Genomic DNA, 71,933 nt, shown 5'->3' with positions numbered 1-71,933 from the left:
AAAGGAGGATGTACACACTGATTGCTCCCCGCAGGGAACAATTATTTACACTGGGCTTGATAGCAGATAAAAGTGATTTTATTAAGTACAAGCAATAGGATTTAAGTGGTTGTAAGTAAGAACAGGCAGGGCAAAGTAGATTACAAATTTAAAATAACAGAAAACGCGTAGTTAATTCTAACACTAAAACCTCAGTACTAACTTATTACAAATTCACCCTGAAACTGTTCTTATTCCAGCTAAGCCTTCAAACCAGGGAAGTTCCTCTCCCTGAGGTCTCTGGTTCACTCTCTTGGGAGTGCCATGCCAGCCCCAGACAAAGAAACTGTTAGCTTCCTATTGTTTTATAGATTCCACCTTTGGGCTGGAATTCTGTTTCTACATTCCATCCTTACATGGAAAAATCACAGCTGGCCAGACCTTACCAGTTGCGGTGTTGTCACATGACTTTCTAGGCCCAACCACTACTAAGATGTCAAGGACAAAAGAGGCTGTTGATAGTTGACCAGACCTTGTGGGAAACACCCTGGTTGGCTTACCTTTGCACTTTTAAAACCATAAACCATTCCATATATCTAACTTTATACACAAGAATTATACATACGCCAAAATCAGATAGACCGACCCAGCAGATGAAGACATGAAGATGGAGAGGTTACATGACATAATTTGTCCAAAGCATCTTTGAATGATGCATATTTGTGTCCGTAAGTCCATTTCATAAAGCAAGTGTCATGAGCTCCCAAGCCCAACTATTACAGTATCAGCAGCCAGAGCCTCAAGCCTTTAAATTGTGCTCAGCCTTCATTTTGCTAGAGTAAAGCCAAGCTCCATAAGACAGGCCCTCTATTCCCCAGTCATCCAAATAGCTGTTCTCTAAACAGGTTCCAGTTTGAATGCATCCTCCTTGAACATGAATGATCAGAACTATACAAAGTAGTCCAGATGAGATCTTCCCAATGCCTGATTTAATGGCATTAACACTAGGCTATCCCTACCTAATACAACCTAATATTGCATTTGCCCTTTTCACAGCCACGTCACAACTGGTCATCCTGTGATCAGCTCGTGCACCCAGGCCTCTGTCTCCTTGTCTGTTGTTTCCAGCGAATGAATCCACAGATTGTAGAAGACATTCTTCTGAGTACACCCTAAATCCATGGCCTTGCATTTTTTACTGTTGAAGTTTGGTCCATTTTTATCAATCAAGGTCATCCAGAACTTCCTGTATAATATCTCAACCCTCCTATGGACAATGCCTCCCAAATTTGGATCATCAGCCATTTCACTAGCACACTCCTACATTTGAGGTCACAGTCATTAACAAAAATATTGACTAAGATCGATCCCAAGACTGAGCCTTGATGGACTCCACTAATAACCTCCCTTCGGTCTAATAATTCACCTATCATCACAGCCCATTGCTTTCTTGCCTTTAGCCAGTCCCATCATCAGCTTACAAGCCCTGTAACGTTCTCCATGTTCTCTAATTTACCTAATAATTTATCCTATAGTACAGGGGTGGCCAACCAGCTATGTCTAGACTACACCCCTCTCTTGAAGGAGGATGTAAATTAGACAGGTCAAAATTGCAAATAAAGCTGGGATTTGAATTTCCCGTGCTTCATTTGCATAATGGCGACCATGCGTTCTATCAAAAATGGGTATTTTGAAAGTGAAACCACTGTCTAGGCGTGGTTCTTCGGGGGGGGGGGGACCCCTTTTTCGAAAGATCCTGTAAACCTCAATTTTTGAGGAGAACAGGATCTTTCTAAAATGATTTTTTTTGAAAGAACCGTGTCTAGACAGCAGTTTCACTTTCGAAATACCCATGTAGTCTAGACATGACCTTAGAGACGAAGAGCCAAAATAGCTATGGGTAGAGTACAAAGAGCCACATAGTATATATATTTATTTTTATCTATCTATCTAGATTCTAGATAGATATAGTACACAAAATGTAATGATAAATATAATATTACAGGACATTTCAGATAAAAAACAATAAAAAAGTCTAGTCCAGGGTTTCCCACCTATGGGTCAGGACCCAAATATGGGTCGCCATTACATTTCAAAAGTGTCTCCCCAGGTAGCTCTGCCCCTTCTCCCATTTTTGAATTGCCTTGGGTCACCAAGTCTTCCTGAATTGTTAAAATGGGTCCCCATCTGGAAAAGGTTGGGAACCGCTGCGAGTCTAGTCACTTAAAAAATTCATGGCCAGTCCATAGATCTTCAGAGAACTTGAGCAACCATCAAATTTTAAAAAAACAACTTTAATAATACGGTAATATTCTCACACTAAAAAAAAAAAAGCATCCCTACCATGTATTGTAAATTTAACACTTCTGCCCTACTATGTCTGTGAGTTTTTTTAAATTAAACTGAACTGAGAAGTAAATCAGCACAATTTGAAGTGCCTGTTTCATTTCAGTTTGTTGATCTCTGGTATGGCTTCCTCTTTTTTTTTTTTTTTTACGCATGAAGATTATGGGTTTTTTATAGTTCTAAAAATTCAGGTCTGTCCCAGACTGCAAATATGAGAGGATCAAAAACAATAAGGGAGAGACTCATAACTCAGAATAATTGCTTCAGCTTGGCAAACAATAGCCTTTGAATTTTTTCTTTAAAGAAACACAGGCTGTGTCTAGACTGGCAAGTTTTTCCAGAAAATCAGCCGCTTTTCCGGAAAAACTTGCCAGCTGTCTACACTGGCCACTTGAATTTTCGGAAGAGCACGGACGATCTACTGTAAAATCATCAGTGCTTTTCCAGAAAAACTATGCTACTCCGGAAAAACTATGCTACTCTTTTCCAAAAGACTTGCACAAAAGGGCCAGATAGCACAGTACTGTTTTCCACAAAAAAGCCCCGATCGCAAAAATGGCGATGGGGCTTTTTTGCGGAAAAGCGCGTCTAGATTGGCCATGGACGCTTTTCCGCAAAAAGTGCTTTTCCGGAAAAGCGTCCTGCCAATCTAGACACGCTTTTCCGAAAATGCTTTTAACGGAAAACTTTTCTGTTAAAAGCATTTCCGGAAAATCATGCCAGTGTAGACGTAGCCATTTATGTGTAAACCAGGTACATGCTGATTTCTTTTTTGCCCTGGAATTTAAATATGACATCCGTGTTGGCTTCCTTATTCTGCATCCATGAAGACTTTGAGTTTAAAGCGCTTCAGCCCCATCCCCGCTCCAACCCAATATCCTTCCCTTCCCCGAGAGCTAGACACCCCCAGCCCATCTGCTCTAACTCAATGCCCTCCCCCTCCTACAGAGCCAGGCACCCCAAACCCCCCTTCTCTAACCCAATCCTCTTCCTCTCTCCCAGAGCCAGGCAACCCCCAGCCTCTCCCGCCCCCCCCCCCCCCCCCCGCTCTAACCCAATGCCTGGGTCCTTCTCCCTCCAGGCACTGGGGCGCATGTGCAGTGGCCAGCCTGGAGCAGTCCAGGCAAGAGGCCCAGAACTAGCAAGTGTCTCATTTCTTTAAGCAAAGAGCCCCTTGCGGCTCCAGAGCCGTAGGTTAGCCACCCCTGCTATAGTACTATGTCAAACACTTTACTGAAGTCCAAGTATATTGTGTTTATTGCATTTCCCGTGTCTAACACAAACAATATTTTCTCAAAGAAGGAAATCAGGTTAGTTTGGCATGATCTATCCTTGTTACACGACATACCTTCACGAATTTAATTATTTTTTCCTTCACAATTTATTCTAAAATCTTGCATATTACTGAGATTGGACTAACACTTTTGACAAGGTCAGGGTTCGTTACTTCTGACATAAATCATGTTCTCTTGAGGTGTGTCTAGGGCACTAATCTTCTATGCCATCTAACTGCAAATGTCTTAACAGCAGAGTGGAGAATTGTAGTGAATTAGTATTATTCTTGTATCAGAGAATGGGATTTTTAATTTTTCTGTTTTTTATAGCACTGTATTAAGTGTGAAGCACCATCTATAGCAAGTAAAGAGCTAGGATTCCAGCTATGAGGAATTTACAAGTTAATTACAAAGATGTGATAGAGGGCTAGCCAGACTGGAAGGAAGGATGGCATGACACCAGTAAGATAGCATGGTTACTCAGTGAGGGCATGATGGAGGAAAGAAGGTTTTAAATCGAAGACATAAAATAAATGGAAATAATAGTTGGCTAAGAGATGTGTTATGTCTGAATTGAATGTTCCATGGAGAGTGAGTTCAACGGATACCATCTAGCTTATTGAACTGAAAAAGGTCTTTAGATTCTGGATGTCCTATAATGTGACTCATTCACAAAGGCAGCCTTCTGTTACCTTTTCATCCACAGATGTTCAAATGCCATCTCTCCCCCAGCTTCATTTACAGATTCTGCATTTGTAGGCAAAGATATTTTATGATTTCGACCTTTCATAGGGAGAGAGGAAAAGAGTTTTATACCAAAGCCTACATAAATATACTAATAAACACCATTTGATTTAAAGTTCAGACTTTCAGTACTCTCCATAAGCAACTAGCTATACATAAATAAATGGGTTATAGTTTTGATTATACATTTTATGATTCATTTAATGCCTCATTTCCAGCCAGATTTATAACCCCACCATCACTGGGGATGACTTGAGTCCACATGTTTCACATCAACAACCACTAATAGCTTCTTTTCGGGAGAGCATGGCTCGTGTAAAGTGTAGTCACACAACTGTCAGGGTACTTTTGTGCTTGTCAGTTTCAGATGGGGGAGCCATGACATTATGGCAGCTATTCCTGATGGCAGAAAGAGCTGATGGGAATTAACAAGAGGATGTTGCCTCAACAGATTAAAGACAATATTAGAGGACGGGGAGCCTGTACAGTTTCCTATATTGAAGCCATATGTTGTCTTTACACATTTGTTATGTTGATCTTCCTAGTCTTTTAAAATGAGTGTCAGGCAACATGAAACTTATGGAAAGGAAGAGTTATCCGTTCCAGAACAACTCAGCCCAGATGGGAGAATAGAACAAGCAAACAGATGCATAATGATCCACAAATAATTGGACAGCCAATGCTAATTCAACACAAATCATAAGCTGTTGGAAAGAAAAATCTCTCTATTCAGGACACTGAATAAATGCTACGGCTTGGAAAGAAGTAAAAATTTCTTCCATAATATTCTGTTTGATGAGTTGGCTTGTGAAAGAGCATACTAGATGCTTATGGCCAAGCATTGTGTGATATGCCACAAGCAGCACCTATATAGCAGAGTTTGAGACTTTAGGCAGGAAACAACAAGAACTATTGTCTTTAAAACACAAGAGTCTTTTCACCTTCATTTCCAGAATTTACCCAGGATGGCACTCTAAGTCGTTAGGACAAGATTACCTCAACTACTACATCCATAAAAGGGGACATTAGGAACATGGGTGGCTGGTGTGCTGGATGCGGGGAGGCATCGCCTGTCCACATTCCGCCCCCAGAATGCCTGCTGGGGGTGTTCTGGGGGCGGAGTGTTGCTGTCCCCCATGCTCGTCCTCCTCGGGGTTGTGGCGGCTGGGGCTGTGGTCCATGCTTTGGGGCCGGAGAGGCTGGTGCGCACACATGCCCACCTTTTCTGCTGGGATGGAGGGCGGAGCCATAGAAGAAGGGGCGGGGCTGGGCATGAGTGCCCTTGATTAGGAACCACCTTGCCTCTCTGTATGGGCTATCCTCACCGCAGATCACAGTGGAACATCTGGTCAGTGCATGTTGTGTGTCTCCTTTCTACCTGATTCACAGAGGATATGTGTGTATCTCCACCCCACCACAGTACACAGCCTGGTTTGGTAGAAACTCGCGCTTTCAGCTCAGAAGGTTTCCCTTCCCTATTCTTGGTCAAGACGGCAGCTGAAACAATAGTCTAGGAGAAGAGAGAAGTTTCTGCAGGACCATGACCACAGGTGCAGGAAATAGGAGCATGTGGGATGCTGCAGTACCCCCATGTTTTCTACATGGCTTCCCCACACCCAGGAGCTGGGCCAACATTGCTCCACCAGCCCCACGTCCCGGTCTCCAGGCAGCCTCTCTGGAGTTCCACTGGCCCCACAGGCTTCAGCACCCGTTGGTCCTGCCGTCCACCATCCCAGTGGAATCTGAAGCCTGCCACCTATGGGGTTCAGGATCCATCCCTAGAGACTCCGCTGCCACTGTTGGTCCTGCCACCAGCCTGGGGCTCCACAGCCACCTCCAGCTGCCAGCTCTCTCGGATCAGACAGAGCACACGCTATTAGTGGCAATGGCATCCAGTCTGTCCGGTCCAGGAGGGTTGGCAATTCTAGGTGTGACCCCTGCCTGGGGCAGTGATGGGTATGAAAAGATTGGTGGGCCGGCAACGCCGGGGGCGGGGCGGACGCCGGAGATGCAAGCCCCGGCGGGGCATTTAAACCCCGGACCAGGGCCAGAGTGGGGAGGAGGATGCCAGGTAGGCAATCCCTCCCACCCCGACTGAAGAGCAAGTCTTGGACGCCAGAGGAGGATGCTGAATGACGGACACAGGCCACCACTGGGAAGGTAAGGACCCCATGGTCCTGGTTGCACCAGACCCGCGAGGAGGAGGCTAGGAAGCAGCCCGGGGCAGGGCCCGGGTCCCCCTAGCCGCCATTCCCTTCTCTCACTTCCTTGAGAGAACCACCCTGTATACATCCCGCACTAACTTGCAGACGGCGGGCTCACTGAGCCGTAACTCCGACGTGGAAGGGATTGCTCACTCACGCCCGAACTAAAAGCTGTTACACCCCTAACTAACTGGCAGGTGGTGGGCTCACTGGGCTGTAACCCCGACGTAAGAGGGTTACGAGCTCATGCCTGAACTGGAAGCCACAATTCAGCACCCCCACCCTGAAAATAGTTTGCCCGCCTCCAAACACTCCTGTCCACAAAGAAGTTTGGAGGCAAGGGCAGTGCGGCTGCTTGACAGAGGAGCCCTTCGTACCTCTGGTCTGGGTCCAGCTCGGGAAGTAGCCTCATGACTGTGTCATGCAGATGCAGCAACAGCTGCAGTATGATGGTGTGGGGCCATCGCCTGCCCAGGGGCAGCTCTGGCTCCATGCCACAAAAATGGGTCTCAAACAGAAAAACCTCCAGAGAAAAAAGCTGCTGGGGTGTCCCAGGAAGCTGAGCACTCCAAACCAGCACTGCAATGCCTTGCTTACCTCCTCGAGGGACAGCAAAGGCAGCTGCAGGAGCAGAGCAACGGGTGTTCAGGAGTGTCCCTTTCACCACACGTCTCTGCAAAGGGCAGGCAGGCAGCAGCACCCGGAAGGAAATGCTGCCCCCATGTCCTGGCAGAAACAGTTCCGGGTGGCTTTGAATTTCGAAAGAGCGTCCAGCAGTCAGGACACTCTTTTTCGAAAAAGCGGATTGATTTTCCGATCCGCGTATTGTAGTCTCGACGCGCTCTTTCGAAAGAGCCTCTTTCGAAAGATACTTTCGAAAGCGCCTCTTTCGAAAGAGGCTTGCAGTCTAGACATAGCCCTGGTGAATCACTTTGTAGTCAGTCATTCATGTTTGCAACAGTAAGAACATAAGAATGGCCATACTGGGTCAGATCAATGGTCGATTTAGCCCACTATCCTGTCCTCTGACAGGGTGTGTCTACACAGCACCCTTACCTTGAAATAGGCTAAGCAATTTGCGCTACTCAAATTGTATAGCTTATTTCAAGTTTATTTTGAAATAGCTTATATCGAAATTTGACACTCTCTACACAGTGCTAAATTTCGAAATAAAGCATTATTCCAACAAGTCCCTTAACCATTGTGGACTGAGGATTACAGGGACACCGGAATAGCGAGCCCGTTATTTCAAAATATATTTCAAAATAAGGAGGGGGCGCTATTCCGCCGTCCTTGTAACCCTCAGTCCATGAGGATTAAGGAACTTGTTGGAATAATGCTTTATTTATTTTATTTTTGTATATTTCGAAATAATGGGCGCATTTAAAGATGTGGAATTGCTTTTTCGGGATACTTCTGGTATCCCAAAATAGCCCCATTGTCTAGACGTAGCCACAGTGGCCAGCATCAGGTGCTTTAGAAGTAATGAAAAGAATGGGTAGTCATCAAGTGCTCCCTCTCCTGTCATCCAGTCCCAGCGTCTGGCAGTCTGACATTTCTTGCATTCCTAGTAAAGTTAGTCAAAGACTGTAGTCAAAACTTCTTCAATGGAAAATAGGATCTTTGATTAAACAAACAGCGGCTGCTGTACATGGATTTTTTAAAAAAACCTTTTGTCAAAAAGTGAAAGCTTAAAAGGTTTTTTGGGGTTGAAAACTGAGAACTTTTTGGCTAGCCAAATACAAAAAAACATGGCTTTTGTCCCAAAAAGTTTGGTTTTTCAACAAAAAGTTGAAATGTCCCCATTTTCCAAAAGGCTTTAGCTTTTACTTTCTACTTTCTCCTCCTTCTCATCCTTTCTTAATATCCACTTCTTCCAGAAATCTTTTCTATCTTAGTCTAATCAATAATCCCTTGCATACTGTCCCTTATTTGAACTGTTGTCCTTTCTCCTGTATTTATTTGTCTAATCTGTCCTAAATTGTAAATCTTTCAGGGCAAAATTGTGGCGTCTCTCGCTTCTTATCATGGAAGTAATGTTGAAAAGTTTAAAATGCATTTACATATTCTGAAATAGCATTACGGACAGAGAAGCATACACCTTGTCCTGTACTCTGTGGAAGGAATGGCATTTTCAATCCCTTTTCAGCAAAAGTAATTTATAATTGATCTTAGGTGAGGGGTCTAACTGACAGAGGATGTAAGGGGGAGCATAGAAGTTTACATGGATTCCTTGGTTCTTATATCTAATAATAGTTTGTCAAAGGGTAGCAGGTAAAGTCTCTACCAAAAGCCAGTAACTCCCTGGTCATCATAATCACTGTAAGGATAAAATTGTAAAAGTAACATATCTACACTGCAAGTTGTGTTCTTAGGCCAGGTTAACACTAGATCTAGAAGGTCAGGTTAAAATACATGACTCCAGCTATGTAAAATAAGTAGCTGGAGTTGGCTTACCATAAACTGAGTTTGGCGCTGTCTTCACAGAGGAAGACCGACAGGAGCATTTGCCCCCATCAGCTTCCCTTACTCCTCGTGGCTGCCAGGAATACTGGTGCTTACCAGAGCCACCCTCAGCATTTGATTTAGCAGGTCTTAACTAGACTCGCTAAATCAAAGTTCAGAAAATTGATCTCCAGCATGGAAAGTAGAGACGTGGCTTTAGGGTAAAGCAGGTAATGAGAAGGTGACATGCCCTGGGCCTACTCTAGGAACTTACATTGGTATAGCTATTTCTTTCAGTGGTGTGAAAAATCCACACTCTGGAGAGACCTGCTATTCCAACCTAACTTCAGAAGTAGATAGCACTAGTTCAATGAATAGTTCTGTCAACCTTGCTGCTGTCTGTTTGTGAGGTAGATTACCTAAACTGAAGGGAGAACCCATCCCTGAGCTACTATAGCCTTTTAAGTGTAGACACACCCTTAGACAGGTTGCACCAGGGATGAGAATATAGATACTTATCATGTCTGTTGGCACATTGTCCATTTCATAAGGAAGGCCTATTTGTATTACTGAGCCAGATGCTAATGAAGAGATTGCAAAATCACCTGAAGATATTTTGCAGGAAAATACAAGAGAAGCAAGAAGTTATCCTGCTTATAAGAAAAGGCAGTGGCTTTTGGGGGTCTACCCTAGATAATTAACTGATTAACTGAACTGTTGTCATGTTCTGTCTTATGAAAGGAGAGTCATCACCAACCTGACTAGAAAATGCAGTAAAGAGTGAGTAAATCTCTATTAGACAGGACAGCATATTTTTAATTAAGTCGAGGCTCTAGAATGTGTCTTATGATTGCATTTTACATGTAATCATTGCTTTCAAATTCTCACTGGTTGGCAGCTTGGGTGAAAGTGATCATGAAGTCATAGAGTTTATGAGTCTAAGGTATGGTAGAAGGGAGAATGGCAAATTAGAGGCAATTGATTTCAGGAAGGCAGAGTTTGGTAAGCTCAGAGAGCTGGTAGGTAAGGTCCCATGGGAAGCAAGACTGAGGGAAAAAACAACTAAAGAAAGTTGGCAATTTTTCAAAGGGACATTGTTAAGGGCCCACAAGCAAACTATTCGCTGTGTAGGAAATATAGAAAATATGACAAAAGACATCCTTGGATCAACCAGGAGATTTTGAATGATCTAAAAATAAAAAAAGAGTCATATAAAAAATGGAAAGTAGAACAAATTACAAAGGATGATTATAGGCAAACAATACAGGAATGCAGGGGCAAGATTAGAGAGGCAAAGGCACAAAACAAGCTCAAACTAGGTACAAGCATAAAGGAAAACAAGAAGACATTCTATAAATATATTAGAAGCAAGAAGAAAACCAAGGACAGGGTAGGCCTATTGCTCAGTGAGGAGGGGGAAACTAACAGAAAACTTGGAAATGGCAGAGATGCTTAATGACTTCTTTGTTTCAGTCTTCACCAAGAAGTCTGATGAAGGAATGCCTAAGATAGTGAATGCCAGTGGGAAGGGGATAGGATTAGAAGATAAAATAAAAAAAAGAACAAATTAAAAATAACGTAGGCTGTGTCTAGACTACATGCCTCTGTCGGCAGAGGCATGTAGATTAGACACATAGGCAAAGTCAAATGAAGCTGCGATTTAAATGATCGCGGCTTCATTTAAATTTACATGGCTGCCGTGCTGAGCCGACAAACAGCTGATCAGCTGTTTGTCCACTCAGCGCGCTGGTCTGGATGCTCCCCTGCCAACATCAAAGCCCTTTGTTGGCAGCCCCGGTAAACCTCATCCCACGAGGAATAACGGGGCTGCCGACAAAGGGCTTTGATGTCGGCAGGGGAGCGTCCAGACTAGCACGCTGAGCCAACAAACAGCTGATCAGCTGTTTGTCGGCTCAGCGTGGCAACCATGTAAATTTAAATGAAGCCGCGATCATTTAAATCGCGGCTTCATTTGACTTTGCCTATGTGTCTAATCTACATGCCTCTGCCGGCAGAGGAATGTAGTCTAGACACAGCCTTAGAAAGGTTAGATGTCTGCAAGTCACCAGGGCCTGATGAAATTCATCCTAGAATACTCAAGGAGATGATAGAGGAGGTATCTGAGTCTTTAGGTATCATCTTTGGAAAATCATGGAAGACAGGAGAGATTCCAGACGATTGGAAAAGAGCAAATATAGTGCCTGTCTATAAAAAGGGAAATAAAAACAACCCAGGAAACTACAGACCAGTCAGTTTAACTTCTGTGCCAGGAAAGATAATGGAGCAAGTAATTAAGGAAAGCATCTGCAAACACTTGGAAGATAATAAGGTGATAGGTAACAGCCAGCATGGATTTATAAAGAACAATTCGTGTCAAACCAATCTGATAGCTTTCTTTGATAGGATAATGAGCCTTGGGGATAAGGGAGAAGCGATGGACGTGATATACCTAGACTTTAGTAAGGCATTTGATATGGTCTCACATGATATTCTTATCAATAAACTAGGCAAATACAACTTAGATGGGGATACTATAAGGTTGGTGCATAACTGGCTGGATAACCATTCTCAGAGAGTAGTTATTAACGGTTCACAATCCTGCTGGAAAGGAGCAACAAGTGGGGTTCCGCAGGGGTCTGTTTTGAGACCAGTTCTGCTCAATATCTTCATCAACGATTTAGATATTGGCTTAGAGAGTACTCTTATTAAGTTTGCAGATGATACCAAGCTTGGGGAGGTTGCAAGTGGTTTGGAGGATACGGTCATAATTAAAAATGATCTGGACAAATTGGAGAAATGGTCTAAGGTAAACAGGATGAAGTTTAGTAAGGACAAACACAAACTACTCCACTTAGGAAGGAACAATCAGTTTCACACATACGGAATGGGAAGCGACTGTCTAGGAAGGACTACGGCAGAAAGGAATCTAGGGGTTATAGTGGACCACAAGCTAAATATGAGTCAACAATGTGATGCTGTTGCCAAAAAAGCCAACATGATTCTAGGATGCATTAACAGGTGTGTTGTGAGCAAGACACGAGAAGTCATTCTTCCTCTATACTCTGCTCTGATTAGGCCTCAGTTGGTGTATTGTGTCCAGTTCTGGGTGTCACATTTCAAGAAAGATGTGGAGAAATTGGAGAAGGTTCAGAGAAGACCAACAAGAATGATTAAAGGTTTAGAGAACATGTCCTATGATGGAAGACTGAAAGAATTGGCTTCTTAATTTGGAAAAGAGAAGATTGAGAGAGTACATGATAATGGTTTTCAGGTATCTAAAAGGATGTCATGAGGAGGGAGAAAACTTGTTCTTCCTGGCCTTTGAGGCTAGGACAAGAAGCTGTGGGCTGAAACTGCAGCAAGGGAGGTTTAGGTTGGACATTAGGAAAAAGTTCCTAACTGTCAGAGTGGTTAAACACTGGAATAAATTGCCCAGGGAGGTTGTGGAATCCCCATCTGTGGAGATATTTAAGAGTAGGTTAGATAAATGTCTATCAGGGATGGTCTAGACAGTACTGGGTCCTGCTGTGAGGGCAGAGGACTGTACTCAATGACCTCTTGAGGTCCCTTCCAGTCCTAGTATTCTATGATTATATGATTCTTTCCTGTACTTGTCCCGCCTACTTGATGAATCGCTAGGCTTTCTTAAGTAAACATTTCCTTGTTTTCACTATAAACATATCTAAGTGTTGTGCATTAGAGGGATCCATAAGCTGAGGTGAAACTGCTTCTTTGGGAGCAACAAATCTGTGATTAGTGTGAGTGACACTTGGAACTGGGGCTGGACACTCCAGGAGGCCGCTTGGAGGCGGGAGTTTGCCTCAGGCAGAGGGGCAGCACAGCCTATGTAGGCTGAAGGGGGACTACTTGCCCATGGCTGGTGGAGTCAGGGCAAGGTGCAGATAAGGCCCCTTCATACTTAGGGCAGAGGGTAGCAAGGTGCCTCACAATCTTAAGTACCCCCCCAGGAGGCATCATAGGTGATGATTTAGCAAAGATGGCACATAGAGTTAAAGAGGATCTTTTATATTTTTTCCATCACACATACCGATTAATGCTACAAAGGTTTAAATATTACCCTTTCCCACACAGAGCTAGCAATATTTGATTACTTCCAACTGGTGGAATATATAAAACCACCCCACCCTGCACTACATTTGATAGTATTACGGTCATGGTGGCCTGGCAAATGTTCAGATGATACATTTTGAAGGCTTAGATGAAAGCATCTTGGAGTGTTTTTGATGCTTTTCCTAGAAATTGATGTGGCTCAGTTGAGCATGTGGCTCAATCCACTTTTTCCTCCCAACCATGACAAATAAACTTTTCCAGCGTCAGAAATAATGAGAACAACTGGTCAAAGGTAACGTAACCCTGGTCTGAAAGTGATTCCAAGTGAAGTCTGAAAGGAAAATAACATTCCCCCGTCCCTTGGAACACAGCAGACAAAGAGAGTGCAACATAAAATGTCGATTTAAAAAGAACCCAGTAATGACGAGTAAAATAAAACAAATGCCTGAAATAGCCACTCAGGAAGATGCCTCATTATAATCTAGTTTCTAGGCCTACTCCTTTTCTCCTTACACATTGTATTAATGATTACCACAAACCTCATAGGGGTAGATTAACTCTTTAATCATTTAGCTTTTGCTCCGTATGTAAGCAAATTCTTTACAGCTGCATGGGAATTTCGCATGAGTTAAGAGTAATTAATGACTTCAGGGTTTGACCCTTCAACCATGCCTGTGTGATATGTAACTGCAGCCTGCATAAGTCACCATACAGGGGAGACAATGTAGCAATATGCCTTGGGGTCTGATGTAAGAGCTGCTTTTCTGGGAACATTGAGTAATACGACCGTCTCGGTGGAGATACTGGTGTAAATTCGGACTGTCCCATGTTTGAATCAGTGTTTTGAATCACGAAGACATAACCAGTTCTCTAGGGACCCTGAGCCACCCCTTCCACTTCCTCTAAGCAGATTCTTTGTCCAGCCAGAAAGGTGAATTTGAGCCCCCCCCCCCAAAATCCAGATCACTGAACTTTGAACAGCTCTAATAATAATGGAGAAATTCGAAGACTTACCCAGAATTTTTGGGGGCCTTAACTCAGATAAGTTTTGTTTTTCTTCATGTAAATCATTGCTCTGGGGTGGGGCTGGAGATGAGGGGTTCAGGATGCAGGCTGCCCCAGGGAGAAAGGCCAATGCCAGCCCTCTCTCACTGCAGCAGCTTGGGACCAGGTGAGAAGCACCTCTCCTTGGCTGCTGAAGCTGTAGAGGGCACAGCCAGGGGAAAGGTGCATGTTCCCCAGCTGGGGGACACAGACAGACAGACAGATAAACTCTTTACAATATATAATAGATAGTTGTTCCTTTCCCCTGCGGGCCCAATGGGGTTATGGCTGTCTCGGTCCCCATCTCTGGATCCTTGCTGCCCCTCTGTGGTCATTCTGCAGTATAACTGTCCTTCCTTCAAGAGCCTCCCTTTCTATTTTATGAGAAACGATCAAATTCTAGGCTAATTTTTGTCCAAGCCCTGACCTTGCCTGGGGCAGAGGGAAAGCTCAGTGGTTTGAGCAGTGGCCTACTAAATTTAGAATTCTGAGTTCAATCCTTGCAGAGGGCCATTTACGGATCGGGGGCAAATCTATCAGGGATGGTACTTGGTCCTACCATGAAGTCAGGGGACTGGACTCAATGACCTCACAAGGTCCCTTCTAGTCCTATGAGATATCTCCATGTATTGTTATGAGAAGACCACCACATTTGGTGGTCTTTGCTCTTTCCATTTGGGAGGAGTTCTAGAACAAACAGACTCAGAGATGGACAGACAGACTCACAAAGTTTCTAAAATATATAGTAGGGCTGTGGCTACATTGGTATGATTCTGCGCAAAAGCACCCGCTTTTGCACAAAAACATGCTGCCTGTCTACACTGGCGGGGAGTTCTTGCGCAAGAACACTGACGTTCTAATGTGTGAAATCAGTGCTTCTTGCACAAGAACTATGATGATCCCGCTCAGGAATAAGCCCTCTTGTGCAACTGTTCTTGTGCAAGAGGCCAGTGTAGACAGGCAACATGAATTTCTTGCGCAAGAAAGCCCAGTGGCTAAATGGCCATCGGAGCTTTCTTGCACAAGAGAGCGTCTACACTGGCATGGATGCTTTTGCGCAAAAGCACATCTCTTGCGCAAAAGCACATGCCAGTGTAGACGCTCTCTTGCGCAAATACTTTAATGCAAATACTCTTGCGTTAAAAATATTTGCGCAAAATCTTGCCAATGTAGACGTAGCCTAGGTGATCAGAGCATGGAGAGTTTCAAAGTTCCTTAATTGCAAGTTTCCTGTTTACAGAAACATGCATTGGCAAGGGCAGATGCAGGTACAATGGGTATCATTAAAAATCAGCTTGTACTGTGACATTTGTATCTTCTCTAAACATAGGATGGGAAATAATGCAAATATAATAGTTAATGTAACTGCTGTAAGAGGTATGCATTGATTTTCATTGGCCTCTCCATTAGATCTGCATCTGAGATACTCTGGTGAATACATTCTCTAGACAAATAAACTAAACCCCATAGTAGATTTCCACATTTGCCAAGCTCATCACCAGAAATAAGCTCCTCAACGACCATGACCCACCAACTCAAAGCAGCAGCATACCTTGCAAGAACAACAGCTGCAAAATCCATAGATGAATCTTCACTGCAATGATGAGCAATACCCCCTTCCTGCCCACTCTCACCAAACACCTAGCAAGATGTTTGGCTCCTACATGCTGAGATCACAACATATGGTATGTTAAATAGAATGTTAGGAATCATTAAAAAAGAGAATAAGACAGAGAACATCTTACTGCATCTGTATAAATCCATGGTACTCCCACATCTTGAATACTGCATACAGATGTGGTCACCCCATGTCAAAAAAGATATTTTGATATTGGAAAAGGTTCAGAAAAGGGCACCAAAAATGATTAGGGGTTTGGAATGGGTCCTATATGAAGACAGATTAAAAAGACTTAGACTCTTCAGCTTAGAAAACAGGAGACTGGGGGGGGAGGGGGGGATATGATAGAGGTCTATAAAATCATGACTGGTGTGGAAAAAATGAACAAGGAAAAGTTATTTACTTATTTCAACAATATAAGAACTAGTGGTCACCAAATGAAATTAATAGGCAGTAGGTTTAAAACAAATGAAAGGAAGTTTTTCTTCACTCAGTGCACAGTCAACCTGTGGAACTCCTTGCCAGAGGATGTGGTGAAGACTAGGACTTTAACAGGGTTCTAAAAAGAGCTAGATAGATTCATGGAGGTTAGGTCCATCAATGACCATTAGCCAGGATAGGTGGGAATGGTTTCTCTAATTTCTGAGTGTCCGAAGCTAACAATGGATGACAGGAGATGGATCACTTGATGATTACCTGTTCTGTTCACTCCCTCTGGGGCATCTGGCATTGGCCACTGCCAGACGACAGCAATTCAAGATGTATTTTGCATGTGGACATAATTGGGTAGATGAAAGGGTTCACTAAAAATCTGGCTTCATAATAGAGGATGCATTCATACGAGAGCATTTATATAACCCCAGGAAGACTATATTAACCATGCAATGGTAACCAGTCTTGTAAAGAAATATTTTACATGGTAAGGCCTAATCATGGACAAGAGAGTAATGAAAGCCTCTTGAGACTACAAGAGAACACCATTACTTGGACAAGGTACAATAGAGCTGTCCATTCAGCACCATAATTCCTATGGGAGTATGAGAGAGAAATCGCAAGCAACTAGATATGGTACAATAGACTGGGTTAGCTCATAACCCTGCTGAAAGACTATTTAACTAGTATGCACTTTGCTGCATTAGCATAGTGAGCAGCTGGAGTCCTATTGTTCCAAGCAGATTTCCATCTGCACTCACTTGTTGATTTTCTCCTGTATTTGAATTGATGTTTTTGTCTTGATGCACGTGATTAAGCGGTTGTGAGGAATGGAGCAATTCCTTCATATGCATCAAATATGGTGGTTCAGATGTAAGTCTGCTTGGGAAAGCAAAAGCAACTCTATTATATTGCTCTGCTCTGCATTGTGAAAAGACCATTCATTTCCAGGACACCTGTCGTGGATCCAGAGCAGGGTGAAAAGCAGTTTTCTCATCTTGAATTTTTTTTTCAAGGTTTCAACATTTTCCCCTATCCTGCATTGGGACCAAACTGAGGACTTTTGAGCGAAGTAGAACTAGACCTTCTATAGCCCAGGTGAGTGTCCTAACTATCAGGGTACAGGCTTTTCTGAGTGACGTGCATGTCTCTTATAATCTCTCCTGCTGGATCTGTTCCACTTTGTGTAAATAATCAAATGTGTGATATGGGATTTCCAAGTTCATGTCTCCTACATTGTGAGTGCGCTAACCATGGGGTTTTGGAGTTAATCTCTCTCCCTCTCTGGTCCAATGAATAGTGAATTAGGTATACAAAGTGGAAACTCTTCAATTGCAGAGCCTGAACAAGACCTGCTATGTATCTTGGAGCTTAGAGAACACACCTGGAATGTGGGAAACCAAGGTTCAAAGGCCAGCTCTAAATCAAGATCTCAATCTGGCCAGAAATAATACCCTGGACCTAAGAAGGTTTCTTGATGAAAATAATGGGTTCTCCAAGAATTTTTGGCTCTGCTAGAAAAAATCCTGATAAAATATAGATGAATGTAGGGGTTCTTGATAAGGTTCCTTGATCTGTAGCCTAAAATATGTTTTAAACATGGTTCTTGTAGGATGGTGTGTTTGGAAACCAGGGTTGTGACCAGGTTGGTTCCAGGATAATAGAAAGACACGGTGGTTGAGGTCATATCTTTTATTGGACTAACTTATGTTAGTGACAGAGACACGTTTCTGCGGTTTGATTAGATGAGCTATGTAACATGTTGGGATACAGGTGTGTAGGACCTGTCAATCCTGAAAAATGTGTTAGAGAGGGCGTTGTTGATCATTATAGCAATGGAAATAAGTCTAAAGGCCTTTCATTTGTTGCTCTGGTACAGTGTGGTGTTGCTGTGAATTGGGGTGTCTTACTTCTGATGATGAGTTTGGTGAGGCTGGCGGGCAGCTTGAAGGCCAGCAGAGTGGGTACAGGAAAGATTTTTTTTAGGATGCCATCTCCAGCCGAGTATGGTTGTAATTGCTTAATGATAGACCACACCGACTCCATTGTAGGGTGGCGGGTGATAATGTGGGATATGGGATTGGAAGTATTGAATGTTCTCTTGGGTTAGTTAGGTGGCCTTTTCATGGAGCAATTGGCTTCCCTGGTGAAATGTCCTGGTTTGGCAAAGGTGGTTTTAAGTGTGCTAAAGTATGTATCTTTGACTTTCTGCAGAGAGCATAGTCTGTGGTATGTGAGTGCCTTGCTATAGATAATAGATCTCTTGGTGTGTATGGGGTGATTACTGGATCTGTGAAGGAAAGTTTGGTGATACGTGAGTTTTTATAGAGTCCATTCCATTCCAAGTTGTCTGTAGGATTCCATTCCTGAAACTGATTGTGATGTTCAGGAGGTTGGTGCTGGTGTGGAGCAATGCTCCTTCTAAGCTGCGTGGCAGAACAGCACGGCAGCTGCTTAATGAGCCCCACCTGGCCAGGGGCTCTGGGCTCTGTGCACGGGGCTGCCTGACCGGGGGAGGGGCATTTCTCCCTCAATGATAGCAGCAGTTCTACACACCGCTTCCTGTGCCTAAAAACAGTGAATCGAAAGGCTATGGACCCTTTTGGTAAACAAAACAGCACAGGCCTGCTAGTGGCTTCCCCAAAACAGACCTGAAGCCCACTGAGATTTATTGTGTTAAACTGTAGAATCTTTTCTTATCAAATTTCTATGCCACAGGTAGTTATTGCTAGATGATAATCACATGCAAGGTACCAGGAGTTAAGAACCCAAGTTTTTAGTGCTACTAAGCAGCTGGTAACTCCAGGCTGCTACCCAGCAGTAGGTTTTACTCATAGACTCATAGGCTGTGTCTAGACTGGTCAGTTTTTCTGGAAAATCAGCCGCTTTTCCAGAAAAACTTGCCAGCTGTCTACCCTGGCTGCTTGAATTTCCACAAAAGCACTGACTTCCTACTGTAAGAAATCAGTGCTTCTTGCGGAAATACTATGCTGCTCCCGTTTGGGCAAAAGTCCCTTTTGCGCAAAACTTTTGCGCTAAAGGGCCAGTGTAGACAGCTGAGATTTGTTTTCCGCAAAAAAGCCCCGATCACGAAAATGGCTATCGGGGCTTTTTTGCGCAAAAGCACATCTAGATTGGCCATGGACGCTTTTCCGTAAAAAGTGCTTTTGCGGAAAAGTGTCCGTGCCAATCTAGACGCGCTTTTCCGAAAATGCTTTTAACGGAAATCTTTTCCGTTAAAAGCATTTCCAGAAAATCATGCCAGTCTAGGCATAGCCATAGACTTTAAGGTCAGAAGGAACCTTTATGATCATCTAGTCTGACCCCCTGCACAGTGCAGGCCACAGAATCTCATCCACCCCCTCCTAGAATAATCCTCTCACCTATATCTCAGATATTGAAGCCTTCAAATAGTTTCAAGACCCCAAGATGCAGAGAATCCTCCAGCTGTGATCTGTACCCCATGCTACAGAGGAAGGTGAAAAACCTCCACAAGTAGCTATCTTGTGCTCAACTTTCCATGACCTTCAGACCATGAGACATTCCACTATCAGGTTTGAGAGATCACAGACCCATGGCACCTGATTGGCTCCATGCCTTATATAAATCCCAGCAGCATTCTGGGATACATCTGGGCAATACTGTGGATTTTTTGGAGTTGCTCTGACTCTTGAATTCCAGGCTTAAGTCTCAGCTTGATTTGGATGTTGTCAGCTGACTTTTCCCCTGATATCTGATTCAGTCTCTGACTTTGACCTTGGCCTGGACTTGGTTATGAGCTCCTCTGCTTTTCCCAGCAACAGGTTTGTCCCTGCTCTGATCCTTGGCCTTGACATCAAGTCAGCACTTAACCCTAGCTTTGAAGAGGGTATTATAACAAAGAAAAGGGTAAGAAAACTCTTTCCTTGGAGAAGTCTGAAAATCAGAATGTATTGCTGATGGAAGTTTTCCCCTCTTGCAAGATCCTGGATTCTGTTTCACAACAGGGCTCACATTCCATCTGCTGAATTCATCTAAGTGAGTCACTAATATTAGAAGAAACGAGTTTCTTGAGTAACACTGCACTGTTAGATGACAGCACATTCTGTGAGGACCATAGTGACTGTGCCTCACAGTCTCCATTTTGTACTGAATTGCTCGTGTTCGGTTTATAAGAAACGTTGTCTTTGTGGCAAGATTTTTAAAAAAGCTTTTTTGACAAAGAGAAAAATGCATTCAGTCAATTTCATCCCTCATGCAATTCCATTATGTTTAGTGGAGCTCTACCGTGGATGAATTTGGTCTGATATTTCCAGGCTGGCTACCTGTGCTTCATATAATTGTAATTGGATAACCGTGTATGCAAAGATACAATTATGGCTATTTGTGTGTAAAAATACCTGATTTGCATATGTATTCATGATATTTACATGTGTAAATTAAATGTTATCTGCATTTCTTAAGGGTTTGATATTCTGGACTTGAGGGTTTTTTGGGTGGTATATAACTTTAGGTTGTATCTATTTGCTAGAGAACAGAAATAACTTTACTAAGAGGGTCCAACTTCTAAACACAAATGTCTAATACCTACCAATCTGCATCCACACTTTCAGTTTCTTCATATCTTCCATTTATATGTGCAGAGAGGCACTTCCATAAGAAATTGAGGGAAATATGGCCCCAATCCAGCAAAGCACTTAAACATGTTTATAACTTTCAGCACTATCGCTGTAGTTAATCATGTGCACTTAACATGACTTTGCAAGTACAAATTAGATACTTTTGCATACACAGATCTCCACGACGCAAGTTGCGCACCTGAAGTTACATGCCTTAATATCTGCTGCTTTGGGGCCATTTTCATACAAGCATTTTACTGCCATGACATTTTCAAGAACAAGGACGGCAGTAAAATGCACTGTAGGGGCACAAAGCAGGGGCGGGGATTTGACAATATATCCATTATACTGTAAAAGAAATGTATTTTAATTCTGTTCACGGGGACAGCCATTCTACAGCATGCATGGTGTGATAAAACAGGAAAAAATATGCATATCAGTCATACATGTGTATAAATCAATTGAAAATTGAAACACGGCCATTTTTTTTGTCCTGTTTGTGTCAGCCTGGCACTATAGATACCAAGAGTAACAATGCTCCCTCCAATAACAGCTCCAACCCTGGCATTGCTTAATGAACTGTGGCAATGCACAGAGGCAGCTGCTTCTGAGTATTATAGGATATTTTACTCCTAGCAATGAGTTTATGTAAATATGAACTACCACCATAAAAAAAAAAAAGAAAAAAGAAAAGAGAAAGTGAAATCCAGGATATAGTCTGACATTTCCACTTAGGGTGGCATACAAAACAATAAGTCTACGTCTACACTGGCAGCTTCTTGCGGAAGAACAGCTTGTCTACACTGCACGAGCATTCTTCCAGAAGTAAATTTACAGTATAGCATTGTAAAACAGGGCTTCTTCCAGAAGAGTTATTCCTCTCCCCACAAGGAATAAGCCCTCTTGTTCAAGAGCTCTTCCAGAAGAGGGCAGTGTAGACAGGCAACATGAATTTCTTGCACAAGAACCCCCTATGGTTCAAATGGCCATCAAAGCTTTCTTGTGCAAGAGAGAGTTTACACTGCCATGATGCTCTTGCGCAAAAGCACATGGCAGTGTAAACGCTCTCTTGTGGAAGAGTTTTTGCACAGTAGGACTACATCTACACTGGCATGATTTTCCGGAAATGCTTTTTACGGAAAACTTTTCCGTGAAAAGCATTTTCGGAAAATCGCATCTAGATTGGCAGGACGCTTTTCCGCAAAAGCACTTTTTGCAGAAAAGCGTCCGTAGCCAATCTAGACGCGCTTTTGCGCAAAAAAGCCCCGATCGCCATTTTAGCCATCGGGGCTTTTTTGTGCTAAACAGTACTGTGCTGTTTATACTGGCCCTCTTGCGCAAATGATTTGCGCAAGAGGGCTTTTGCCCGAGCGGGAGCAGCACAGTATTTCCACAAGAACACTGACAATCTTACATGAGATCGTCAGTGTTCTTGCTGAAATTCAAGCGGCCAGTGTAGATAGCTGGCAAGTTTTTCCGCAAAATCATCTGATTTTGCGGAAAAACTTGCCAGTCTAGACACAGCCCAGGTGTAGCAATTCCATTACCAACGTTCCTAGTCTACACTAAATTTGTGTTTTTTCGGGTACAGATTTCCAACACAGACTTTTGTTTTGTTTTTGTCTTGTTTTAAACTCTAAACAGGTGAAATGCTTCTATCTGGCTGGTGACACATTATCTATATCTTAGCAATGGGGAACCTCAGGCCCGGGGGCTGGATGCAGCTGCTGACTTGCTGGATCCAGCTCCCGAAGCTCAGGGCTGCCTCCTGGCCCCCCACTCCCGCCGCGGGTCTGGAGCACACAAAATCTACTAGCCTCCCCTCCCCCCCCAGTCTCTGGTGTGTGAGGGGAATGTGGGGAGTTTCTTTCTCCTTTTCAGTCAGGGGTCATGTCAGTGAGGGTGTGGGCTTTTTTGCAGTGGGGAGGGCTTCTCACTTGTGTGCGAGCCCCGACCAATTTTTTTCTGGGTCAGTAGCCCCCAACCCAAAAAAGGGTTGCCCACCCCTGCTATAACTATCATGTTCTTTTCCCCCTTAAATGCCCCAAGCCAGTTTTATCACATCCAACACCATGATAAGCCGTGAGTGTGTCTGTGTGAATGCCTGTGTTTTGCCTCTTTGAGAAGGTGAGTGAATTTTTATTTTAAGTTCATGAAGCTTAAGTAAGGACATCTGAACAGCTTATTACATTTGTCACTTGTGCCTATTGTTCTTTTCATACTGCAACGGATGGACTTTCCTGCAATTATAATGTAATTCTCTGCCACGCCCCAATTTAACTGCAGCCAAAAAAATCTGTTTTGTTCCTCGGGCTTAAACAGTCTGTTTCTGCTTTGAGAAGCAGGAAGTTGTAGGCTTCAGTCATGTGTGTCAATCTTCAACGCTCAACGAACTTCCCAGCCAGGCAGGGCTGGATCTGAGGTCTTGCTGATTCTCTTCGCAATTCTGCTCCTTCTGAATTCAGGAGTTTTTGTGGATTTTAGATGTCCGTGATGTTCCAGCTCATCCAGCCTCCTGATTTTACAGTGGTTTTGGAGTTCCCAGCATTGGGGTTTACCTGGATTTCTGTTTGAAATCTTTCTTATATGGGATGTGTAAGTTTGAAAAGTTAAATATCCAAAAGCACCTACCCAAACCTGCGATCTGTGCGCTCTCACAGGCGCATTTGCACATGGAATGCGATAATGGCATTTATAGGTGGCAGTGGTTCTCAAAGTGTGGCCCATGGACGACTAGTGCTGCACAACCGTCTTGCAGGTGGGCCATGGGCTCAGGAATTGCCCCACTCTCCCTGCAGCAGGGAGCCCACAGTGGTTCTCCAGGCCTATATGCCCCCCCTCCCCGTGAGGTTGGCTTCCCACTGGGGGGGTGGGATGGAGCCTTGAGCATCACAGGCCAGATGCAGCTCACGGAGGGAGGAAGTGGCTCTGCATGCTGCCATTCCTTCTCCCCCGGGCTGAGGAAACGGCAGCACAGGAAACCGTTGACCTGGAGGCTTTCCCTGCTGCTCCCATTGGCCGGATTCCTGGGCAGATTTTCCCCCACCCCTAGCCTGCTCCTGCACCCAACCTCCCAGCCAGATCCTCCCACCCCCAGTCCACTCCTGCACCCAACCTCACAGCCAGACCCCGCACGCCCAGCCTGCTTCTGCACCCAGCCTCCCAGCCAGATCCCCCCGACCCTCAGCTCGCTCCTGCACACAACCTCCCAGCCAGACCCCCAACTTCCCTCAGCCTGCTCTTGCACCCATTCTGTCATCATGGGTGGTTGGCTGGTGGTTTGCGGAAAGGTCTGGGTTGAACAGGTTGGGCTGCAGGCCAAAAAGTTTGAGAACCACTGAAATATGTGCACGAGTAAGTCCCTGGGAAATTCTGCAATTGTTGCATTTGGAGCCATAGTAAAATTGTAGAATCCCCCCCAGACTAATTAATTTATACACACAGTTTGTTGTCTTGGGATGCACATTTTGGATCTGTTTGTTTACCATTGCATGCAGATTTCTCCCTGAAACAATGTTCTGCTTTGCGGGAAAAGCGTATATCCTACCCTTGGTTGTCTGGCATTCAGAAACATGAGGCAATTTGGGGTAACATTTTGCCTTAAATTTGAATGATCTGCCTTTCCACCATTCACCACTCATGTGCCATGGCTGGCCTGTGGTTGCAAAGCATTAAGGGTTAAAGCAGACTTTTATACTCTTTGGCTACGTCTAGACTGGCCCCTTCTTCGGAAGAGGCATGCTAATTTCTAACTTTGGAATAGGGAAATCCGCGGGGGATTTAAATATCCCCCGCGGGATTTAAATAAACATGGCCACCGCTTTTTTTCCGGCTTGGGGAAAAGCCGGAAAAGAGCGTCCAGACTGGCACGATCCTCCGGAATAAGGCCCTTTTCCGGAGGATCTCTTATTCCTACTTGCAAGAGTAAGGAATAAGGAATAAGAGATCCTCTGGAAAAGGGCTTTATTCCGGAGGATTGCGCCAGTCTGGACGCTCTTTCCTGGTTTTTCCCCAAGCCGGGAAAAAAGCGGCGGCCATGTTTATTTAAATCCCGTGGGGGATATTTAAATCCCCCGTGGATTTCCCTATTCCAAAGTTAGAAATTAGCATGCCTCTTCCGAAGAAGGGGCCAGTGTAGACACAGCCTTTGACTGCAAGTTGATCTAAAATTATGCTACATCTTTCCTATTGGATTCTGTTGTAATATAACCCCCCGAAATGCAGTATTATTAAGGTGCTAGCTACCTACCTATAAAGCAGAAGCTAAAATAAACCAAGAAAATGAACTTTGCCCCCATATTTAATTCTTTCTTTGTTTTATTTACGTACCAGAGGGGTAGCCGTGTTAGTCTGGATCTGCCTTGGGAGGCAGGCCAGTCCTCGCCCACAGACAACCCGCCAACCTGAAGCAAATTCTCACCAGCAACTATACACCGCACCACAGTAACTCTAACTCCAGAACCAATCCATGCAACAAACCTCGGTGCCAACTCTGCCCACATATCTACACCAGCAACAACATCACAGGACCTAACCAGATCAGCCACACCATCACTGGTTCATTCACCTGCACATCTACCAATATAATTTATGCCATCATGTGCCAGCAATGCCCCTCTGCTATATACATCGGCCAAACTGGACAGTCCCTACGTAAAAGAATAAATGGACACAAACCTGTAGGAGAACACTTCAATCTCCCTGGACACACAATTGCAGATCTAAAAGTAGCCATCCTGCAGCAAAAAAACTTCAAGACTAGACTTCAAAGAGAAACTGCTGAGCTACAGTTCATCTGCAAATTTGACACATTGGCTGTGTCTAGACTGGCAAGTTTTTCCGCAAATTCAGCTACTTTTGCGGAAAAACTTGCCAGCTGTCTACACTGGCCGCTTGAATTTCCACAAGAACACTGACTTCCTACTTTAAGAAATCAGTGCTTCTTGCGGAAATACTATGCTGCTCCCATTCGGGCAAAAGCCCTCTTGCGCAAATCATTTGCGCAAGAGAGCCAGTGTAGACAGCACAGTACAGTTTTGCACAAAAAAGCCTCGATGACTAAAATGGCGATCGGGGCTTTTTTGGGCAAAAGCGCGTCTAGATTGGCTACGGATGCTTTTCCGCAAAAAGTGCTTTTGTGGAAAAGCATTGATGCTCTTTTCCACAAATGCTTTTAACAGAAAACTTTTCCGTTAAAAGCATTTGCGGAAAATCCTGTGAGTCTAGACGTAGCCCATCAGTTTAGGATTAAACAAAGACTGTGAATGGCTAGCCAAGTACAAAAGCAGTTTCTCTTCTCTTGGTGTTGACACCTCCATATCAGCTGCTAGAAGTGGGCCTCACCTTCCCTGACTGAATTAACCTAGTTATCTCTAGCCTTATTCTGACCTGAATATTTATACCTGCCTCTGGAAATTGGATTGATAATTTTGTGCCAGTGTACAGGCAGTCCCCGGGTTACGTACAAGATAGGGACTGTAGGTTTGTTCTTAAGTTGAATTTGTATGTAAGTCGGAACTGGTACATATTGTAGGGGAAACTCTAGCCAAACATTTCTCCAGAGCTCAGTTTTATTCTCCCACACCTCACTTCCCTCAGTCCTTTATTCTCAAGCTGAGGTGTCTGCTGAGAAAAGCCGCGGAGGACGCGGGCGGCGGGACTGTGGTGCGTCTCAGCGGTCTGCTGGGGGAGGGGGCGCAGCTAGTGTGGGGTTGCCTCACCCCGTTTGTAAATAGGGATCCGATGTAAGTCGGATCCATGTAACCCGGGGACTGCCTGTACTTCATAAATTACAATAATCTGTAGAATCATTCAAAGCTCTTTAGAAAATAACACTGAATGAAAATGTGTGTAATGCAAGGAAACCTAGTTAGTTACACGTTGAAGATTGGACGTTCTGAAAAATAAATTCCCAGGCACCGACCCTCATGCATCTGACGAAGTGGGTCCTTGCCCACGAAAGCTTATGCTCCGATACATCTGTTAGCCTATAAGGTGCCACAGGACTCCTTGACACTTATTTTATTTACAGCTTTTGGCTTTTTCCTGACGGTGGAATAAATGTAAGTTAAGGGAACATGAAGTTGCCAGCCATTTACCAATTCCAGGCCACGCCTGGGGGTGAACTAACTGAACAGGAAGAAAGGAATGATTCCAATGTTTTTAAGAGTCTTTACAGCGTTAGGGACCGTGTATGGAGACCTTCGCTATGTTGATGAGCACATGCTCATGTGAACGGTCCCACTGAAGTCGATATGACGACTTGCCCACACGGGAGCTGACAGGCAATGTGTGAGTGAGATGGTTCCATGCACCCAGAAGGGGCGGGGCCTCAAGTGGGAGTGGCACAGTCACGCCAGCCAGCCCCCAGCGCCACCTGGAGGCACGTCACCCCCCACGCTGGCCCTGAGAGTCGGCCGGAGCGTGTGGCACGGGGCACTGCGGTGGGCCGTGCGGGATTCTAAAGGGCTTGAGGTACCAGCCACCACTGCTGTAGTAGTGGTGGTATCTGGGAGCCCCAAGCCCCTTAGAATTATTGGGCTTGGAGCAATTGTCCTTTTTGCCCGCCCCTCCCCATCAGCAGACCTGCTTGCTACTTGTCCTTAGCCTCTTTGTTGGGGGTCTTCAGCCATGTTTTCCAAGAAAGAGAAGCTGGTCCAGTGGCTAGAACATACACCTCAGACTTGAGAGATATAGGTTTTATTCCCAGATCTTACAAGACTTCCTGTATAACTTTGGGTAGGTCTCTCAGGCCTTCAGAGATAATCAGGTTTCTATCGTCCATTGTCCGTGCCTCAGTTCCTAACCTGTAAAATAGGGTCAATATAATACTGCGTATGGTATTATGACCTGTGTAATGCTCAGGTATTATAGTATAAGCATCGCAGTGTGGCGGGATGTGTGTAATATGATCCTACATTGCTGAGTCTTACAGCTGGCAGTTTTACACTTCCTCATCTGAAGTCATTAGATTTCCAGCCGGTGTGTGCCTATATGCACCGCTTTATGGCAAGATGGAGGGCCTTAAATGGCATGTATGGAAAATTCCAGACTCGGAGTTAATGTCACCTTCTAAATCAGATCCTTCAAGAGCTACCACCTCTTTGTAGAAAATGAAGTCTGCTCTGTGTCTCATAGAACTGGGCTTATTTTCTTCTCTCAGTTCGCCTACACAGCACCCTAAACTCGAAATAAGATGCACAATTTGTGCTATGCAAATTGCGTACCTTCTCTCGAATCTATTTTGAAATGAAATTTGCCACATCTACACAGCACCAAATTTCAAAATAACACACTATTTGGATCCATCCCTTATCTCTCGTGCAACGAGGTTTACCGGGATGGCGAAATAGCGTGCTCATTATTTTGAAAAATATTTCGAAATAATAAGTGGCTTTTGTAGATGCGGGGTAGCTATTTCGGGATACCTCCAGTATCCTGAAATAGCCAGGCAGTGTAGACACACCCTCAGATATACCCATGCCAGCCTCTATAGAAAATCATCCCTGCTGTGGACAGAAAATGTTCATAAACACAGGAAAGTTTAAAAATAATTTATCATAGAGATTCATTGACTCTTTCCTGTTCCTTTTGTTTTGTGCCATTGGAGAAGATCTCATGCTGTTTTCTATTCTATTCCATGGCATCTGGGAACTGAGAAGCAGTAGGAGGTAGAGGAAGATCATTACCTTTCTAGCTGTCCCACATTCACCTCAGTCCATTTGATTTTTGACAAGGGTTTTTTTATCACTCTGCCTCACTATGGGTGTGGTCCTTCTCCTGAAAAACAGGAACTCCGTCAGTGGCATCTCAGCAAGGCCTCTGCACTGGCTGGGTGCCTGACACACTCCTGTTACAGTTTACCATGTGCAGACATTGGATTCTTTTGCCAAGCGCTGAAGTGCCTCGGGAAGTCTCCTTATCTGTGCTGGGTTGCAAAACGAGGGAAACTTGAACCACCTCCAGACAAAACCGCAATCAACAATGTGCGTCCTTTGTGTTTGGAATGACTCCTTATTTTGCATGAAACTGTAGCTCTGTTCTATCTTTCTCAGAAAGTCTCTTGGGTTGGAGAGCTTAAAACCTTCCCCAGTAAATTTACGATAATGGACTCTGAGCTCTTTCAAGTGGATTTTCTGGGGCTGCATGTAATCATATTCACACACACTATTAACACGGTTCTTGGAAGCCTTCAAAGGCACACACTTACGTTCGAAGCACGTATGCCAGTCAGAAAGATTTTTCCTTCCTTTGGGTAAAGGCCTAGATCGGTTTGTGGAAAATGACCAGAATGCATTTCGTAAACTTGCATGAGGAGACCACAACAACACATTCTTCCAGGAATACACCTTAAAGAACACATTATACCTTAGGCTTGGCTAATATTTAAATCCCCCTCCCTTTTTTTGCTGAAAAATATACTGTAGGGAGCTTTTCTTGGGAGGCAATGACAGATTGCACTTACAGTACCTGACAGCCTCACAGTAGCACAGATATTTATCTTGATAACTCCCTCCTTCACATGGCTGTTATCTTGATTTTACAAGCACAAAACTGAGGCACAGGTAGGCTAAAGGGTAGATAGCCATGGAATTTGAGTACCTGACCAGTGCTTTAGAGATCTATGTCCAAAATATAGCACCTCAAAACCCCTTCTCATCTGCCACCAACCCTATATCCACCTACATTTGGGCCGATAAAGCCTCCAAGGTACCTAAATTTCTGTGGAGATGGCTTTATGCACGCCCACAAGTGTTGGCATTGCTCATTATTCAGCACCTAAGCCCCATCAGGGTTCACGAAGGAGGCCTTCTCTTGCCTATCTTACCCGTGCGCCTAATGGGCATAAAACATGGCTAAGGAGGTCATGGAGCAGCTTCTAGCTCATCTCTGCCTGATTTGGAATAGGCACTTGAAGCCAGGTGTCCCACCTCCTAGGTGAGGGCCTTGACAATGAGGCTAGAGGGTATTTTGGAGAAGATCTTTCTTCATACAACACACAGTCAACCTGTGGAACTCCTTGCCAGGAGATGTTGTGAAGATTAAGACTATAACAGGGTAAAGAGCTAGATAAATGCATGGAGGCTAGGTCCATCAATGGCTATGGGTAGGGTTGGTGTCCCTAGTCTCTGCTTTCAGAAGCTGGGAATAGGTGACAGGAGTGAGACTGCTTGATGATTCCCTCTTCTGTTCATTCCCTCTGGAATTGGCCATTGTCAGAACATAGGCTACTGGGCTAGATGGACCTTTGCTCTGATGCAGTGTGGCCGTTCTTATGTTCTCAATCTATCCTGTTTCATAAAGACTTCAGTATTCATTGGGCCAGAGAGATCTGTAAGTGGTTGGTAGGCACACTTACTGGGGAGAGCTGGCTTGCAGTCCCTGCTTCGACAAATACTGAAGTATTTCATAACGTAGCAGAGCTGGGATTGAAACTTGGGTTTCCTACATCCTGGATCAGTGCTCTTAACGCTGAGCTCCTGGGAACGAGGGTCATCCCACATCGTCCTACTTAGTTTTAAGCGGGAAAGGAATGACCGGGTTGAACCGTCTAACGCCAAGTCCAGGTTCACAGCTGTGAATCCCAAGTGTATCCCAGTGTTCCCTGTAAGCTGGGCGCTCATTTAGACACTCAGGAGAGATTCCAATGCTGTCCTGCTGGCTAGCAAAGCATCCATGGCTAGGTTTTATTTCCACAGGTGGTGCGCATAAAATTGATTCCATGCATGGATGGAAGAAAATCTGCACATGGAAGACAAGATTAGAGGACACATCGGTGGATACAAGTGCCTCCATCCAAACCCTTTGAAGGTCAAAGCTCTGCTTTTCTCCTCACCATTTCCTACTGGCTAGCATGGCCAGCTCCTGCATCATCTTGTGGGCTTTTGTGAATCCTACTGAGGCATCCAGTTCTATTGCATCAGGAGCTTTGGTACCTCGCTCAGGGCTGTGGCTTTCTCTGGAAGTCAGGCTGCCTTAAAGTCAGGCATGGCAATGTCAAACCTAAGCCCTCTTTGAGGTTCTAAGTGTAACGGGACACAATTAGATTTAATCAACACTTCTCCTGAAACATTCCACAGCTGACCAACAGATGGCAGTTCTCCATCTGCCATTCACTTGCAAAGGATTCTTTTTCATAATTGTATGGTCCCAGAAATCCATAGCATAGAGTGACAAATAGCCGCGTTCTCCGGTAGTGTTTCTTTAGTGCAGTACAAACAGTTTATATCATTACCTTGCTTGGGCTGAAGGAGGCATAAACTCTGCAAAGTACCATGGAATTAAAAAAAAAAAAGAATCTGTCAAGGGTCCAAGAGACATTGACAACACCCAGCTGACAATTCCATGTAACCGTTCCATGACTCATCCACTGTGTGCCGTTAATTATGCCTTATCTCAGTTTGGGGAGAAGGAATGGGCTCAGAATGCTCTAGCATGTTTTCTAAAGAACTATTGCAAGTGCAAAACTGCAGAGGAAAATCAAAGCACAGCAAAAAGGCAAAGTAATCAAAGAATCACCAGGAGATTTGCATCCTAAATATCCCATGGCTAGCCAAAGGAATAATTCACAGTGACAGATTCAGTGGGAGTGAAGTTGCTTAAGGCCTCACTTGATCAGGAGCACAGGTTAGGGGTAGCAATCTGATCCAAGATATTCCCTGACTGTTGCATTTTTCCCATGAGAAGATGCCTTAAGTGCCCGTTATAAGAATTTGCATTGTAGCCTTTCATTGTTACAGGTAATGTGACCTCTCAGGTAGCATTGTCAGCAGATCTAGAGAAGTGATGATTCCCTTTTATTCAGCTCTGATGAGGCCACATCTGGAGTATTGTGTCCAGTTCTGGGCCCTCAATTACAGGAAGGATGTGGATGCATTGGAGAGGGTCCAGCAGAGGGCAACTAAAATGATTAGGGGCTGGAGTGCATGACCTATGAGGAGAGTCTGAGGGATTTGGGTTTGTTTAGTCTGCAGAAGAGAAGAGTGAGGGGGGATTTGATAGCAGCCTTCAGCTATATGAAGGGAGGTTCCAAAGAGGATGGAGAGAGACTGTTCACAGTAGTAACAGATGGCAGAACAAGGTCACTCCCAGGTAATTAGTCTCTCTGCTGCAGAAAACAAGAGAAGGAAAAGATGGAGATGGCTGATTTACTTGTTTGGTCTTGATCTCCAGGATAGCCAAATGGTTCCAGCCTAGGAGATTTACGTTCTATTCCCTGTTCTACCACAAGTTTTTTTTTTAATGCAACCTTAAACCCAAATGCTCAGCAGTCTTGATTCTTTGGTGCAGAAACTGAAATGCCTGGAGTTTGATTTCCATAGGTGCTACGAATCTGCACCTCCCCTTAAAGTCAAAGAAAGCAGCAACACCCACGTCCGCAAAGATCTGGGGTGTAGAGCGACTTAGATATCTAGACCTAGCTCTGGTCCGTAGCCCTGAGTTAGGCAGCCAAGCTCACATACACTGAATAGGGAGTTAGGTACTGAACACCATACACTGAATGGGGAGTTAGGTACTGAACAATGGGTTTCATAACACCCCTATGGTGAGTGGGAACCATCAAAGTTGTCTTGTAGGAAAGTACTGACCCTCAGAAGAACTTAAGTGGGGTTTGATGATTCTAGTATTTAAATACCTTTGAGGTTCTGGGTCTAAGTGCTCAGCACTTATGAAAATCAGCTCCTGTTGGGAAAATCAGCTCCTGTGCCCAAAATTATTGGATGCTGGAGAAATTTGGCTCTGAACTTCTTACAACTCAGAGTGCTCCATCTGTCAACTGAGGTCCTGGCATTTCCCTGCCACAAGAAGATACGTCTACACAGCAGCGTTATTTTGGATGCACATCTATGTAGCAAGCCATTATTTTGAAATAATGTTGAGCTGGAGGACTTCCTACTCAACTCGTATCATCCTCACTTCATGAGGAGTAAGGGAAATCGAAGGAAGAAAGCTCTTCCTTCGACTTCTTGCCTTATATACAGCGCCAAAAGCCGAATTAAGCTATTTCGACTTCAGCTACGCAATTGACGTAGCTGAAGTTGCGTATCATAATTCGACATTTGCCTGCGGTGTAGACATACCCTGAGAGTGCTATGTGGCTTTTTCCCCTGAGATTTGTAAAAATTTCCCTTCTGCCAGGGTAAGTGCCAAAGAAGTTGCAATAATTAAATAATCCCACAACTCAGCAATTTGAGCTACCAGAGCCTTAATGATCCCCTTATTCTGTACCTTTTGTCCCTTGTTGGATAAAATAACAGGATGGATGAGTGCACCCTCAGAGAGGTCACTGTGCAATATTTAAAGTCGAGGCAAAATATTGATGAATGCAGAAGCTATGTGGACGTGTGTGTAAAAGATTGCAGCAAATCCCTTATGATCCCTTTAAACACAGCTATTTATTTTTCTTTGGAATTGGCTTATAGAAATGAATGCCCCGGAATCCTCTGTGGTTCTCCGGTAATAAATCTCATTGGTGTAAAGGACAGCAGGGTGAAAAGCTCTCTGGGGTTACTTTTGTTTCCCCCTCCCTTCCAAAATGGCCGGAGGAAAAGTCTCACATAGAATCATTTATAATGAGCTTGCAGTTGACAGCTCTGGCAAGTTCTTGGCGCACCAGCTAGACAAATGGCTGTGCTTTCTCTGGGCAGTGAGAACACAAATGTACCCACAGCTCTCCTGCTTTAATTACAGGATAGCTTTGCTCAACTTGGAGAAGAAAGAAAACAAGGCAGGCAAACAGATGGGGCTCAGCGTGTGTGTGTGTGTGTGTGTGTGTGTGTGTGTGTGTGTGTGTGTGTGTGTGTGTGTTTAGGAGCTCCAAGAATTGTAAGGCTATGTCTACACTGCAACCATTTTGCACAAAAATATGCAAATGAGGCAAAGTGTGGAATATCGCCACACCCCATTTGAATAATTAATGAGGCTCCATTTTTGTGCAAGAGGCTTTTGCGCAAGAGCCGTTCTTCTGCATTTTTTTCAGGGTGAACAGCTCTTGTGCAAGAGGGGTTTTTGCAGGAAAAAAAGAGCCATGTAGATGGCACTCCACCGACAAGGAAGAATGAAGTTTACACTCCAGCCTGAGCTGAGAACCAGTTGGCTTTTAGCTTTTGCGGCGATGGCTTATGGTGGCGTTAGCCCCTAAGGCCGCAGGTTCAATCCCACCTTCCTGTGACCAAGTCCGTCGGCGTTGCACATTGTTGTTGTGTGCTGAATCCTGGAAACACCTGACTGAGAGATTAGCTGGCTTGGAAAGTCTACAAAGCCCAATAAGGCAGCAAGGGGAAAGTGCTTGGATTCCATGATTTACACCTCTGACCCCTCCCTTCACAAGCCAGGAGTGAGAGACATGCACAGAATCCAGACACTTTCCCCTCGCTCCCTTATTGTCAGGGGAACAGGAAGAAAAGCAAGCCGCATCCTAGGGTGTGTCTAGACTACATGCCTCCTTCGACGGAGGCATGTAGATTAGCCAGATCGGAAGAGGGAAATGAAGCCACGATTAAAATAATCGCGGCTTCATTTAAATTTAAATGGCTGCCCCGATCTGCCGATCAGCTGTTTGTCGGCAGATCGGGGGAGTCTGGACGCGATGCCCCGACAAAGAAGCCTTTCTTCATCGACACAGGTAAGCCTGGTTTCACGAGGCTTACCTGTGTCGATGAAGAAAGGCTTCTTTGTCGGGGCATCGCGTCCAGACTCCCCCGATCTGCCGACAAACAGCTGATCGGCAGATCGGGGCAGCCATTTAAATTTAAATGAAGCCGCGATTATTTTAATCGCGGCTTCATTTCCCTCTTCCGATCTGGCTAATCTACATGCCTCCGTCGAAGGAGGCATGTAGTCTAGACACACCCCTAGTGCCCACGGCTGTTGCCCTCACTGGTCTCTTGAAGCCCTGCCTTTGACTACTCCCTCATCATTCCCCTGCAAATCTCGAAGTCCTTTACAAATACTCATTATTTCTGCTTTGTAATTCACAACTGTAACAGGTAGATACAAACTTCGACAATTGCTTGATGGGTAGGTAAACTGAGGTTAAGCAACTAGGCCAAGTTCACGCAGGCCAGATCTACACTAGACTCGAAAATATGTAGCTGGAGTCAGTTTACCTTTAGCTGAGCCTTGACAACTCCCACATTGTGGGAGACTCATGGGAGCAAACTTTCCCATTGGCTTTGCTTATTTCTCACAAAAGGAGGAGTATTGTACACCGGCGGGAGCTGCCCTCAGCCAGGGCTGGATTACCCAATAGGCAGACTAAGCATGTGCTTAGGGCACCAGCAAAGCAGGGGCACCAAAAAGAAATAAGATTTTATGGTATAGTATTGTTTTTATTTTGAATTACATAGGGGGGGGCACCGTAACTTTTCTGTGCCAAAGGTCTTAATCCGGCCCTGCCCTCAGCATTTGATTTAGCGAGTCTATACTAGACCCGCTCAATCGAACACCAGAAGCTCGACCTCCGGAGCGTTGATCTTCTGGTAAGTATAGACATGCCCACCATGACTCATGTAAAGCAAGAATGAGGACATGGGATAAAGTTCTGACCCCTGCGAACTTCTGCCACTGACTTCAGTGGGATTAGAAATTTACCACAGCAGTCCTGCTTCTCATCCCCCTGGATACTAGTCAAACTCCCTCCTATGCCAGTGGCCCATGATAATTGGCAATGGTATTGCAAATTCTTGCAGCTCATAATGGCTTATGCTCCCTTCGCAGAAAGTTCTTTGAAATGGTAGAGGACAGCAGTAGCCCACAATAGCACTTCCCTTTATTTATTTCATCCTAACAGATAAAGTTCTGTCTAATCGGTCTCAGGAACTATTCTTAAGGGCTCTTTCATGGTAGCATTTGTGTCCTCGATGAGCCTACTGATGTTTATTGGCTCGCTTAATGTAAACTTGATGAGTAATGGTAACAGAAAGGAGCAATCCCGGTAAGCAATCCGCATCTGCTCTTGGCTGGAGTTTGCTCCAAATTGTGTTCGGAGCAAACACACTTTGTGGGCTTTTCTAAAGCACTTTGTGGCTTTTCTAAAGAATTAAGTAATATAGCAAGATCATCTACTGACTTCCATAAGAGAGTCTGGATGCCTGGGTTCTCCTCCTGACTCTGCTACTGAAGTCATCAGATGATCTTGATAGAGTAAGGGTATGTCTACACTGCACGTTATTTCGAAATAAGCTATTCTGGAAGAAATACTCCGAAATAGCTTATTTTTAAATATTGCATCTGCTCTACAGGGAATCCTCAAAATTAGTCCAAGACAGGCTCCCCTAATGTGGACACACTACCTCGATCTAGAGCCCCCCAGGCATTACTGGGGAGTAATTAGTTTGAATGGTCCTGGCGAGGAGCTATTTTGAAATATCAGCCGTGGAGCATCCATACTACAGCTATTTTGGAATAGCTATTTTGGAAGAGGGGTTATTCCTCATGGAATGAGGTTTACAGAATCCAGAATAAGCCACCTGTTATTTCTGATTTATTTCAAAATAACGGAATTGCTGCATGGATGCTCGCATTATTTCAAAATTACGTCAGTTATTCCGAAATAACGGTGCTGTGTAGACGCATACTAAGGAAAAGATCCCTGGGGTCCTGACGCTCCAGAATCTTGGTCTAAACCACATCAGATACTTCCCACCCCCTACTTGTCTTTGGAAATATATTCAAAAAGTGGGGCTGGTTTCAGCATCGTTTACTGACCACAATTCACAAGGTCGATGTTAGTAACACAGTATTCTAAAAGAGCTAAGTGTGCTGGGTGGTTCCTAAGTGTCATTCCCATTGGCTTCAGTGTGACTTTGCATGCAGATCAAGGGCAAAAGTAATGTGTCTACTCAAGGTTATTTCTCCAAACCCTCAGTTGATCTCCTCTGCTAGTAGCAAGAGCGGGATCCCTGTGAGTAGACAGGCTTGGGTTGGGCACTAGCTTTTTAAGCTGCTTGCTCTCCAGCCCTGCTCAGTATTGTGAAGGGCTGTTAAAGTTTAATAGAGTTGAGAAATGCAACGTGGTGAAGAACAGAACACTTCATAACATGGTTTCGTGGAATGGTTTGGACAGGGTTCAAGGTTTGTCTTCATGGGACTGGTCGTTTGAGCTGGAACATACGTTTTGCCCTTCAATTAACGCTGTCCACCGGCGTTTGAGGTCAGGTATGCTTTGAGCTAGCTGGCCTGTTGAGGGACGAGTTGAAGCTTGTGTTGCTGACATTGGAACAAGTAATGAGCAATATTCCTGCTAATCTTTTTCATGTGTGGAATAATTTTTGTGTGTGCGCTGAGGCATGTGCACCATCAGTAGAAACACAAACATAGCAGGTGGCACCATGCTAATTAGCTGGGCAGCATTTGAATCTCTCCTGAGTGGCTCCCCAAGCACTCAGCTTACAGGAAATGCTGGTAGTGAGGAGGCATCAGCCTGAGTTTCAGCAACTCGGCTACCGCTAATCCAGTCGCCGCACACTGTGAATGCAGGCACTCCAGACATGTCTATGTTGCAATTAAAAACACAGGATTGGCCTGTGTCCGTAGGCTCAGGGGCTGTTTAATTGCAGTATAAACTTGGGGTTCAGGCTGCAGCCCGAACCCTGGGGCGCTCTATCCTGCAGGATTTAGAACCCAGGCGAAAACCTGAAGTCCTACATCTATACCATAATTGTACAGCCCTTAGCCTGAGCCCCAGCCGGCTGAAAGCAGAGTGATTTAACTAGTCTTTGTCTAGCTGGAGGGCTGTTTTGTGGTGTGGTTCCTGTCTTTCCACTAGCACTCTAGTTAGGCTCGATAGCTTGAGTTATTTCACGTAAACCATTGCAGTGAAGACAAACACTTAGGTTTCCATGGTAACAGGAGATTTGGGAGGAGTCATTATGACCCTGCAGAAAGGTTTGAAAGAAATCAAGTCAGCTGTTATGCTCAAAAGTACAAAGCATGATGAATACAGTTGCATTGGCTAAGACGTACAAAGGTGACGTGTGACTTTTGGGGTGCTGAATCTGAGATACCCTGAAGGATCTAAGTTGGAGCTCCCAAATCACTCATCACTTTTGAAGAGCTTGGCTTTTGTTTTGTGCCTCCTTCTCTGTGTGGGACCCAGTCAAACAGGTGTTTCACCCTATGAGCAAGATACAGTGCTCCTGGGCCAGGCCAGGGATAACTGAACCAATACTCAGAAAATAAACATGGGACGCGTTTATGTTTTGCAAGCAGGAACCGAGAAGTTTTCCCCATATCCAGGCTCCACCCCTGAGGGAATAATAAGAACAATAAGAGGTTTCAGCAGAGCGTGATGCTTAAGTAGACTTTTGCCAAGACAATCTAGGTTTGGGGGGTCATGTCTTGCAAACAGGCTGCTTTGGCAATGATTGGTTTTATTACGTGTGGAGTCTCTGCTGAACCACATTACTGAAGGCTAATGTTACAGCTAATTCAGTATCAGCATGTTGCTTGCAAAGGAGTAATTTATTCCAGATGACTATTAAGAATAACTGTCCTTTCTAGAAGGGGATTTTTTGTCTAAAGCGTTTACTCTAAGAGTCTTTGGGATCATTTGGATTTCTGACAAACAGTTTATAAGCTTGAAGATTAAAACACTTGCCAGAACAGGAAATCTGCAAGGCTATGCAAGTTCAATAAAATTAGATGGACAGATTGATCCTCTGTAGTCCCACACTCGGGATCAGACCAGTGCTGAACCAGAGAATTTGCTGGACCACGGGAGGTCAATATTGCAATGAGTGAGTCTCTTTTTATTTTTTATTTTGCCGAGGTGAATAAATGGAACAACACAGTGATGTGTCTTTTTCCAACTTCTGCAACAATTCCGCCTTTTGTTGTATCAATTCTGTACTGACACAAGCTCACGCTCAACAAGCAGTGGAAGTGTTGGTAATACTGTTAATCTCTGAGAAGACATATTTAGGGCAAATTTAGAGCTAAATAACAGCACAGAACATTGAGAACCTGGACTGGTGGCTGTAACAAATGTTGCCAGATCATGAGAAATTTGGCTCCCATTTCGGCTAAGTAGACATCCAGCTGATTAAAATCATGCTAAACCACAGATGCTGCTGGACCAGAGAGTTCTGGACTAGAGAGGTTCACCCTGTGTTTTCCTATTGATATTTCTTTTCTCTAATGTCCATCGTATGCATTGTATCAAATTTCATGCGGTGAGGGATGGAGCAGGGTTTAATGGCTGCAGGAAGCCTCTGGACTACTGAATTTGTGGTACATTCTTCATGGCTCTCCAGCAGTATATATGAGCAGCAGTTGATAATGCCAAGGTCTAATTTAAAAGGTTGTGTAAAATTCGCTGCTCCGCTTGAACAGGTTTAAAGGAGCCAAGATGTTGGCTGGGGTGGTTTAATTTGAAAATGGCTAAATAAGTGCAATGGATGTTCAGTCTCCAAGCTATGACTCCTTCACCTATTTGGGTTTTTCCCCATTCTGTCTTTTAGTAGACCATGCATGTCATACCGAGAAGCAAGATCTGAGGAGATACTCTAGCTCCTTTTCATTTCCAAAGTGCAGCCAGCTTTCTGGTGTACAAAGTCACTGGCATGCATGGGGCACCAAGTGATGGAAAGCCAGTAGTACATGTTAATGAACATGATCTACAGGTAGGTCTTTCTCTATACTGCAGTTTTGGGGACTAATTAAGTGGAGTCTTTCAGGCGAAACTCTTTCACTTACTCCCTTGCTTTTTTTTAGTTTGGCAGGATGTTAGAATGGATGACTTGTCTCCCTCGTGGGCTGCTATTCCTATGCATGACGGAGTGAGCTAAGGATGCACTGAAGTATCTTAGCTATTTGTCTCCTGTTCTGCTGAGTTTGGATGTCTTCTAAAGCATTTTCTGAGGCAGGTCAGTGGCGATCTCCATTCGTGTGATCTCTCATGCACACACCCACGCCTCTCCCTCAGTTTTCAATGGCATCCTCTTTTTTTTTTTGCATCGGATTTTCTCTTTGAGAACAAAAGGCTTTTGCAGAAGTTCCCCGTTGCTTGTTCCTCTGTACTGCAGAGCAGCACGCAGTGAAAGAATGTGGGGAGAATTGTTAGTCCTGGCAGGCCTCAGTCCTGTGTCACATTTGCAATAGATCTGCTGTGGGTTGGTTAAGAAAATAGTCTGATCGGGATAAGTACCTTGTACCACCATGCCAAGCTAAAGAGTCTTAATGAAGATTCCAGCAAAGTCACTCAATCCAAAGACATTGACATTACCACGCAGGCCTAAATAATCTCCAGCTGAGTTTGGCTCTTGCCAGCAGCATTGAAATTGATAGTTTCTTTTTAACAGAGGAAAGGATGCAGGGTGAATCAAATGGGACCATAACAAAGCCTATATTTCTGGTGGCTTTTTTCTTCTCAGAACATAAGAATGGCCATACCGGGTTAGGGCAAAGGTCCAGCTAGCCCAATAGTCTGTCTTCCGACAGTGGCCAGTGCCCCCAGAGGGAATGAACAGGACAGGGAATCATCAAGCAATCCCACCCCTGTCACCCATTCCCAGCTTCTGACAAGCAGAGGCTAAGGACACCATTTCTGCACATCCTGGATAATAGTAATTGATGGATCTATCTCCGTGAATTTATCTAGCACTTTTTGGAACCCTATTATAGTCTTGGTCTTCACAACATCCTCTGGCAAGGAGTTCCACAGGTTGACTGTGCATTGTATGTAGGGTTGTGAAGGACTAGTCGCCCCCATGCTTTGCTGCCTCTATCAGAAAGAGGCAACAAGGGGGGAAGAAGGTAGTACTTCAAAGCGGTAGTGCTGCATGGAGCCTGTGTCAGCGGGGAGACCCCAGCTGACCCCGGGTTCCACGTGGCGCTTTCATCTTTAATGTGTAGCAACAGCCCTAGGGCTTTTTCTACACTTCAAAGGTGAGACACCCTATTGGCTAGTTGAATAGTCAATGCAAAATGCATCGACTATTTGATTAGTCAATTACCCACAATTTAACACCCCTACTTGTACGAAGCTCTATCAAGTTCAATGTCTGACCACAGTTCAGCACATTTCACTTATTCCAAACATCTTTCCCATAGGCCGCTAGACTGAATATTGCATCTTTTGCTTTACAGAAACGGGTATCTAGCTATGGTGAGGTAGGAATATAACATATATGTGGCAGGCCATACAGGCTGGGATCCTAAACTGAGCTATTAAGAGAGGTGAAAGTGTGTAAGTATAAGCAGATGGAATTGTGGAAGCTGTTGTCCTAACAAACAAACACTATGAAGTGCTAGAATTCAATATGGAGAAAGATGCATTCTAGGTTCTTTTTTTAAATCAGGAAAATGCTGTACAAATGAGAAATCGGTCCTAGTGAACAGAATGCTTTTCAAGGCCAATAAGGCAAATATTTGATCCTACAGCTGTGATTTGCACTGAATGCATGTTCACTGTGTCCATCTGTTCTGTGGTTCTGATGAAACTCAAACTCAGTTTAGTATGTAGAATAGTGATAGAAATGTAGCCGTGTTAGTCTGGTGTAGCTGAAACAAAAAACAGGACTATGTAGCACTTTTTGATCTGAGGAAGTGAGTCTGGCCCACGAAAGCTCATCACCTAATAAACCATCTTGTTAGTCCTGTTTTTTGTTTCAGTTTAGTAGAGAGAGTACAGATCAACCTGAATAGTGCGATATTCACCAGTGTAAGCTATTGGCCCTATTTCAAACAGAAATGTCCCAATAAACTAAAAACTTTAAGTTCTATACAAATTCCTAGCCTCAAATATATTTCTAGGTGCATACATGCCTCCTTTTCTGGCATCGACTAAATCTTTTCTGTCTCTACAACATCAAAGTATCCACAAAATATTTGTCTCTCTGAGAACTATGTTAAAGGCTCCACCTTTGATCAGCTGTCTGAAGGAACCAAGAGAAAGGTCTTGAAATAACTTTTCCCAGAAGTGCAGAAAGATATATTTTGGAGAACTTGTCATCTGTGTGTCCATCTGTCTGTCTGTAAGTCCATTTGTTTAATAACTCCTAATAAACAGTAAGGGTGCATCTAGACTGGCAAGATTTTGCGCAAAAGCGAGTGCTTTTGTGGAAAAACTTGCCAGCTGTCTGCACTGGCTGCTTGAATTTGCACAAGAGCACTGACTTTGTAATGTACAAAATTAGTGATTCTTGCGCAAATACTTTCCCGCTCCCGCTCAGGAAAAAGCCCTCTTGCGCAAGAATACTTGCGCAAGAGGGCCAGTGTAGACAGGGAAGAACTGTTTTGCGCAAAAAAGCCCCGATGGCTAAAATGGTGATCGGGGCTTTCTTGCGCAAAATCGCTTCTAGACTGGCCAAGGATACTTTTGCGCAAAAGCATCCGTGCCAATCTAGGTGCGCTTTTGCTGAAATACTTTTAACGGAAAAACTTTTCCGGTTAAAAGTATTTCCACAAAATCATGCCAGTCTAGACGCAGCCTAAAAGCTGGGACCATCAAATTTGGTATGCAACTTCTTCTCCTAACATAAAGCAGGGTCAGGGCTGGTTGTGCCAGGACAATGGGATGTGCCTGGAATTCAATGTTTTCATACTGTAGAATAACCACAGCAGGGACACCGAGGCTATGTCTAGACTGCAGGCTTCTTTGGGAAGCTTTTCCAGAAGAGATCTTCTGAAAAAACTTCTGAAAGAGAGTGTCTACACAGCCAAAGTGCATCAAAAAAGTGATCTGCTTTTTTGAAAGATAGCGTCCACACTGAATGGACGCTATCTCGCATTTCAGCTGTGATTACTATAGGCGGATTGGCCATCAGGGCACCTGTGCATTTTCTTCTTTCCTCTTCTTTCGAAAGAACTCCCTCTTCCCCATCCACACACGCCTTTTTCGAAAAGAGCTCTTTTGGAAAAAGGCTTCTTCCTCATAGAAAGAGGATTACCGCTGTCGGAAAACCTGTGCTGTTCTTTAGATTTTTTTGCGAAAGAACACGATTGCAGTGTGGAGGTAAGTGAAGTTTTACGGAAAAACGGCTGTGTAGACATACCCCAAAGGGCCAGAGATGGAGACCAGAACAGCTGTAAACTCCATTGGGCTAGCAGGGGGGCAGGAGCAGAGAAAGGGACAGCTAGGGATGTTAAATATTGGTTAATTGAATAGTCAAGTAACCTCATGAATTCTTATTGGAAAAAACAACAAATAGTCTGGTAGCACTTTATAAACTAACAAAACAATAAAACAAAACAAAAAATAAAGTTCTACCAGACCATTTGTTGTTTTTTTCTGTACCAGACTAACTCGGCTACCCCCTGAAGCTTCTGAATTCTTATCGGTTAGTCGACTATTCTGGGGGCAGGGCTGGAAGCCAGTGCGCTCTGGCCTCACTCCTGAGAAGACTCCTGCCAGGTGGGAGATGGTCCACGAGGGGATCCCGTTTAAAAACCAGTTCCCCTTGTGGACTGGCTGCCTGTCGCTTTGTGCTGCTGCCTCTGATAAAGAGGCAGCAGCGCAGGGTGGCAGCAGCCCCTGTCTAAGGGAGGGGAGATCTGAGCTCCCGAACCCGGCACAAGTCGGAACTGAGTTGGGCTGCCTGCTCGCCCAGCTCCTAATACACTTCAAATGCAGAGCTGCAGCAGGGGTAGTTTCTGGACCCGTTGCAAGCCAGGACAGAGCCGGGCTGCTGGCCAGCCTGCTAAAAAATGTACTGGCAAGTGTGGCAGGGGTGGCCAGCTGGTGGCTCTTGAGCTGCATGCGGCTCTTTGCTTAAAGAAATGCGGCTCTTGCTAGTTCTGAGCTGCATGCCTGTACTGCTCACGGCTGGCCGCTCTGCACCTGCGCCCCAGCGCCTGGAGGGAGAAGGACCATAGGCGTGCGCAGCACATTTCATTAGCGTGCACCCAGGGAATTTTATTTTTTAAAGGCGAACATTTATTGAATACTCAATCATAAAGGACATTATTTTTATTCATCAAACAAACTAAAGAAACTAAAACTTAACTAAACTTAATTTTTTTTAAATTAACAACTAAACTTTACTTAAAAGAGCGTCTCATGTGATTCAATTAAAATGCAAAGCCACTTTTTTTTGAGACATTAGGGTGTGCCTGGGCACACCAGGCCCACCCTCTGCTCATGCCTATGAGAAGGACCAAGGCATTGGATTAGAGTGGGGGGAGGCTGGGGATGCCTGGCTCTGGGGGAGGAGGAGGGGAAGGGGATTGGGTTAGAGCAGGGGGACTGAAGCACCTTAAACTCAAAGTCTTCATGATGCAGAATAAGAAAGCCAACACAGATGTCATATTTAAATTCCAGGGCAAAAAAAGAATCAGCATGAACCTGGTTTACAATGTGCTTCTTTAAAGAAAAAATTCAAAGGCTATTGTTTGCCAGGGCAAAGCAATTATTCTGAGTTATGAGTCTCTCCCTTATTGTTTTTGAACCTCTCATATTTGCAGTCTGGTACAGACGTGAATTTTTAGAACTATGTTTTGTGTTATCTATCTATCTATCTATCTATCTATCTATCTATCTATCTATCTATCTATCTATCTATCTATCTACAAGGAGTAACTGTTAATCTGAACGAAGGACTTAGTTTGGATTAACTTTAAACTGCCGCGTGTAGCCGCGGGCAGTTCGTTCGAACTAAGGGGATTTAAAAATGGCACCCACCCGGGAACATGCAAATGAAGCCCGGGATATTTAAATCCCAGGCTTCATTTGCAAGTTTGAATGCCTACATTAGCCACCCTAGTTCAAACTAGGGGGCTAGTGTAGACATACCCTTAGTCTATGAGGTGCCACAGGACTCCTTGTCGCTTTTGCAGATCCAGACTAACATGGCTACCCCTTTGATAGTTCCAGAATATGTGCATGCGTGCATGTGTGTGTGTGTGTACAGACGCACAAACGTAAGAATGTTGCACTTGGCTAATAATACTGTGAAATGCTTGCTAAGTTCTAGATGGATAAATCAGCATCACAAGTTGAGTTGTTACCCCCAAAAGCAGATATCAGGTGGATTAGCTAGTGAGGTGCATCTGTTTCACATTCTCCCCTTCTCCTCTTCCAACATATTCCAGTTCTTTTCAGACATCAGAACCCTGAGACAAACCATTCCTCTAATCAGGCTGTACAAATGCCATCTCTTTCCAAGTGGAAAAATATGGAGGAGGCCAAGTGCAGCAAGATCCAAATACATGCCACCCAGAAGGACCAGGAAATATCTCCTTACTATATTTTCTTTGCTACAGGTTGAACTTCTCTAGTCCGGCATTCTCTGGTCCAGCAATATCCATGGTCTGGTATGATTTTAGTTAGCCAGATGTCCACTTATCATGGGTGTGGCCAAGTTTCCTGTGGTCCTAGAAAGTTCGTTTACAGCCACCAGTCCTGGCTCTCAGTGTTCTGTGCTGTGATTTAGTTTTAATTTACCCCTAAATGTCTCCTAAGAGCCCAATAAGCAGTGGAAGTGTTGGTCATGCTGCTAGACAATATTGACCTCTGTGGTCAATATTCTCTGATTCGGCACTGTTCGGGCCTGAGGGTCTGGACTACAGAGGTTCAACCTTTAATTGATTTAGCCTTTTCCTCTTGCTTTTTGCCCTTTGTCCGGAGAAAAGTGAGATTATAACAGGATAATTCACATTTCCATGTAGATTACACCAGACAGGGGTTCTTTCTCATAGATTCTCATAGATTTTTCTGGGCTAAATTCTGTTCTTTGACTGGTCTAGATCCAGAATGGACTTCAAGAGAACTGATTTCAATGGTTCTGTCCCTCTTACATCCTGTTACACCTACTTCTCCACAGGTAATTTACTCTTCACTTATTTAATTTGGTTCATTCTTTAGTACAGTATCCCTTATTTCATTTACAAGACTCATGGTTTTGATTCCCAAGAATGGCTTTTCCCGACAGTCTCTCATCATTGTTGCTTTTGTCAGGGATTGATTTATTCTGTAGCCAAGGTTTAGAATAAATTGCTGTATAAAATTAAAATTTGCTGTCTCAGAAGTGGGTGGTTTGGTAGTGCATTCCATAATGTCATCTTCTCTGCATAGAATAAATGTGTGTCTGCTTCACCCGTAACACCCTCAGTGCAATTTGGCTATCAGTTACACCAAAGAATTCCACTGGAATAATGCCACGTAAATCAGTGAAGTTACTCCAGATTTATTCCAGTGATATATAGAGTTTCCAGTGTTACATAAAATGTGCCGCCTTGTATGTGTGCACAGTGTAACTCTCTCTCCCCTCAAATGCACACACCGCACGACAGCAAGTCTCCGAGCCCTGTGGGGATAAAAATAGGAGTGTCCTGTAGACATAGGGTTTTGGGCTGGAGCCTGGAGGGTGGAGCATCTCAGAGCCTGAATGTCTATCCTGCAATTTGAAGCCCCAGATCATCAACCCGGGCTCTCAGACTCGCTGCCGTGGTTTCTTTTTCTGCTGCGTAGATGCACTTTGAGTCATTCCTCACCAAAAGTAACATGGAGACGGTAGAAAATGGCTCCCCCATGAAAAGGGTTTTAAGGTTTAGAATTGTCATGGAAAATGCAACCCGTGTGGCGGTAGCGTGGATAGAGAAAGCATGCAAAAGGTGCTTAATAAATCCCTAGTTCATCAAATGAAAATGCCAAGCCAGCTCTCTGGGGTGCTTGACACACTATGTTTAAATGTTAATGAGGTTCTTTCGTCCAGTCTCCCTGTGAGAGCGACTGAAGAACAAATATTTCTAAGATAGACGTAGGGGTTTGAAAGCAGACTTGCCCCGGTGGAAATGGGGCCCCCTGCCTGGTTTTTTTTTTCATTGACTCTATCAAACAACAGGCTTCATTGCTCTTCAGTACTTTGCAAAGTAGAAAACTGGGCCAAAGAGGTTGAGCAACATTTAAATTGAATTGTCTAACAGCTGATGGCAAAGCCAAGCATCTAGAGCTGTTGGGCTGAGTTTAGTCTCTCATGGGCAGCAGGGTAAATTAGAACACACTCCCCTGAAGTGACCAGAGTTACACTGTGGGAAAATTGGTCTGAGATCAGAGTCGGGCCAGTAGTTTCCTTTATAGCCTAGGGTTCTCTGTGCTCTGATCCTGTGTATTCTGAGGTGGTTTAACGGGTGACGATGACCTGTATTTATTTCATTGGCCTCCTTCGCAGTGCTGCATAGGACACGCCATGTCAGCGCATCCTTATCTAAAGGCTTGTCCGGATGTAGAGGGAGTGTGTGGCAAGCGGGGGACTAAATCTACAGTGCACTAGTGCAGCGGTGTTCAAACTATGGGTCACAACCCAGGGCTGGGTCGTGGAACGTCGGGCACTGGGGCTCGTTGCTGCAGGGGGATCAGGCGACGGGGAGGGGGGGTGTGCTAGGGCAGCTACCTGCCTCTCCTGGCACTGCAGACTGCTGTGTCCCAGAAGAGGCCGGCAGCAGGCCCGGCTCCCAGGTGAGGGAGAGGGGAGAGCACACAAGGCTCTGCGTACCGCCCCTGCCCCGAGCACTAGCTCTGCACTCCCACTGGCTGGGAACCTGCTGCTGGCTGCTTCTGAGGCGCAGCCTGGTCTGTGGTGCCAGGAGAGGCAGGGAGCTGCCTTAGGCCCCCCGCTGTACTGCTGACCAGGAGCCCTTTGAGATAAGCCCCTCCTGCCCCAGCACTGAGTCCTCCCCAAAGCCTGAGTCCCTCCTACACCCCAAAGCTCTCATCCTTTGCCTCACCTGGGAGCCCCCACTCCAGTGAAATGATGTTGGGTCGAGGGCATCAATGATTGTCTTCAACTGGGTCATGAGAAAAAAAGTTTGAAAATCCTTGAACAGTGTGTATGCAAGGACTGACCTTGTGGGCCCAGCTACTGTGCACTGAAAGCTCCCTCAGAGTCATTCAGCCTGTCCTAGGGAACTTTTAGTGTGCAGTCCAAGGGTCCGTATAGCCAGGTAGTGCACAGCATGCTGGTGCACAGTAGATTGACACCAGGCACTAACTCTCCATTTCAACAAGCCCTAAGGCTACATCTACACTGGCCCCTAAAAACGGAAAAGTGATGCAAATCAGGTAAGTCAGCATAGGGAAATCCGCGGGGGATTTAAATATCCCCCGCGGATTTAAATAAACATGTCCGCCGCTTTTTTTCCGGCTTGGGGAAAAGCCGGAAAAAAAGCATCTAGACTGGTGCGATCCTCCGGAATAAAGCCCTTTTCCGGAGGATCTCTTATTCCTACCTCAGGTTTTTAGGGGCCAGTGTAGACGTAGCCTAATAGTTTTAGCCTTCACTGAAGGCCAATGTGTTACGCACACTGAGTAGTGTCTCACTCACCCAATGATTTCAGCCTGGCTACTTGCAGAGAGAACTACCATTCCTGAATGGTCTGGAGCCAGTGGCAATCAATATTTTCCATCCATGGGCGGAATAATTTTTGTTACATGCACCGAGGCATGTGCAGATGTGCACCACCAAGAGCACCATGCTGCTAGCTGTGGCAGCTGTGGGTGTTCTGACAATCAGCTAGGTGGCACCTGAATTTCTCCCGGGTGGCTGCCCAAGCTCACAGAAAATTGGTGGCAATCTCTGGTTCCTCTTCTTGATGACTTCACTCCTCAGCTACAAGGGTCTGGCTAGGAAAGACAGAGAGGGAAGATGGCACTTCTGCACCTAACATGTGTGACTATCAAGCCCATATAGTGGCAGCTCCCTGGGTGACTTGGTGGCGGAGTGAGTCAGGATAAGGCAAACTCCATGCATGATGGCATGATCTGGAGAAAACTCTGAGTAGAAACATGGCAGGAAGCTGTATTGCTGTGCTGCTTTTCAGGATCACACAGGATCTCACTTTGGAAGTGTTCACAGATCAGCTGGATCATGCAGTACATGCTGGAGACATGTCACCTTCAAGGCGGAAGGAATTTTACCTGCACTTGGTGAACTATGCTGTGCTTGTAAATCGGCAAGAGCTAAGCCGTGGCACTCACATTCCTGTGGATCAAATGCTCCGTGATCTCTTAGCTGGTTTATGAAATTCTGGCCCGAGACGATTATTTTAGGTGCATGGTGTTCTATTCTGCGAACTCTCAGAGCGCTGTTTCCTGAGAAATAAATGAGACATTTCCAGGAGGGGCGAGTCATCTACATCCAGTAACTCGTCTTATGGATCTTATGGAACTGGGAATTTGTGGGGGACTGTTCAGATCCAGGGATTGTGTTAGGCCCATTACAAAGAGAAAGTGCAAACTTTTCAATCTGTATCCATGTGAATCTTACAATAAGGGTTCCTGGTACAGTGGGTGTCACTAATAAATAATACAAAATACAGGACTATGTAGCACTTTAAAGACTAACAAGACGGTTTATTAGATGATGAGCTTTCGTGGGCCAGACCCACTTCCTCAGATCAAATAATGGAAGAAAATAGTCACAGCCATATATACCAAAGGATACAATTAAAAAAAAGTGAACACATATGAAAAGGACAAATCACATTTCAGAACAGAAGGGGGATGCGGGGGGGGGGGGGGGAAGGAAGGTGAATGCCTGTGAGTTAATAATATTAGAGGTGGGGAAGGGTAGATGTCTGTGAGTTAATAGTGTTAGAGGTGATAATTAGGGAAGCTATCTTTGTAATGGGTAAGATAGCTGGAGTCTTTGTTCAGGCCTCCGCGGAGAGTGTCGAATTTTAGCATGAATGCCAGTTCAGAGGATTCTCTTTCAAGTGTAGATTTGAATGTCTTCTGAAGTAGGATGCAGGTGATTAGGTCATTGAGACAGTGTCCTTTCTGGTTGAAATGGCAAGCAACTGTTTTTTCTTTGTGATCCTGTCTAATGTCTGTTTTGTGGGCATTGATTCTTTGGCGAAGGGTCTGAGATGTTTGTCCAATGTACATAGCAGACGGACACTTTCGGCACATAATAGCATAGATTATATTTCTGGAGGTGCAGGAATATGTATTCTTGATCTTATAACTCACTTGGTTAGGCCCAATAATGGTGTCAGCAGAGTGAATATGTGGACAAAGCTGACAACGGGGTTTGTTGCAAGGGAAAGTACCAGGGTTGGTATTAGTGTGGTATGTCCTGTGGTTGTTGGTAAGAATCATCTTGAGGTTAGGTGGTTGTCTATAGGAGACTATGGGTCTGTCTCCCAGAGCTTCTTGGAGTTTAGTGTCCTGTTCCAGTATAGGCTGTAATTTATTGATAATGTGTTGGACAGATTTAAGTTGGGAGCTGTAGGTGATGACAAGTGGTGTTCTATTGTTGGTTTTCTTGGGTCTGTCTTGTAGTAAGTAGATGGTTTCTAGGTATTCGTTTGGCTCTTTCAATTTGCTTTTTTATTTCTCCGGGTGGGTAGTTGAGGTTTATAAATGCTTGGTAGAGATCCTGAAGTTTCTGGTCTCTGTCAGTGGGATTGGAGCAGATGCGGTTGTATCGAAGGGCTTGGCTATAGATGATGGATCGTATGGTGTGTGCTGGATGGGAGCTGGAAGCATGTAGGTAACTGTATGAGTCAGTGGGATTTCTATAGAGGGTGGTGTCTAATTTTCCATTGTTGATTTGTACTGTGGTGTCCAGGAAATGGATCTCTCGTGTGGAATGGTCCAGGCTGAGGTTAATGGTGGGGTGTAGGTTGTTGAAATCTCTGTGGAATGTCTCCAGTGTTTCTTGGCCATGCGTCCAGATCATAAAGATGTCATCAATGTAGTGTAAGTAGAGAAGTGGTAAAAGGGGACGGGAGTTGAGGAAACGTTGTTCTATGTCAGCCATAAAGATATTAGCATACTGTGGGGCCATGCGTGTACCCATGGCTGTGCCGCTGATCTGGAGGTATAAGTTGTTCTCAAACTGGAAATAATTGTGGGTGAGAACAAAGTTACATAGGTCTGCTACCAGGTTGGCAGTAGTGTCCTCTGGGATAGTGTTTCTAATTGCTTAGTAATCCGTCTTCATGTGGGATGTTGGTGTATAGTGCTTCTACATCTATGGTGGCAAGGATGGTGTTATTGGGGAGGTTATCGATGTTTTGTAGTTTCCTTATTAGTAAATAATAGTAATGGGACACTGGATTAGGATGCCTGGTTTCCTTCCCTGCCCCCAATCTGCTGGACAGTTCCCTTTACCCCATTGTTTTCCCTTCCACCTTTCATCGGTGTTGCTTGCTGGGGCAGGGACTGTCTTACATTATGCTGGTTCAGTGCTAGCACAGTCGTGCTCTGTTCTTGGTTGAGGCTTGCATTCACTACTGTAATGTAAATAAGAATGACAAGCTTTCCTCCTGCCTTACAGTTTCACTGGTGTTTTGAGCAAGGGCGAGCCGCTTTTAACTGTGAAGCCCCTTTCTGCACTATTACAGGGGGACTGCAGAACAGCAAGCCCATGTTAAACTTTAAGCATAAATGGATTCCGAAATAAAGTTCTGGGTTAAGAGTCCCTCTAGGGATTACTCTGTTTTTCTTGGGCTGAAACATCTGTCAATATCTAGAGGATGGTGGTCCGGTTCTTCCACAGGCAAGGTCTGAGAATTTCCATGCAGTATCTGGTATTTATTTCTGGCTGATGATCATCAGTTTACCAGTTTTTCTCCTAATTGTTTCCTGAAAGTGATTATCTCCAGAAAATCTCTGTGGATTTGCAGGGACTGGAATGTTTCCCCACCAAGCTGTATGCAGCCCGACATCAAAGTAAACTAGGAAACTGTTAGCAAGCACCAACTGGGTCTGCGAGGACCAGTTAATGCACAACACTTTAGTGCAAAGAAATCACACCACAGTAGTGCACATTGCTGCTCGGTGCAGATCAATGTACGAGCACTGAAAGGCATTGAATTGTCAAAACTGAAGTGGCACAAAACAGAGTCGGTTTCATCCAATCTTCCAACACAAATCATTTTCTTTCGAAGGTTTAAAATAGAAATATTTCAACACTTTCTAAACAAAAAAAATCCAGTTTTACGGATCAAAATGACTATTTGTTTCAAAATGTAAGCAAAGTGGGAAAATATATTTAAAGAAAATAAGGTTAAACTCAAAACAACCTTTTGATTGGTCTCAATGGACAATTCTTCAAAAGTCAAAAGTTTTGATTTTTCATCTCAGACAGGAAAGCTACTTCCTACAATGCTGATTGCAACAGAAATAGTTTGGTTATATAACCCTTGTCTGTATGTGTGGGCAGGGACTGGAATTAAGGGGCAGTGGGAAAGATAATCTGTATAACTTACTTGCAGCACTGATGGTTATTAATGTTGTGGACATATTTGAAAATAAAACCTTCCTGACACAACACAATGTAGTCTCCCTGTCTGTCATATTCTGTAGTGACAAAGAGTAAACCCACCATAACTATTTAACTTTTTGCAATGTGTTTCTACTTTCTGGCAGACTATATCAGGGCTGTGATTCTTCAGGATCAACAGGCTGACCAAAAGACATGACAAATTGGAGGAAAGACTTTTTTCCTGGAATTAAATGCACACTAGTATTGACCCCGGGAGTTAAGAAAACTCGACCAACAGACATTTCCCAAAGCATTGTGGTCTTCATAAACTTCAGTTTAACCTGAGTGAGAGACAGCATCTTCTCCTATTACTCTTAGGGAAGGGGAAGTGGTCAGAGGAGTCTTAAAATTGTGAACACTTTCAACAGCTGGAGAATGCAGATGGTCATTTTTGACTCAGAGAATTGGCCTGAGAATATTGCAGGATGTTTTGTTCAGACTAAAACATAGTGATCATAATGAAAAACACCTCTTTCTAAAGAGGACTGTGGAGAATGGAGATGAGTCCTTTCTTTTAATACATTCTTGTCCTTCCCGCTTCCAAAATTATTAATAACTGGTGTCATGAAAACCAACGGCAAACTCCCATTGACTTCAGTAGGTTCAGGATTTCACCCAGTAGCTTTTCTATTAAACAACTGGGACATACTCATTTTGGGATTGGGCCTTATTTATAAGACTCACGTCTAGGTTTCCTGCTAAGATTTTCCATCCTTGAGCGGGGCGAGTTTTGTTTTGTGCACCAATTTTGAGGTCGTGTGCACTTGTTCCGATGTGTGCCACCATGGCACCCACCAGTTACTAGCAGATATCATATCTATTTAAATGTTATGGCAGAAAGAATACTAAACCAGCCTTTTCCCAGTCAAAAAGAGTGAAAAGAGCTGTTAAGTCAGAACTTTCACCCACACATCCTTATTATTAGGGCTGACCCTAAGTGCCAATGTATTGTATCATGCCATCAGTTACAGATAAAGTAAAAAGACATCGCAACCTCCCCCCACAACACACACACTCATACCTGCAAAGTTTGACCAATATGCTGTTTTTCTGAAAGGCCTGTGCTGCGTCGCTACACAACACCAGCAATAAATGGTGGCACAGACCCCAAGGAATCAAACCTCAGGAGAAAGATTTCAGGTACTTTTCTCCCCAGCAACATCAAATTTTAGGCAGCTCTATTCTTCCCCTCAACTAGCATAAATTGTCTTCAGTTCCAGCTAATGGCTCGGCACAGTGGGGTTATGAAATGCACAGGGGATGAGCTAGCAGGGTAGGCAGGCAGGGGAGGGGCATGTGTTTACAATGTTGTTTCCATTAACAGTTGAGGGCCAGCTCAACCCATTTTAGGGATGAAGTTTCAAAGCAAACCTGGGACTGGACAGGACACAGAGGAGAGACAGAGGCAGCGGGGTCCCTGCCCCAAGGAGCTTAGTACATCTGTTGATTATGATTTATTTTTGCTACCAGGCTCCTTCAGATCTCCCAGCCCTAAGTGTTGGGCCACTCGCTGCCAGTCCGGCCCCATGTCCCAATCTCCCTGGCCCTGGACCAAGGGATGAGCTGGCAGCTGCTGTCTCTGGGGAGTGTCTGTGGCAGAGGGCAGGCAGAGGCGAGACCAGAGGTTGGCAGCCCAATCTGAAACGGGCAGCACCATGTTGTGCACCATGAGCTCCTTGGCTGCCGCCATGTCCCGCTGCCAGGTCACACCAGCGGTGGCACCCGCAGGTGGCCAGAGCCAGAGGCGGCTTTCAGCTGTAGCCGTGACAGCTCTGGCTGGTGGAGGAGCCGCCGCCAGTCACGCGGCTCTGGTCTCAGCTGCAGCCACTGGAACAGCTGCTGCCCATCATGTAGCTCGGGCCTTTGGAACAGCTGCCGCCAGCCACGAGGCTCCAGTCCCGCAGGTCAGGGGTGGATGAGAGTTTTGCGGGGCCCAGAGCTGCACAATTTCACGGGGCCTCTCTCACCTCTCACTGGGCATCTCCTCTCTCCCCTGTGTTGTGCGGCGTTTCAGCACGCCACGCACGCGCTCCTCCACCGTGCGGTGCGCAGTGCTGTTGAATTTAAAGTGCTGTATCCCGCTGGGCCTGTCCACCCCTGAGCGCGGGGCCTGGGGCAGCCGTCCCGCTCACCCTGCCCTATATCCACCGCTGCCGCAGATCCAGCCCTGGAGCATCTGAACAGCCACTGTGTGGCCCTGCTGAGGAGGTGGCAGGGGCTCAAATTCTTGGTGTGCGCCCATGCAGACACGCACCTCAGAGGGAACACTGCTCACAGCTGTGAGTTTGGGTCCCCCACATGGTGACCAAAGTTCTTGTTTGATTTATCGGGCTCTGATCCTTCAGTTGACTACCCTGTGCCTGCTCCGGATACTAGAACTCAGGACGGGCTGGGCCCCGTCCCTTGTTATCACCCTGATGTCTAATCTTGCAAGCGACTCATCAAACTCCGCTTGCTCTGCATGGCTCTACTCCGCAAGTAAATGGCTTTGTTTCTAGGATCAAAGCCTTTAAGCATCCTACCAACAAAACTACTGACTTGAATTGTCCCCAGGAAGCTGCACTTGCCATCATATCCACTGATGGAGCAGAGCAGGGACAGCACTCCTGCTCTTTTGAACTTGTATGCACTGTGCATGCGAAGTCCTGCCACACACACAACGCCATTTTATACAGAAACCTGGTGGGGGTTGCGGTGGTGGGGCAAGGTCATGCTGGCAGAGTACTTGCCCTTAAAACATTAGGGCTGCATCTAGAGTGGCATGATTTTCCAGAAATGCTTTTAACGGAAAAGTTTTCCGTTAAAAACATTTTCGGAACAGAGCGTCTAGATTGGCAAGGACGCTTTTCCTCAAAAGCACTTTTTGCGGAAAAGCGTCCGTGGCCAATCTAGACACGCTTTTCTGCAAAAAAGCCCTGATCGCCATTTTTGTGATCGGGGCTTTTTTGCAGAAAACAAATCTCAGCTGTCTACACTGGCCCTTTTGCACAAAAGCTTTGCGCAAAAGAGACTTTTGCCTGAACGGGAGCAGAATAGTATTTCCGCAAGAAGCACTGATTTCTTACAGTAGGAAGTCAGTGCTTTTGTGGAAATTCAAGCGGCCAGTGTAGACAGCTGGCAAGTTTTTCTGGAAAAGCGGCTGATTTTCCGGAAAAACTGGCCAGTCTAGACACAGCCCAGGGCTGTGCCATTGTACCACTTCAAAGGGCTACCAGGTCAGCAACTAGACTCACTTGAATACATTTCTGCAGTATTAAGGGGGCGGAGAAATAGTATAACTTAAAAAGGAAGCGCGTATTTCCAAATCCAGCCCTGGAGATCTATTAGTGTCAGGCTGCCTGTCAGAACTGCTTAAGTGGCGTTGTCATGCTGGAGGAGTAACAAGGATATAATTTACATATATGTCTGCTAACACAAGAGTATAGCTCATGTCCCCTTTGTCCTACCAACTGTCTGGTTATTTGGCTTTTTTCAGAGTGGGAGTCGCACAGCCCTTTGGACACTGCTTGGAGAGCACTGAGAACTTTCTACCAACAATAATTAAGAAAACCATTGCATGTGTAATATGTCTATCCTACTGGGGGCTGGATTTCTATTTATAGTGATGCAAACTGAAAGGGACCAAGGTTACAGCCACACTATAAACAAGGGGTGGGAACTTTTTTTAGGTTGGGGGCCACTCACCCCCAGAAAAATCAGTCGGGGGCCAACACACGTAAGAAGCAAAAAAACAAAAAAAAACCCAAACCCTCACTGAGCAGCTCCCGACTGAGAATGAGAAAGACACCCCTCACATTTCCCTCGCACACCTTGGGGGGCCCAGGCTTATGGTGAGGGGCTGGGCTGGAGTACCAGCACAGTCTCGCAAGTGCTGGGCAGGAGGGAGCCCAAAGTCTTGGGGGCCCAATCCAGGCGAGCCATGGGCTGCATCTGGCCCCGGGCCTTAGGTTCTCCACCCCTGCTATAAACTTACATCAGTGTAGCTACATCATTCAGCAGTGTAGACATCACTATATTGATGGAAGTGTTTCTTCCATTCACATAGCTACTGCCTCTCACAGAAGCGACTCTGCACTGAGGTAAATGTCACACGCAGTAACTTTTCTGAGTGGAATAAGCTGTAAAAAGGTTTCCTTGGATTTCAATGTATCTCAGTCAATGTCATATGTTTGTTGGGATAGGAAATCACACCAATTTAGGCCACATGTTCACAATATCAGACTATAGGATATATATAAGAAAACAAACATTTTCCCTGTGCAATTAGGGCTGCCAGCAGCCACAATGCCCCCCTCTCCCACATACACACCCCACACTATTTCACTATCCTTAAAAATACATCCATAAATATTATTAATCACAGTGGTCTGTAATTGAGGATTGTCATTTTCTGCAAACATCTGCGAGACTAGAAGTATACAGACTTGCCACTCAGTAAACAGGCACTTCTATTTATTTACAAATTCAGTAGTCTAGGGGGACAGCAGTTATGAACAACAGAGGCAGATAGAGTGAAAACTGTTTCTAAAAGCAACTCACGTCCGGAAAATATAGGGATATTTACAATAACCTTGCCAATGTGTCGAAGGAAAAAGTGTCTTTCATCACTCCACTACATTTGTTTATAATGTTGTGTAAGAAAATACTCCAGAAAGAAAATTGTCTGGATTGTGTGAGAAGTACTTAGTCAATAATGTACACAGAATCCACGTATGGCGTTACAAAACAATATTGATATTCCAGGAAAATACATCTGGTTTTCACTCAATAAATTAACCAATTCTTGGTTCCTAGAAGTCATTGGGCCTCTACGTTTTATACAATTTCTTCATTGTTGTTAAAGCATTTTTTGAAAGTGGACATGTCTGCTAAAAATAAGGGTAAGAGATAAACCTCCATCAATCTGTGAACTGTAGTTTCTTTTAAAAAAGCAACTGCATTTAACCTACAGCATACCAAGAATGAGTTTGACATTATCAACATGCTAACGAGTATTGTGTGTTCCTCCTAGCACCCAGTCCTGCAGTCCTCTCAAAAACCACACTCCTATTCTCATTACGCTCATATTTCACGGTGCCTAAGCTTGGTGAATCAGAGCCAGGAGACACAGGCCAGCCACGGGAGTTTAATTGAAACGTAGACATATCCTGCGGTCCCGCAGCATAAACCCTCTGGTGACTTTTTACCAGATTAAATAATTGCCAACATAATAACTCCTCTCTGTCTGCTTCATGCAGGGCTGAGGGGGCTAAAAGATAAAGACTATTATGGGATGCATGGTTGAGTGGGAGCAGGAGGCGGTGGATCTTAGGGAAAGGTGTATTTTCTTGTCTTTGGTTTTAAAAGCAGATAAAATAGAAAACATGTTTCTATTTTCCTATGCTGTGTTTTCTTCTGTTAATGGTTTCCTTATTCTCTTTGGCTTTTATCCATTCAAGAATATACTGCATCTCCTAAACTCATGTCATTTTAAACTTTATATAGAAGCAATAATAATGACATTGATATTGTCTTCAGAGTGATAATGTGTTGGATATACTGTCAAAATAGAAAAGTTGTTTTCTAGGGTGAGCCACCTGTTAGAAAGCAAACAGGTTCATTAAAAGCTATGAACTAAGACCCGGTCCTTCATTCTTTGTGCAACCAAAACTGCCATTGATTTCAGTGAGGATTCAGGATCAGGCCTAAGTTGATATATCGACATAATTATATACATTCTCCTAAAAAAAAATCCATCTGGTTTTCTTAAAGGTGTCTGCTGGAACGTTGTATTCCCTGAATACTGCATTCAGTGTTCATTGAAAAATCTAGGTTGCAAAATTTCTCCAGAGAAGCTAAGAACAGAGTGTGCATCCAAGATGCGGGGTGAATTTAGAAGCAACTTAAAACCAGACAAATGATCAAAGATTTTTCCCTTCGCCCTGGTCTCCACTAAGGATGTAAGCGACTAGTCGACTACCTGATAAGCATATGCAGAGAGAGGCAGTGGCAGTGGTGGGGGGCAAGGAGCAGGAGCCAGTGTTGCGGGGAGCCAGCTTAAACACCGGTTCCCCCCAGCACTATTTCTGCAGGGAGCAGGGAAGGCAGAGGCATCCCAAAGGCTGCGCCTCTTCCTTTGAAATGTACAAGAGCCACCTGCTCTTATACATTTCAAAGGAAGAGGCACAATGGGACTGCTTAGGTCCCTACTCACGTGGGTTCCCCACTGCACCTCTGCACCCGTGGTCCTTGTACATTTCAAAGGCTGAAGCGCAGTGGGATAGCAAGCACCCCTTTTATCGACTAATCGAGTAGTTCCATTGAGTAATTCCATCGACTACTTGATTAGTTGATTAATCAAAATTTAACATCCCTAAACTACACTAGGGCTTTATTTCAAAATAACCCCTCTTAGGCTGAATTAATAAGTGGAGCATCCATACTACCAAGCCGGTTATTTTGAAATAACGGGCTGCTTATTTAGAAATTTGTATTCTGGGTTTTCTCAGGGAATACCATTAAATTAGAAATAGTTATTGTGAAATAGCGGAAGTGTGGACGCTCCGGTGCTGCTATTTTGAAATAAATCCCCAGAGTAATTCGAACTCATTACTCCAGTGTGTGTCTTGGGGGCTTTAATTTGAGGTAGTGCATCCACACTAACGAACCTGACTTGGACTAATTCCAAGGCTTTCCCATAGGCTATGTCTAGACTGCAGGCTTCTTTCGAAAGAGGCTCTTTCGAAAGCATCTTTCGAAAGAGCCTCTTTCAAAAGATCGCGTCTAGACTGCAGGTGGATCTTTCGAAAGAAAAATCCGCTTTTTCGAAAGAGAGCACCCAGCGAGTCTGGATGCTCTCTTTCGAAGACGGCCTCTTTACATTGAAGAACGCCTTCTTTCGAAAGAGGAACTTTCGAAAGAAGGCGTTCTTCCTCGTGAAACGAGGTTTACCGCCATCGAAAGAAAAGCCGCATTCTTTCGAAATAATTTCAAAAGAACGCGGCTTGAGTCTGGACGCAGGGGAAGTTTTTTCGGGAAAAGCCTACTTTTCCCGAAAAAACCCCTGAGTCTGGACACGGCCATAGTGAGGACACACTATTTCGATTTTGTTATTTCGGGAGTTATTAAATCAATTTTAGTTGTTTTGAAATAGTTTCACAGTGTAGATGGGCCCTTCCTTTGGTTTGGTTTTTAAATGAACATGAATGGGACAGACCCATTTAATGGGTAGCAGGTTTAAAACTAATAAAAGAAAGTTCTTCTTCACACAGCGTGTAGTCAACCTGTGGAACTCCTTGCCAGAGGAAGCTGTGAAGGCTAGGACTATAATAGAGTTTAAAGAGAAGCTAGATAATTTCATGGAGGTTAGGTCCATAAAAGGCTATTAGCTGGGGGATAAAATGGTGTCCTTGGCCTCTGTTTGTCAGAGGCGGAGAGAGATGGCAGGAGACAAATTGCTTAATCGTTGTCTTCAGTCAACCCTCTCTGGGGCACCTGGTGCTGGCCACTGTCAGCAGACAGGATACTGGGCTAGAAGGACCTTTGGTCTGACCCAGTACAGCCGTTCTTATGTTCTTATGTTCTAATGACCCTTTTCCTTGAGAAAGAGAGACTCGCATAATCTGGTCTCTCCCTTTAACACTTTGACGCCAGAGTGTAGTGATTTCCTTGGTACAACCTCTAGGAGATCAAGGAAGAATGAGGAATGGTAAATAAAGACATGTTGTGTTGGGCATGGCACAGACCATCTGCCCATCAAAAGGGTGCTAGCAAAATGGAAGGGAATTCCCAAGTGAAGTAACAGGACAGGGATCAGCAGTTGTATTGACGAGTCTGTGGAGCTCTGCCAGCTACACCAGCTAGCTATCCGGTTCATTAACCCACAAAGTGATTTTTTCCTCATGTAATGGGAGCAAGGAAGGGCAGGCCTCTGTATCAGTTGGCCAAGAAAACGTGGAGGGATTTTCCCTCCTGTGAAGCCTCTATACACAGCTACAACATCAGATGGGACCATTTAAGCCCTGCGATTGGACAGGGAAGATCCCCCTCCAGGGGCGGCCCAACTCGGCCGTTGCCTTGGGCGCCGCCTTCAACGGGGCACCCGGGGCGCCTGATGATGACGTCACTCCATTGAGGGCCGTGCAGGCGGGGGTGCCGAGCGCGTGTTCCGCCTGGGGTGCCAGCTGCCGTAGCCCGCCTCGGGCCGCTCCTGTTCCGCTCAGTCATAGGCCAGCTCTTTGCTGCCGCAAGAGACCCTCTCACTGCAAGACCTGGCCTAAAGGCATGCTGAGGGCGGGGAGCAGAGGGCAGACCTGTAACACTGTGCACTATGAGGCAGTAGCGGCTGTGTGTCTTAGGGCAGCAGTTTTCAGGCCTGCTTTCTCATGACCTGGCTGAAGAAAAGTGTAGATGCTTGTAAGCCAACATAATTTGACTGGCGTGTGGGCTCTGGAGTGGGCCTGAGGAGGAGAGCTTTGGCTTGTAGGAGAGAGCTGTGGCGTTGAGGGGGCGGTCAGGGCTGGCGCAGGAGGGGCTTCCCTCCAGCAGCTGCCAGTCAGCGGTGCAGCAGGGGGGCTAAGGCCTCTCCTGGCACCGCAGACCAGCCTGTGCCCCAGAAACAGCCAGCAGCAGCAGGTTTCCAGGCAATGGACATGAGGAGCAAGTGCTCAGGGCAGGGGCAGTGCATGGAGCCCTGTGCACTTTCCCCTTTCTCCTCATCTAGGAGCCAGGCCTGCTGCAGGTTGCTTGTGGGGCACAGCATAGTCTGGGGTGCAGGCTAGGCAGGAAGCTGCCTAAGCACCCCCACTGATCACCTGATCCCCCTGCAGCAAGGAGCCCCAGTGCCTGACATTCCACCCCCCAATCCTGGGCCGCAACCCCCACTTTGAAAACCCCTGACTTAGGGCATCCCCCCCAACTGCACACGCTCTGCTTAAATGATCCCAGGGGCGGTGCCCTCCCCTTGAAACTCTCCAGACCTGGGCTGTCCTAAAAGCGGTATCATGCCACCTTTCTTCACCATCCCCTGCAGCTGTCAGTTCTGCCCTGGGCCTGCCAGGCATGTAGCTTGGATTCTCATCCGAAGTTCTTAAAGGGCCCGGCTTTTGTTCCTGTTGAATTCAATGGCAAAACGCCCAAGGGCTACAACAGGAGCAGAGTTGTGTTTTTGTGCCAGACCCCCCACTGTCTTGCCTTTCTGCCCCCCATCCTCAGGCACAGAACTGATCAGGCTGAAATAATGCAGCGTTTCAGAAAGTGGAACATATTTTCTGTAGGTCCATGACCTCTTGCAGTCTCCCAATCAGCTCGGATCTTTTTGCCCCACCCTTTGGCAGCGTACTTGGTTAAATATATAACTGCATGTGCTGATTAAGACTGACAAGCATTACAAACAAACATGAGCCAGCACAGCCAGCTTTGAAATCATGTTTATTGAAGTATTTTATAGCTTTTTTGTTCTCAGAGCGCCTTTTATATTTATTAACTTAGAAGTGACTATTTTTTTGGCCCAAGCGCTCTTTCAATAAACTGCATCTTACATATTCAAATATTTGCTTTCAAATTGTTCAGAGGGATTATAAAAAGCCTGGGGAATGTGGCTGGAGCTTTACCCCTTGGCTCACAGTTTGCCTAAGCCTAAGCGGAAATTTATTTTAATTTTTGTGACGTGCTGGCCAATGCGTTACTTGACACTGGAAGGTGGATGTGCCATCTTAAGCATTGATGGGGCATGGAAATTGGTTTTCTATGGTTATTAAGAGGGAAAAATAAAGCATAGATCCCCTGGGTAATTTCACAGAGTTCTGGATATGGCTGGGAGAAAAAGAATAGATGTTACCGGCAGTAAACCTTTTAAAGATCAAGAAGTTGATCACAAACTAGATAGCCAGGACGTGACGCTCTTCTCACACTGCGGAATGCATTGATGTACGTGCAGTTACAGAGTGAAATCCTGGTCCCATTAACATAAGTGGCAGGGCTTCCTCTAACTTCAGCAAGGGCAGGGGGCTGTGATAGAGCTCTATAAAATCACAAATGGTGTGGAGAAAGTGACCCTCTTTGCATAACACAGGGATTAGGGGTCACCCAATGAAATTAGTAGGCTAGAGGTTTAAAACAAACAAAAGGACGTACTTCTTCACACAATGCTCAGATAACCTGTGGAACTCCTTGCCAGGGGATGAGGCCAAAAGTATAGCTGGGTTAAAAAAAAAAAGAATTTTCTAATTTCATGGAGGATAAGTCCATCAACAGCAATTGTCCAAGATGATCAGGGATGCACCCCCACGCTCTTTGTATCCCTAAACTTCTAACAGCCAGAAACTAAGACTGGACAACAAGGGATAGATCACTCATAAAAGTCTTGTTCTGTTCATTCCCTCAGAAACATCTGACACTGGCCGCTGTAAGAAGACAGCGCTAGATGGACCATTGATCTGACCCAGAATGGCTGTTTGTATATTTTAGTGAGTGAAAGGAGAATACATTCCAACTGACACATCTTCTCCTCCTAGATGTGTTTCTTCAGGGTCTGATCCTGTCTGCTAGCACACCTACATTCATGGCTTTTCAGACCATTATGATCAGCTGGTCTGGCCTCCCTGTAAAACATAGACCATAGTAACAGCTGCATCAAGCCCTAAATTCCTATTGGTCACTTTGGGTGCTCCAGGAATGCAAGCCAAGTCCCTGTCTTTTCACAATGCTGTAACGTAAGCGTGAAAGCCTTTTAAAGCCTGTAGATTATTTGAATCGCTTGGGGGAGTTAGGGAGGGTATTGTTCTAACAAAGAACAGTGTACAGCCCAAACTCTAGTGCTTTCTTTGCTGGTTTCCCCAGTAAATCGCAGAGCAAGACCTGCTCAGATGGGGCATGTCTACACGGCGGGCTAAAACTGAATTAAGCTATGCAACTTCAGTATGTTAATTGTGTAGCTGAAGTCGAAGTAGCTTAACTCGGCTTTAGGTGTTGTCTACACAGCAGGAAGTAGAAGGAAGAGCGCTTCCTCCTTCAACTTCTCTTACTCCTCGGCTGTGTCTACACTGGCCCCTTTTCCGAAAGGGGCATGCTAATTTTAACCTTCGTAATAGGGAAATCCGTGGGGGATTTAAATATCCCCCGTGGGATTTAAATAAAGATGTCCGCCGCTTTTTTCCGGCTTGTAGAAAAGCCGGAAAAGAGCGTCTAGACTGGCCTGATCCTCCGGAATAAAGCCCTTTTCCGGAGGATCTGAAGGTAGGAATAAGAGATCCTCCGGAAAAGGGCTTTATTCCGGAGGATCGGGCCAGTCTAGACGCTCTTTTCCGGCTTTTCTACAAGCCGGAAAAAAGCGGCGGACATCTTTATTTAAATCCCACGGGGGATATTTAAATCCCCCGCGGATTTCCCTATTATGAAGTTTAAAATTAGCATGCCCCTTTCGGAAAAGGGGCCAGTGTAGACACAGCCCTCATGAAATGAAGGTTGCAGAAGTCAGAATAAGAAGCCTGTTATTTTGAAATGATCTCGAAATAACGGGCTTGCTGTGTAGTTATTTCGAAATAACGCTGCTGGGTTGACAAGCCCATGGAAACCAATAAGGCGGCATGTTAGTAGAAAAGGAATATTTCATCCCTAAAGGCTGAAAGCAGCTATGAACTGAGGCTGGAGGGGAAAGCAAAAAATGTCATCAGCTGAAATATCTACAGGTTACTGTGGGTGAATGAGCTGGGGTTTAGCAAAGTTAATGATTTTAATGTGGTAATGAGCTAGGTGTGTGTGTTTGTGTGTTTGCCATCTCCTGGATGGCAGCAAGACTGCTCAGCGGTTTGTCATATATCCTACACTGCTCACAGCTCATCATTATGTCACAAGAATGTGTCTAGGCCAGTGGTTTTCAAACCAGGGTACATGAGGGGATAGATGAGAAAAATCTGACAATGGCGGACAATGCCTTTTATGTAGTAAGATGTGTGGCAGTCAAATCATAGGTCTATAATGGCCCTACCTCAGATAGGGGTAAGTGGTAGATTTCATTATGTGGAAAGGGGTACTCAGCCTAAAATATCTGAAGGATGCTCGTCTAGGCCATAGTTCTCTTCTCCAGCGGCGAGGGGCCACACCACCGTAGCCAGTGAATAAATCCTTTCAGGAGAACATCACAGCCCTGATATTTAGCTGCCGCCTGACTATGGGACTGTCATCTGTTGTTGAGCCTGGCTTGGACCTCGACAGCAATTCCCTACTGACATTGCAGGGTGACCCTTCCTTCACGTTTGCTCAGAGTGAATCCCTGAGACTGTCTCTGACTTGCAGTCGCAGTGCGTCCTTCCGCCGTTTGCCTGTCTCACTGCATTATAGCAGCCGCTGACAGAGTGACAGTCCCCTTGTGTTCTGACGGTCACTTCTCTGTCACTTCACATTCTTCACCGCGTGCCATGCTGACATCTCACTGACTTCTAAATTATAGTCCCCTTCAAATCACCTGCAGTGCCAGAGCATTTTCTGCTCAGCATTCCCCTCCCATGTAGCAGGGACTGAGCCAGGATCCCCTTCCCCTCTAGCAGAAGGAAGGGCAGGCTGGTTATGAACCCCATGTTAAGAACCCAAACTCAGATATGGGCTAGAACCCTTTAATCTCCAGCTGTAAACACAAGGGCTGTGTCTACATTGGCACCCTTTTCCAGAAAAGGGATTCTAATGAGACCAGTCGGAATTGCAAATGCCGCGGGGGATTTAAATATCCCCTGCGGCATTTGCATGAACATGGCTGCCGCTTTTTTCCAGCTCGGGGCTTTGCTGGAGAAAAGCACCAGTCTAGACACTGATCTTTCGAAAAATAAAGCCTTTTCCAGAAGATCCCTTATCCCTTATTTCAAGAGTCATTTTTATGCTAATGAAGCGCGGGAGAATTAAATCCCCGCTTCACTAGCAATTGCGATACGTCTAATTTACATCCCTTTTCCGAAAAAGGGATGTAGTCTAGACATAGCCAAGGACTCAGGTTTTTAGCCATTTGTGGCAATTCAATTGGGCTTGATTCTCCGCGGTGTCTAATCCAGGGGTGGGCAATGAATGTGAATGATGGGCCACTCCAAGAATTCGGTAAGTGGCAAGGACTGAATGGAAGAGGTGCAGGGCCTGGGGTGGAGGTTGGGTGCAGAAGGGAGCTCAGGGTAGGAGACTGGGGTGCAGGAGAGAGTGTGGGGTCTGAGAGGAGTTTGCGTGAAGGAAGGGGTTATGGGCAGCGTTCTCTCTTTGTGCGTGGCAGCACGGCTTCACAGGGGGTTGATCCGCCTCGCCCAGTCAGTCAGCTCCGTGCAGTCTGAGCCTCTGACTGGGTGAGGCTGATGAATCGCCTGTGAGCCATGCTGCCACACAGCTTAGAGGGAACACTGCCCATACCCCCATCTGCCACACAGCTTAGGGGGTCATGGGCAGCTGGTATGTTGGGGGAGGGGAAAGCACTTCCTTCCCAAACCGCCAGCCCAGCCCCGCCCACACTTCGCCCCCAGAACGCCTAGTGCAGGCATTTTGTGGGTGGAGAGTTGCTACCCCCAGCACCCGCCTTCCTTGTGCTCTTCGCTGGGGAGGCTGGGACATGCACCCTTGGCCCTTCCCTTGCTCCAGGGCCAAGGAAGCTGGGGCGTGCGCATGCCTGCCCTCCCCATGATGGGGGTGGGCATGCACAGGGTGCTGCCCCGCTTCCACCTGGTGGGAGGTAGGGGAGGTGGCTTGGCTCCATTGCGGGATGGAGCCTTAGCAGAAGGGGTGGGGCTTACCTCTTCCAGCCCTACACTCACTGGCCACCCGTGGAATGGGCTGTGACCTGGGGCTGCAGAAGGCTGGAGTGTGGAAGAGGGGGGGTGCCAAGTGCAGGCTCTGGTCAAGAGGCTTTTATCTTAGGCGTTTCCCGGCCAGCAGCCTGGTGGGATCCTCGGGGAGGCTTCCCACCTGCCACGTCCCTGCATGCCACTCAAAGTAGCCAGCTGGCAGGGGCCACGTGCATCTCTGCACCACGCACCCGTTGGAGTGGGGGAGTTCTGCGTACTCCCTGCACCACAACCACAGCCCACACAGCGGCCGGTTTATGGCCAATGGGAGCTGCGAGTTTGTGCTGAGGGCGGGGCAGCAGGCCAAGCCTCCCCACTCCTGGATGTGTGATGCACAGAAAACATGTCCCCACAGCTGGCCACTTTGAGTAGCGTGCGGGGGTGTGGCAGCCAGGGAGCCTGCCCAGGGTCTCGCTGGGCCATGGGATGATGGTGGGCTGAATCCAGCCCCTAGGCTGTATTTTGCCAGCCCCTGGTCTAATCAGAGGCAGTTGAAAGCTGAGCAAAGCTTTTTGAGTCTCTCATTCTGCCATTATTTGTACTATTATTTACCAGGTCATAAGATCCCTGATCATTTAATGGAACGTTTTATAAACAGGAAGAAGGCTTGAAGAACTCACTTTTTGTGGGAATGTACATAAACATGAACATGACCTGTGAAGAAAGACTGAAAGAATTGAGCTTGTTTAGTTTGGAAAGGAGAAGACCAAGAGGGGACATGATAGAAATTTTCAGGTATCTAAAAGGGTGTCCCAAGGAGAAAAATTGTTTTCCTTGGCCTCTGAGAACAGGACAAGAAGCAATGGGCTTAAACTGCAGCAAGGGAGGTTTAGGTTGGACATTAGGAAAAACTTCCTAACTGTCAGGGTGGTTAAACACTGGAATAAATTGCCCAGGGAGGTTGTGGAATCTCCATCTCTGGAGATATTTAAGAGTAGGACAGATAAATGTCTATCAGGGATGGTTGAGATGGTATTGGGTCCTGCCATGAGGGCAGGGGACTGGACTCGATGACCTCTCAAGGTCCCTTCCAGTTCTAGTGTTCTATGATTTTATAAATAACAGACCAGGATATGAAACAGGTATCCTACTTGTTTTGTTTGGGGTTTTTTTGAGCTATCAAAAACATGTCCCAAATTGAGAATAAACGTCAGTATCTCAAAAATTTTCATACGCCAAAATCAGAACATTTGTTCCGAGCAGGTTCCATTTCAATCATTTTGAAATGCTTTGTTCTGGTTTTGACTTTTTGCTCTCCTTTCAAATCCCTTCCTAATGTGAATTAATTTAAATTTCTAAATGAAAGGTGTTTTGAAAAGAAAAGAAAAACATTTTTTTGTGTTTTATGAAAATGTCATATTGGGTTATTTTCTACCATATTGAATCTTTTCTATTTTTTCAGAAAAAAAAAATCTAGTCAGGCACTTCATCAAAACTGACATCGCTTCACCGAACAGTTTCCATGTTCAAGAATCAGCATTTTTTTGGTGGTGGTGGTGGGCGGGGGAATTGTGAGGGGACTTCTCAGCCAGCTTGAATTAACAGAAGTATTTATGGTGGTTCTGGTGTGGACATGACACATGGGAGCAAGAATATTTGCAATACTTCCTCCTGCTAAGAACTTATTCTTGCTAATAAAATGTTATTTATAGAGAGCAAATAAAAGAGCTTGTGATGAATATGGTATGGGAACAAATTCACTGCAAATTCACTGTCTGTGGGTATTTTTTTTTCCTTTCAAAAGTCACTCTGCTTGAGCTAAAAAGTGTTTTCCAGAAGGTGGTTGACATTCAGCCAAATCTGCTGAAGAGTTGAAAACCCAGCAGCCTCCAGATAGGCCATTAAATATGTAGCAGTATTGCAAAAGAGATCAGGTCCCATTTAAGCACCTAAAATAAACAGATGTTAGAGATTTACTTAGACCTAATAGTTAAGCTCAGCAAGATCAAAAGCCCATTTCAACTGATCTAAGAAGGTCAAGTCATTTTGTGACCCTATCCCAATGTTTCCTCCTGAACCTGAGTCTGTGCTGTCCACCATGGCTAAGCCTGCCCGAGGAGTCAGGACGGGAGCACCCACATACACCGTACCTGCTGGCTGCTGCCCCCTGCTGCTCAGTATGGCTGCATCTAGACTGGCATGATTTTCCGCAAATGCTTTTAACGGAAAAGTTTTTCCGTTAAAAGCATTTGCAGAAAAGAGCGTCTAGATTGGCACGGATGCTTTTGCACAAAAGCACGTTTTGCGGAAAAGCGTCCGTGCCAATCTAGCCACGGTTTTGAGCAAGAAAGCCTCGATCGCCATTTTCGCCATCAGGGCTTTTTTTGTGCAAAACAGTTTTTAGTTGTCTACACTGGCCCTCTTGCACAAATACATTTGCGCAAGAGGGCTTTTTCCCGAGCGGGAGCAGCATAGCATTTGCACAAGAACACTGACAATCTTACATGAGATTGTCAGTGTTCTTGCGCAAATTCAAGTGACCAGTGTAGACAGCTGGCAAGTTTTTCTGCAAAAGCGCCTGCTTTTGCGGAAAAACTTGCCAGTCTAGACACAGCCTATGTGTATTGTGGCAAGGGCCCCACTTCCTCAAGCCACTACTGGGGAGGCCTCCTCCTCTTAGCCCCCCAAGTTAGGGTTTTGCAGTGGGTCTCAGTGGTAGGGAGCCCAGGCCAGGTGCCCACAGGCTTCCTCCTTAGCTGCCTTGACCTAATACTGGTCAAACTTGTTCTCTCTGGTTTCTTCCTCTCCACCACCTTCCTTTCATCCTCTCCCTCTCCTCCCCAGCCTTCAACTGCTGAGGCTTTTAAAGGCCCTCAGACAGACAGCAGAGAAGTCATCTGGCCCCAATTTGCCTGAGCCAGCTCCCTTACAGCTGCATCTAATTGTGCTGCAGTTCTCTGCTTCTCTAACAGGGGGTTTTCCCTTTTGCGCTGCCTTTTCCCCTCTCTGCAGCAGCTCCCTGGCCTGACCCTGTCACAGTATGTCTAGACAGTGGTGCTATTTTGGAATACATCTAGTGTCCTGAAATAGCATTTTCCGTGTCTTAACAGCACGGCTGTTATTTTGAAATGCAATCAAAATAACAGGCTTGCTATTCCGACATCCCAGTAAACCTCGTTCCATGAGGATTAAGGGACTTGTCAGACAAGCAGTCTATTTCAAAATTTGGCACTGTGTAGACAGCCCCAAATTTCAAAATAGACTATCTCGAAATAAGCTACACCATTTGCAAAGCTCAAATTGCGTAGCTTATTTCAAGCTAGCGCTGTTGTGTAAATGCACCCTAAGGCTGTATCTACACTGGCACCCTTTTCCATAAAAGGGATGCTAATGAGACACTTCGGAATTGCAAATTCTGCGGGGGATTTAAATATCCCCTGCGGCATTTGCATGAACATGGCTGCCGCTTTTTTCCGGCTCGGGGTTTTGCCAGAGAAAAGCGCCAGTCTAGACGGGATCTTGCGGAAAATAAGCCCTTTTCTGGAAGATCCCTTATTCCTACTTGAAAGTAGGTCCCATCCCTACTTGAAAGTAGGAATAAGGGATCTTCCGGAAAAGGGCTTATTTTCCGCAAGATCCCATCTAGACTGGTGCTTTTCTCCGGCAAAACCCCGAGCCGGAAAAAAGCAGCAGCCATGTTCATGCAAATGCTGCGGGGGATATTTAAATCCCCCACGGAATTTGCAATTCCGAAGTGTCTCATTAGCATCCCTTTTACGGAAAAGGGTGCCAGTGTAGACACAGCCTAAGTGTCCTGTGGAAGCAGAGTGGCTGAACACACACAGCATGGTGAGGTGGCAGTGGCTGGCAGGCGCAGGACACACCACCATCAGAAGAACAGCCATATGGGTCAGACCAAAGGTCCATCTAGCCCAGTATCTTGTCCTCCAACAATGGCCAATGCCAGGTGCAGTCAATCATCTCTGTCACCCATTCCCAGATTCCGACAGATGTGCTGACGCCCTGGGCAGGAAAAGGTCACCAAAAACCGTCCTGAACTGAGCAGTGATCAGGTCGGGTTGCTTTCCAGTCTGAATGATGCTGAAAGGCAGGTCCTATCAGGTTTGGGCTGGGTTGCAGGGCTTTAGAGGACATATTTTCAAGACCTGAACTGCCATTGAAGACCCTTTTGAAAAATCTGCTCGGTGGCCTCAGCATTTCGGAAATCAGACCATTCCATCGGGATGTCTAAATGGGAGCTGAGCTATTTTGGAAATCGGGCCCTGAAACAATACATTGTAATTCTAGCACCCTAATGCACGTTAAAAGAACTCACAAAGGGCAAATCTTCAGGTGACCAGCAGGCCACTGGAGGAATGCAAACCCTCTCAATTTCATTCCCAGAATACAACCCATGTTGTTTCTCCTCAGCTGAGCAATCTGAACTGTGCAGAAATTACTGGGAATTTGAACAACTGAATTCATTAATTTTAAATCTTGGCAGACACCAGGGCGCTTGTGTGAGCTGTGCTGGGCTACTTGAAAGTGCTAGAATCCATCATTGAAGCCTGATGGCAGAAGCACTCAAAGGCAAAAAGAAGTTAGCAAAATAATTTTCATGCTAGTGGAATTTGCTCAGTGGCCAGATTGTGCCTTGCTGTCTCTGTTTCCCACTGGAGACTAGAGTTGAAGCTGCAACTTTGAATTGATTTACAAGCAAAAGAATTAATTAAGTGAATCTGACTGCAACAAAGCAAAATAAGCTTTTGAAATAGAAAATGAAGCAAGTGACCTGCTAGTCTTATTTTAGTTGACACGGTGGCACTGAGCTCATTGATAAGGGAGAGTGAAGTTTGGTCTCTAGCCTTAGCTAAGAGTCAATTGGCTTTGAATTTGTGTGGTGGTGGTACATGGCTTTAGCCCCCAAAGTTGCAGGTTCAATCCCGTCTGCTGACAACCAACGTCAGTCAGCTTTATATTACGTAGCTTTAAAGATCCTGGAAATTCAGGTTTTGAGAGTATGGTCTTGCTTCAGAGTTAATTCTCGTTATTTAAACGTGAGCTAGCCTAGTTCAAGTGACAGCGGCCACCCTGTGAAGTAATATTCACACTGGTCCTAGACTCACTCAGTGTGTCACTAAAACATCTGGGCTGTGTCTAGACTGGCCAGTTTTTCCAGAAAATCAGCCACTTTTCCGGAAAAACTTGCCAGCTGTCTACACTGGCTGCTTGAATTTCTGCAAAAGCACTGACTTCCTACTGTAAGAAATCAGTGCTTTTTGCGGAAATACTATGCTGCTCCCATTCGGGCAAAAGTCCCTTTTGTGCAAAACTTTTGCACAAAAGGGCCAGTGTAGACAGCTCAGATTTGTTTTGCGCAAAAAAGCCCCGATCGCAAAAATAGCGATCGGGGCTTCTTTGCGCAAAAGCGTGTCTAGATTGGCATGGACGCTTTTCCACAAAAAGTGCTTTTGAGGAAAAGTATCCTGCCAATCTAGACGCGCTTTTCCGAAAATGCTTTTAACGGAAAACTTTTCCGTTAAAAGCATTTCCGGAAAATCATGCCAGTCTAGACGTAGCCACTCAGTGTGTCACTAAAACGTCTGGAGCACACCCATTCTTTACCCTGCAGTAAAAGGAGCTGTTTTAGGCAGTTTCCCAGTGAATTCTGGGAAAACGTGTCTGTGTCTTCTGGGCCCAAGGGAGGAATTGTGCAAAGGCACTGAAGGACTGATAACACTCAAGTGAAGCTAGCCTGCATCCATACTAGAGTAAGTGTATTCTCTGCCGAGGAGCTATGCTCATGCTAGCAGTAGCTTTTAGTCCCAATAGGCCTGCCAACTTGATTTAAAAGCATTGCCACCCTTTGAGTTAAGCTTTTTTGTGTGTGAACAGGATCTGAGTTGGGGCAATTGAACTATGGTTTGGTGTACAACTGAAATAAAGTGAACTGCGCAGAGAAAACAGCCACTTAGCTTTGTGTCCTTACTCATCCTGAGTAATGCTTGACACTAGCAGTACTACTCAATTAAGTTGTCTGTGAATTGTTCTATCCTCTGTGATTGGATGCACACACAATATTCTGGGCAAAATTAATGTCAGTGCAGAGAATAAGGATTAGGCACCGTTAATAATTTCCACTTAAGTATGTTTAGACAGTATCTAATCCTTGTGTGTTCCCTCTCTAAGGGTACGTCTACACTACAACGTTAATTTGAACTAACTTAGTTCGAATTAGTT

General features: G+C 45.1%; 2 long non-coding RNA genes across 6 annotated transcripts in view; both read left to right on the top strand.

Annotated features, from left to right (window-relative positions):
* LOC112543763 (uncharacterized) overlaps positions 1-17,258 on the top strand; it is a 21,622-nt gene extending 4,364 nt beyond the window's left edge. The window contains exon 3 of one of the 2 annotated variants that reach the window (XR_003086988.2): positions 17,174-17,258. This is a non-coding gene — a long non-coding RNA (uncharacterized LOC112543763). Of the gene's footprint in view, positions 1-4,704; positions 5,079-17,173 lie in introns of those variants that run through there. The other variant, XR_012906794.1, reaches the window with a different exon arrangement.
* A 20,963-nt stretch (positions 17,259-38,221) lies between these two features.
* Positions 38,222-62,824, top strand: LOC112543762 (uncharacterized). 4 transcript variants are annotated; one of them, XR_012906643.1, is made up of 6 exons: positions 38,222-38,493; positions 39,217-39,378; positions 39,470-39,621; positions 40,844-40,943; positions 45,440-45,516; positions 52,068-54,619. It is a non-coding gene; the product is annotated as an uncharacterized LOC112543762 (long non-coding RNA). The 4 variants fall into 4 exon arrangements; XR_012906641.1 differs by lacking the exons at positions 40,844-40,943; positions 52,068-54,619 and adding an exon at positions 62,327-62,824; XR_003086987.2 differs by lacking the exon at positions 40,844-40,943.
* The last annotated feature ends 9,109 nt before the right edge of the window (positions 62,825-71,933 follow it).

Source organism: Pelodiscus sinensis, chromosome 12 (genome assembly GCF_049634645.1).
Source record: "Pelodiscus sinensis isolate JC-2024 chromosome 12, ASM4963464v1, whole genome shotgun sequence".
NCBI lineage: Eukaryota > Metazoa > Chordata > Testudines > Trionychidae > Pelodiscus > Pelodiscus sinensis.
The sequence above is the reverse complement of the archived record's forward strand: the minus strand, read 5'-3'. Positions and strand labels throughout refer to the sequence as shown.